Source organism: Silurus meridionalis, chromosome 17 (genome assembly GCF_014805685.1).
Source record: "Silurus meridionalis isolate SWU-2019-XX chromosome 17, ASM1480568v1, whole genome shotgun sequence".
In the NCBI taxonomy this organism is placed as follows: domain Eukaryota; kingdom Metazoa; phylum Chordata; class Actinopteri; order Siluriformes; family Siluridae; genus Silurus; species Silurus meridionalis.
In genome coordinates, this window is record NC_060900.1 from 20,142,122 (window position 1) to 20,214,210 (window position 72,089).

General features: G+C 37.7%; 3 protein-coding genes across 3 annotated transcripts; all 3 read left to right on the top strand.

Annotated features, from left to right (window-relative positions):
* Nucleotides 1-23,880: 23,880 nt before the first annotated feature.
* Nucleotides 23,881-35,316, top strand: scrt2 (scratch family zinc finger 2). Its single transcript, XM_046870275.1, has 2 exons — nt 23,881-24,524; nt 29,346-35,316. Exons 1-2 carry the CDS (start codon nt 24,350-24,352, stop codon nt 30,107-30,109), a joined length of 939 nt encoding a protein of 312 aa, XP_046726231.1. The 5' UTR covers nt 23,881-24,349; the 3' UTR covers nt 30,110-35,316.
* A 12,501-nt stretch (nt 35,317-47,817) lies between these two features.
* Nucleotides 47,818-49,860, top strand: srxn1 (sulfiredoxin 1 homolog (S. cerevisiae)). The gene is made up of 2 exons (XM_046871513.1): nt 47,818-48,102; nt 49,366-49,860. Exons 1-2 carry the CDS (start codon nt 47,878-47,880, stop codon nt 49,573-49,575), a joined length of 435 nt encoding a protein of 144 aa, XP_046727469.1. The 5' UTR covers nt 47,818-47,877; the 3' UTR covers nt 49,576-49,860.
* An 18,020-nt stretch (nt 49,861-67,880) lies between these two features.
* Nucleotides 67,881-69,537, top strand: tcf15 (transcription factor 15). The gene is made up of 2 exons (XM_046871774.1): nt 67,881-68,563; nt 69,169-69,537. The coding sequence occupies exons 1-2, from the start codon at nt 68,078-68,080 to the stop codon at nt 69,232-69,234; spliced, it is 552 nt and encodes a 183-aa protein (XP_046727730.1). The 5' UTR covers nt 67,881-68,077; the 3' UTR covers nt 69,235-69,537.
* The last annotated feature ends 2,552 nt before the right edge of the window (nt 69,538-72,089 follow it).

Genomic DNA, 72,089 nt, shown 5'->3' on the forward strand with positions numbered 1-72,089 from the left:
TTACTGCTGCTGTCTGCTCAAAGTGAGCACAAACAGAAGGGTTTTAGTTTATAGGCTGCAAATTTGTGTGCATGCACAAATGGAGCACAGGTCATTTGTAGGGTGTGTGCCGTGGAGCATGGTTATGGCAGCCAAGTGCTGGCAGGTGTTCCTGTGTGTGTGTGTGTGTGTGTGTGTGTGTGTGTGTGTGTGTGTGTGTGTGTGTGTGTGATTCCAGCTATACAGTTAAGCTTCACTGGTTGCTTCACTGCATGTTAACAATAATGTTTTACCTCAAATGTGCTGAGACCTGCAAAAACATATCAGAGTGCAGGGCTCTGTCTGCTATTTCTCATACATGCATGCCAATTATAATATACTACTTTGTAATTGGATGGCCATTTAAAAAATCAGTAGTTATTTTATTTTTTGATCTACAAGGTGACATTTAAACCGACACTTTCTTGCTTTTAGGCAGATCCTTGCAAAAAAGATGAAATTCTATGCAGCAGCAAAGACCGAATGATCAAATGTCAAAGCAAAAACTAAGCAAAACCATTTCTTTATTTTCTATTCCATTATACCAAACATTATACAAAGCTGGAGGTGATATATGATCTGGTAAAATATCTAAAAATAGCTTGACAATATGACAATAGCTTGACAATGAAACTAATAGAAGTGTGTAATGCTACATGTCATAATGTCTTCTTCTCAATTCAGAATTCCTAATTAAGAAACATCAACGTACTCAAGGAAAAATCAACGTACTCAAGGAAAATCAACATGGCTGCTCATATAATCAACAATAAATAATGTAGCACTTCTTATAATTACATGAATTATGCTGTAAGCATTTGCTTTAGATCAGTCCATGTACAGATATATTTGCTTATTAAATCTATAGCATTGACTATGTTTGGTTAAAAATATAAATCACTCATCACATTTAGCTGGCTAGCATATTGCCAACAGAGACGCTTACTGTACAAGACTGGTCTTTTCACACTTTGTAGTTCAAATTACATAATCCTGAGCACCGTACTCCCACTTCCATATTGAGTCAAAATGAAAAATGTATATATGACCTAATTCATGTTAATCTTGGAGTTGACTTGGGGAATCACTGAGACAATGAAAATGACTGTTCATGATTTAGTTCAGATGATCAGTGTAAGTTCTGAAGAATGTCTAGTGTTGCTCCAGAATGCTGACATTACCCTGATCAACAGAAGCAACCCAGCTCAAATCATGCCTCCTTCAATAATGCAAGGTTTTTGAGAACTATTCATTTTTTGCATGATCCATTATGTTTATTTTTTAAATATTCAGTTATTGTCACATGATGTTACATGTATTTTTTGTAGTTCCCATGCTCAATTTCAGAATAAAACATGAAATTCACCATCATGTGTTTTTTTTTTTCCACATGAGGTATATGAGCACTGTGTTTTTTCCCTGTAAAGGTAACCTAATGAGTACAAATCTGGTTTAACACTAAAGATTGGATTTCTAGTGTAAAGGTTTGGAATAATTATGCTCTAGGATGCTGTTCAGTCTTTCAGTCTTCACTTATCAAGGATGAGCTGAGCTTCAGATCAAAGTGTGTCCTCTGAAGCACAGTGGGGGGATGGAAGGAAGACAGAGTGGGCTCTTTTTTCTTCATTCCTATTTTCTTGAAGCAGCAGGACATGGGTAACATGTGGACTAATAAAACTGGCAGGTAAAGAGAATGGTACATAGAGAGCATAGAGAGACACACTGACTGAGGTAATGAAGACTAAGTGGTGTTTTGACAAGTGTCATTTGGGCTTGATTAATGGAAGATTAACATTGAGCTATTGATTCTTTTTTTCTGCTCTTCACACTCTGGAAATGTGAGCTCATAATGAGCAAAGCGTCATACTCATTACTCAGTCTCTAAGCTTTTTGTATGAAAGAGTATGTAATGTGCAGAAATGTGTGTTTTACATTTTACATGTGAACAATTAAATGGAGGAAGTTAATATACAATAATCATAAGTCACAGTCTTTATATATATTGGAGGTAAGAAACCGTTATCCTGCCCTCTGTGCGTGTGAAAGAGAGAGAAAGAGAGAGAGAGAGAGACAGGAATTGAACGTGAGAGGAGGCTTTCATGTTGGTTATGGAGGATGACTCAGAGCCAGATCTTGCTGATGGAGAGCCAACGGTCCCGCGACATTGTGCCAACATTTGTCACACATTTAGCATTTATGCCAACTGCATCGTCTGCACACACACACACACACACACACACACACACACACACACACACACACACTAATATATGAAACATGTATATTCAGACCATTAACAAACATTATAAATTATTTTTACACACCAATGGATATATATATATATATATATATATATATATATATATATATATATATATATATATATATAGTTTATGTGCAATTTTATATATATATAGTTTATGTGCAATTTTATTCAAGTGCAATTCAGAAGTGTGTATGTGAAAAGTGTGTGAATTTCCATTGTTAAAGACAGCATGGTTCTTCAATAGCACGTGTTGAAAATGTCATGCTATTGATATGCAAACAGTATTAGGAATGCTGCCATTTCCTAAATATGTGAGGCCCGGTGAAGTGCCGACGCTGCAAAATTCAGCAGTCTATTCCAGTAAATAAACAGCGCAGCACAGGGACTCACAAACTGAAAGGATGTGTGGGCTTATTCTCAGTGGAACACGGAACAGCCGTACTTATTCAGGCCAGTGCACACTCGTTTATCCCTCCCTCACTTCTTTTCTTCTCTCAGTCATTTTCACGGTCACATGACATTTCACTTTTTGATGTGTCCACTGTCACTCCTTTATTTATTTTACACACATGCATACACATACTGCTTTGGTACTGTCTTCTGCTCGTTCGGCCATGACGGACAGAACATGAATTCAACAGACTGATAAACCGTTTCCTCCTCATGCTTCACAGGTCCACACCTGTTTACAGAGTTGTGGGCAGAAAGTGCCTAGATAAGCAGAGAGAGTCAATGTGAGACTGTAAGTCCCTGATACGGCCTATCAGAGTGAGGAAAGTCCTGTCCCAAGTGGCATGCCTGCAAAACAATAAGATCACAGAGGGTCCTATTTTTCATTTTAGGCTTCAAAAAGATGCCCTCAAGCTCCCTTTATGCACATCTAGTTTGCAGGGGAGTCCTGGTCAAAGCCTGCACTGAAGTATATTAAACAGCGGCCTCTTACATCTTTTACCCAAAACCCTTTGTCACTAATTATACTACTCACAATTATTATGAATGAATTTGCTGAGAGTAAGTCACAGGCCTTATGTATATTTCCTTAATTTAACATCATGTGAAATAATTGCTTAAGTGTGACTTATGTTTACCACAGCACATTTGAATTTGTCAGTATAATCTTATGCATTTTTGTGTGGGATTGATCAAATGATTATAAAGTAATTTAAAATGAAGTGTAAAATTCTATTTGTCACAACCATTATCTCCATTTCTCTTATAAGCAGCACAAGCAATTAAGTGAATAATGACTGTAATTTCTCTAGCAGTATCACAGAATTGCAAGCCATATGGAAAGGGCTGTGCTGTACACAAATGGAATGCAATGAAGCCTTAAGACTGTCCCGAATATACCAGTGCACCTGGAGAGCTTTTGAGAAGATTACGTTTTTTCATTTGTCTATTTTATAAGAAAAAACGTAGAAAATTCGACTAACTAACCCACATCATCTTTATTCACATTTTACTTCACAAAGATCACTTCAGGTTTCACAGATCGCCAATGTACTCGCAGTATTTTGTGTGTTACAGTTTATGCTGCAACTCTGCAACTGTCTGATTCCTGTTTTCGGCTGGCCACACCTCTTTAGCTATTTAAATTGTATACTTTACACTGCCCCTTAGATTTTTTTATTTGTTAAATTTCCCTGACTACGTCAACCCTTTGAATTTGTTCACTTCAGCCTACGTATTGAGGTTAAACTGTACTTGATTTTAACCATGTGCATGCACACTGGCTACAGCAAATAACCTGCAGTTGTTTAGAGTATCAATTCTGCATGGTGAAATATAACAGTGGGGTGGTATAAAACCATGGGACCCTAAGTAAATAAACTAGCACTGTGCCTTAAATTGCATACTTGTTTACTATTTTAAACCAATGTTTTGTATGTACACTAACCATTTTCTTTCTATTACAGAGTCAGTCATTGATCTTCAAATCTACCAAAAGGCCTGTTTTGTGCACAAAATTTTAGTGTATTCTAAATTATTAAATAAGTTTTATTGATTTGAAAGGCAGCTCAGGAATATATTAAAAGCAATAGTTAAAAGTGTGTTTAACCCTGATGTGCATGGAAATACTAAACATTGCAGTTTATCTTGGAAACCTGACATGGAAGATTTGATTTTCCATATTGATGTCACATTTCCGAGCTACATAAAGTACAGATGAGAATTTATACAATGCTGCTAACATTCTCACTTTTTTAGCATGTGTACCCAAAATGATAACTAAGTATAAGTGGGTCTTTAGCCATCCTGAGCCAAACAGTTTTTCCTGCTCATCAAGTTTCTGGGGTTATTCACGTTAATACATCCTTTAGCTATTTGAAGTTGTTAATTTAGTTCTGCCCAATGTAAGATAAGTGGTGAACTTTCATCTCTAGGTAATACTAGTTCCCCAAGGGAATGAGACGCTGCGTCGTGGCGCTTTGGGAACGCCTTGCATTGTCCACGCTCTGAACCACGTGTAAAATCTGGCCAATAGGCAAGTCGTGACTTCATTGGCAGGCGACGTCGCAACAACCAGGAGCTACAAAATGGCTGTGCAGTGTTAGTTACATTAGCTTCTGCAAAAGATAGAAGGTAAGCACCGCACGGATGCAGAATATGTGGCCCTGGGATGCAGCGTCTCGTTCCCTCAGGGAACTAAGGTTACATACGTAACCTAGAGACATTCCCCATTTGAGAATTTGAACTGTGTCGCAACACTTTGGGAATGAGTGTCCAATCACTCCACACTGACCAGACCATGCCTAGTGTGTGAGAGCCTCACTACCAGCACGTAGGACAGAGGAGCCCAGAGTGGCTATAAGGTTGAGGTCATAATACCTGATGAGGGTCAGCAGGGTGGACCAGTGTCACAGATGTCCTGGAGTGAGACTCCAGCGAACCAGGCCGTAGAGGCTGCCACACTTTGAGTGGAGTGAGCCTTGACCCTGAGCGGAGCAGGGAGACCAGAGAACTCATAAGATGATAATATGGCATCCACTACCCACCTGCTGAGAGTCTGCTTATTGGCAGGGAATCCCTTACTGTTAGGGCCATAGCAAACAAACAGCTGCTCCGACTTTCTCCACGGACTCGTCCTGTAGAGATAAGCGTCCAGGGCTCGCACTAGAAACAGCCGGTTCTGCTTCTCCTGGTCGGGGGCTAGGAATGGAGGAGGGCAGAATGCCTGCAGCATGACAGGTCGTGAGGAAGCCGTAGGCACCTTAGGTACGTACCCAGGTTTTGAGTAAAAAAAAAACTGGCCATGCCAGGGGCCACCTCCAGGTGAAACGAGGCCACGGACAGAGCCTGCAGGTCCTCGACCATCTTCAGGGAGAAAATCGCCATGAGGAAAACATTGGGCGCTGCCGCCATTAGACCCAGCAGCCTCTGGAACTGATTTACAGTGAGTGACTGGCCTTTCCTTACTCTCCTGTCTGCAGTGAGGATAGCTTCGATCCGGGCGGGAGACAACCATGCCCACAACCTGGTCGAGTCCCACACCACACCCAGGAAGGTGGTTCTCTGCTGTGGAAAAATCCCACTCTTCCTGGCGTTCAGTCTTAACCCCAGCCTCTCATCCAGGCGAGAATGACATCTTGATGTCGGACTGCCTGAAGCTTTGATCGAGCCAATATCAACCAGTCGTCGATATAATTCAGAATGCGGATGTCCCAAAGCCATAGCGGGGTCAATGCCGCATTCATGCATTTTGTGAAGGTGCGGGGTGAGAGTGCCAGGTTATAAACGGGAAGACCCGGTATTGGTAAGCTCCGCCCCTGAAAGCAAACCTCAGGAAGCTTCTGTGTGCGGACAGGATGAAAGTATGCGTCCTTCAGATCTATCGTGCCAAACCAGTCTTCGCACTTGATCTGAGACACATCCTCTTTGAGAGTGAGCATCCTGAACCTGGGCCTCATAAGTAAACGGTTCAAGGAGCGCAGATCTAGGATTGGATGCAAACTGCCATCCTTCTTCGGAACAACAAAGTACGGGCTGTAGTAGCCTGACTCTCTGAACGAGGAGGGAACCACCTCAATGGCCCCTTCCCCAGGAGAGCATGCACCTCCTATTCCAGGACCAGAGCCTGCTTGATTTCCACGATGGTGGGACACACCCCATTGAACCGGGGAGGAGAGGACCTGAATTGAATTGAGTAGCCCCTCTCTATAGTACGCAGGACCCACTGAGACACTTCCCCAGGCCATCAGAAAGTCTCTCAAGGGAATCAGCCTCTCGAGGTACCACTGGAATGCTGCAGACTGCTTTTTAGACTCTCAAAACTTGCAGACGACCGCTGTTACAGCGTCGCCGAACAAGCTAGGAGGAGCCATCAGAGCGTTCAGTAGTACAGCTCGATCCCTTTTAGGGAGATCTGACAGGGTGAGCTACAGATACCTCTCTGTGGCTACCAGGGCTGCCATGGATCAACCAATGGCCCGCTCTGTGTGCTTGGTGGCCCTAAGGGTTAGGTCGGCAGCACGACGCAACTCCTTAACAAGGTTTGTTAGGAAAAAGTATGCGCTGCATACGGGGTCCCCGAATGGGGAACTTACATTTATGTTTGGAAAAAGAGAATCCAGCTCTAGATTTGCAATGTAAAATTACAATAATTTTGGAGCATGTATATAATAGAAATAGTAGGATTCATTCATTCGCATTGGTGTGTTGGAATAAAAGTTAATGTAATGCATAAATTTAAAAGATTATGCATCGAAAACAAGTTAGAAAAACATTTTTATGCAATTTTTATGCATTGTTTTGAACATATTTGCATCGGTAAAATTTTTTATTTATTTATTATTTGTAGTAGATGCACTATACTTTTATTATTTAGAAAGAGACCAATAATTTGTGACCAATATTTTATATGTAGATTGTTTTCTTCATGCTAAATTGTTTTTAAGCACGTTCTTTAAGCACCACTGCTGCTACGTGAATATGACATATCAGAACACTACGGAGACCAAGGTATGTAATGGAAGTCACATAGAATATTGAAGGCAGAGGTGGAGCTGCATCTTCCTGGAGACAGAACAGGAAAAGAACTTTATTTAATATTTTTCTATTTTTTTTTACTACAAAGGTCTGTTTGTGAAAGGGCCATGCATTAAAAGTCAGAAGGCACTTAAATAAATCTATGATTTGCTGTCTGTCTAAACCAAAGATAATGAATAATAAAAGCGAACTATCTATACCATATTTAATTGCAAAGCAACATATTGCATAGCATAATTTTTTTTTCATTGCATTGAATCGAATTGTGTTGAGTTGAATTGAATTGAAACCGCACCGTAATAGGGGTGAATCTTATTGCATCAGTAGCTGCTTTATATATATATCCTTAATGTATCATATAGTTGGCTATGCCTTGAGATGTGATTCACATTGGCCTCAGTTATGGAGCTGCGTAGTAAATGCTTGCATTGAATTCCAACCATGTATGTGCTAGTGCAATTAGTCCTCTTCATCACATCCTTGATAAACACTGGATCTGCCTGGATAAAAAAATCCCCTCTCAGAATAGGAACAATAAAAAGCAAGTCTGCTTCATTAGTATGGAAGTCTTGGTTTTGTAATTATCTCTCCAATATTAGCTGACACACACACACATGCACGCACACACAAGGGTCTTCCAGACACCCCCCTTCGTTCATCAGCATCAGCCCCCTTTCTTTCTCAACCATAGCCCCTGAAGCTCTGCACCCCACCAACACCACCACCACCACCAGTGTGAGCAGCTACACTTATAATAAACCAAAAACGTATGTTCTCAATATATATGCAAATGGTGGCAGGTCCCAAGGTGAAGCTGCCCAGGCCCAGTGATCTCAGTCACTACTGTGAGTACGGGTGTGTGAGAGTGTCTGTCTGTGTGCATGCATGCACATACACATTTTATGTTCATTTTGTTTTGCTCATTTGCAGTGATATGGAGGAGAGTCAGCAATGAGAAGACAGGGGACTATTTGTGTATTGGAATAAGCTGTGTTTCCCCTTAGGAGCCTCATATTTCATAGCAATATCTTCTCACCTCCCAGAGAGAAGCTTTTAAGTCTAGAGGCGGAACACACCATTCCTCCTACGCTCTTTAGTGTGTTTACCTTAATTTGCTTTTTTTTCCCTCCTTATATACAATTTGATAAATGACTAGGCAACACAAAATGCCGAATGGTCCTTTGTTTGCTTGGATACTTTATACTTCTGCCTTAGGAGTTTGGGGGTACTTAAGGGAATAGTCCGGCATTTTTCGGTATAAACTATACAGTATCTCTAGCCTATGTTTAGTTATCACAAGAATTTCATCTTTTGAAACACATTTCCTGGGTACGTACCTGTTATTGATGGAAGTCTAAGGGCGGCTGGTGCAACAGTTAATAAACGCATTATGTGAAATTTATTTTTGGTGCAATCTTTAGACAAAAAAAGTGTTTTATTTGCACAATTCATCCTTACAGAGAGGACTACTTTTTTTTTGAGTGAATTAGCAACAGAGATTTTTCTCCTACATACAAACACCACAAAACATTTTAAAGAAATTATTACTTTTCACTGCATTGCACCAGTGTGTGAAATGTAGATAATACTCATTTGGTAAGATGTTCATTCATGTCTTCTTCAATGTAACACATTTTTGTTACAGTGTTGTTTGTTGTAGATTAAATTACGTAAATAATAATTTTAAGTAGTTCATCAGCTGGACTTTTTTTCTTTGAGATGTTAGTTACTTAAAAAAACCTGTTACTTACAACTGTTTTATTTTAGTCTGTACATTTGTGTTGATAATCTGGGCTAAGGAATAAAAATATATATTTTTTCAATTCTCTGTTTCTCTTCCAATGTGCTGATGTAATCTTACACTCCATTCCACATCTCTGTTTCAGTGGTAAGCCATGCACATTTTGTTCCCGACACACTGATATTAGCTGTCAGAAACTCTGTATTATATATACCCCATATACCAGCAACAAATTAAAGATAGCACGATTATTTGATCAACTGGTGTTTGATGCTCCAGAATCTCTCATAAATGTTGAGATGTGATGAAGGCAATATCGTGTTATCTACTCAATTTCTGTCTTCATCAAACCATTCAGTGCACCTTTGTATAATTGACCATCCTTATATCGAGCAGTGTAATCAGGATAGAAATGTTTCATCATACTGATTTGCAGTGACGCTTCTTCCTAAGTGGACAAGTTGATGTGAACTGTGCTAGCAAAATGTCCTGCACAGCGTAACAGAGTCCCTGGTTTTCCTTTAATCTGTCACCTGTCTGTACAGTATGTGTGTGTGGGTGTATGTGGGTATGAGTGCATGTGTGTCTAACCATTGTAGCTTTTTCTCCTGTTCTGCACCATGCACGGTTGCCATACAAAAAAAAAAACAACAGCATTTACACTTTTACCCTCACAGCATGTATTATCAAATGACTTGCTCGCTCTTTATGTCAGAAACATGGCTCTTTTGATGATTAATTAACCCAATTAGAAAAGGATCAGATTTGTGACAATATCATTTAGTGATAACTAGAGACAAGGTACAGAGATGACCAATGTAATTATCATTAAATTTGCATGTTAAGAAGGCCCACCTAATGCATATCTCCAGATCGACTTTTGAGGATAGCGATGTAGGGAAGTGGTTGGCGTCTTTGACCATATTAAAATGCTAATCTGGAATGATGGATTTGTGTACTGGTTTGTCAGAGCAGGTATGTGGGTGCATTTCAACCCTGTGGGTGAATATTAGGGTTAATTGAGTATGGCTTAGAGAGGGCTGTTGAATAATATAAAATCCATCAGTGTTTGATGTTGCAATGGTGTTTAGCTAAGACAGAAATTCTGATATATCTGTGGTCAGGTTGAAGCATTGCTGACGTATGCACCTGATTTCAGCACTTTTCCAATAACACGTATAGAAATTCATGCAATTTCCGCTGGCTTTCATCTGCCACCCTATACCTCTGCCTTCACTCACACACAAGCAAAATGCATAGATCCACTTTCAATTCCTCAAACCTTTTTCATACAAAATCAATTCTCTTAGGAAGCTGGGAAGGAGGAAGGAACGCTCCTTAAAGTCATGTCTTGGTGGGAGTTTTCCTCTGTGTGTGGTGAGATCGAACCCCAGACCCCTGCATGGCTGATGACAGTGGTGGTACGTGCTTATTACCCTTAAACACAACCCTCCAGATGGCGTTATTTATGAGCAACACCATGACTACCCCTCTGCATGTCTGCCATGTAATCAAAGAATTTACACTGCTGCTACAGCTCTTTGGCTTAGGGCATATTATGCATAATATGATGCATTATACATGCACCATGTTGCAGCCTAGCTGGTCTGAGTGAGTGACTGAGAAGAGGATAGAAGAAAAGAGCAATGGAGGGGTTAAGGGTTTTTTTAGGGAGGGTGCCATTATTTGTGACAATGAGGGTGGTTTTAGGAAAGGTGCTGCGGTTTTGAGAGATGAGGGTTCTCTAGAGAAAATAATGTTATTTAAGGGGTAAGAGGAATGTTAGCAAGGGTGTTATTTGAAGGTGGGGGAGCGAGCTAAAGAGGAGACCCTATTAGCATAAATTATCAGTACTACAACATCAGCTCAGCAGCTTTTCACACTTAATTGGGCATCTCAGTGCCAGGCTGCCCGAGTTGGTAACAAAAGCTCCACTTTCGCTCACTAGGCGCCAAGCTGTGCTCAGACAAATAGGGCATGAGTGATCTGACGCATGCTAACATGTTCACGTGCAGCTGATCTAGCTACTGCAGCTTCGCTCACTTCCTGTATCTCAGAATGGAGGAGTGAGAAAACGAAGGGTGGAGGGGGATTTTATGGATGCCATTAGTGCTTGGTCTACCATGGAAATTCATTTAGAGGTTATTAAGAAATACTGTTAGTCAAACAGAAACAGTTTTGGCTCTAAATGTTTTGTTGTTTTGAAAAGCAAACCTGGATGATCAATGGAATAACAATTCAAGATTATTTATAAGGCTTGAAAGCATAAGCATGTCTTGGTGGGCTTTACAGGGCCTTAGCTGTTAGCTGCTCTCAGTCTTAGTCGAACCATGCTCACAGAATCGAAATCATGCTGAATGCATAAGTGAATCAACCAGCATTCATGTAAATACATTTATACAAATATCAACAGTTCCTGAATGACTTTTTTATGGTTGTAAAATACGTGCTGGCTGCATAATGGAGATTATGCAGCCAGATTATGCAGATTCATGGAGGCTGTAAGGAATCACAGTGTCTGCTGAGAAAGTGGGTTTTGATCTGGTGAGATCTCAGGTTCTTCTCTCCCACGCCGTAAGGCTGACAAGCTGTTAAAGCAAATGTCTCAGTCATCATAGTCAAGCAGGCTTCTCACATCTGGCCTTACTTTCACACATCAGAAGGTTTTAATCAAATCAGAAGATGGGAGGCCATGCTATTGCTTATGGAATGAGGTCTTTCACCTTTTTTCACAAAGTTCCTTTCACCTTTTTCAGGTGTTAAGGTCAACTCACACTGACACTTTCTAACAACATTTTTTACAATTTTATTTTAACCAATGTTACAATCCATACTAGTTTTTCACGGTTCATAATGTATGCTTTTTTAAAGCACAATAGCATCCTGCAAAAGTTTTATGAAAGTAATAAAATGCCACAGTCAAGTCAAGTCAAGAAGCTTTTTATTGTCATTTCAACCATATATTGCTGACGCAGTACAAAGTGAAATGAGTCAACGTTCCTTCAGAACCCTGGTGCTATATAAAACAACATTCATCAACATAGAGCTACAAGAACACAGAGCTTTGGGCTAAAGAAAGTTGTTCTCTCCACATAAAGTGCATTGTGTGCAACTTGGTGCAAACAGTGCAAGACAAGACAGTGCAGACAAACAACACAAGACAGTGTTGGACAAATATACAAAACACAAAATAGTGCCACCAGTGAACCTACTGTATGTTATACAGTGCAATGTGCAAAAGAAAACTGTATACAGGAGTGAACTTGTAAATAAACACAGAATGTAAACACAAATGGTTGTGCAAAACAGCAAAAGCAGCAGTCAAATGGATGTGCGAAAACAGCATTGAAAAAGGTTATGCAGTTATAATAAAACAATAATATAATATGGGTGGTGCTGAAGACACGGATGTGTGAAATGAGTATTTTCTGTGTTTTTGAGTTCAGATTTGTAGCAGCTCAGTAACACACAGTTGAGTGAGTGTGTGCGTGTGATTTTTAGTTCCAGTTCGGTTCTGTGTGTTGAGAAGCCTGATGGCTTAAGGGGAAAAAAAGTGTTACACAGTCTGGATGTGAGGGCCCGAATGCTTCAGAACCGCTTCTCTGATGGTAGTGTATGCTTTTACAGGAAAATAATCAATGATGGGGTTGTGTAATATGACGAAAGGTGAAACAGATGGCCTTCCCAGACCTAAGTTAATTATCATAATTTACAACATCCAGATGTAACAATGCCCGGAAATGTTTTATTCTCTTTTGCCACAGGATATTATAATTAATCATATGATTTCATGAATTTTAAGAATGTCAAACCCTTTCTTTCCTTTATCTGTAATTAATGGGGGGGCACAAAGTGCTTGGGTTGAGAGTTGAGAAGTTTGTTTGTCTACATTTATACATTTCTAGTCAGCTATCTAGCAAAGATGCTCTTCATCCTGTGTTTAGAATGTAGCAGCACTTATATTATATATTATATATTTTATATTTTATATATATATATATATATATATATATATATATATATATATATATATATATATATATATATATAACAGCAGACAATTGAAACTTAAATGACAAACATTTTAAATATAATAAAAAACTCTAAAGCTGTAGCTTGCTAGTCTTGCTTTCTTAACTACTGTTGCTAATTGCATACTTGTACAGGTTTTTGCAGGCTCATGAGTTTTTCCTCATGCAATTTGCAGATTTTTATCTTCATCATGCTGTTCCTTTGAAGCATTTTAAACTGGAGATATCGGACAAGTTGGACCATTGTCTCAGACATTGGCCACCGCAGCTGAGTAGCTCCTGATGACTTTCAACAGGAAACTGCTTTATTTTAATTCTCTCCCAAAATATAACTATTCAAAATTTGGCTTAAAGTATTGCAAGGTTAAATGTATTAAATATGTTTTTTTTTTTTTTTTAAGAAACTCAAGTAAATTAATTATGATTTATTAATACGAAAAAAGGACTAATGCACAATAGTCAAGGACTACATGCCATTAAAATAAATTGTGACACTTCATATATATATAATAACATGATAATAAGGAATTACTTATAGCACATTGTAAAATGCTTAATTGGAATTATTTCTTTTAAATAAATAGATATAATGATTTAACAATACAGGTTTCACAGAAAGCAGTAGCGAGCTTTGTGAGTCTACATTTTACCCACTAACACAGGTGATACATTCTTCCTTGTGCTTTATATATCACCCTCCTCCACTGCAGTCTGAGTCTTGTAGTTCCACCCTGTAACTATGAGGATCAGCAACATCCAAGTGACATAGTCAGCAAAAATACTGTGAATTATACATGCTCTTAATGGACACAAGTCTTTGCTAAAAGAATGTGTGAGGACAGACGTTCTGAATGATGACTTCCTGACTGATTTCATTATGAGATACATTAGATATCGTATTGCTTGTGGTTATTAATTATTGGTTTGGTATTTAGAGGGTATTTTTGGGTGTACCTTTTTAGAGACCTAATTACAGTATTTTAAACATGCATTTGGGTATTAAATTGTGCTAGTTGGTTCTAGTAGTGCATTGCTGTTTATTTTGTATTTTGTTTCTCATGACTTACATCTCACTATTTTGGTTTTTATTTTTATTAAAAAAAAAAAGTTTCTCAGAGATTATTCTTGTTGCTTTTGTGTATCAGGTTGATATGGGACAAATAATATTTAAACCCAAGTTTAATTTTGAAGGGTGTTTTCAAACGTGCCACTTTTTGATACATATGAAAGTTGCATGAGCCGCGACCTCACCTACTCCTGTGCGCCTCAGCAACAGCATATAAAGGCGAGGCTGCTGCAGAGCCAGCGCAGAAGAAACTAGGGCAGCTGAGCCTCTGTTTCATCAATATGGATGAAGAGAAGGAGCAACAAGCTAAGCCTAACCCTTATCTGTCCCATTCAGAGAGAGCAGGAGGGAGAGAACGTGAAAGATTGAAAAGAGGCACATTAATATTCTCAAATGATGTGCTTTTTGTGGTTCAGATTTTTTTTTTTAATTCAATGTTCAGCATTAAATCTATCATCCTGTTTAACATTATGCAGACTGCCAATGCTGAACTGACACATGTAATCAGCGTTTTCCCAGATGTTCAGTGAAAAGTGGAACATGCTGGAGCCTGTGGTCTCTTAACCATGCACACACACACACACACACACACACACACACACACACACACACAAACACACACACATGAAAACAGAGTGACTTGGAAGAATTACTTGAAACAATTTGTTTGCTCTCCATTTCATTCCAGTAGAAACCTTTTGACCTGTGGTAAGGATGGATCTGGTTTCGTATGCAAATGAAAATCAATTATGTCCCAGAGAAGAAGGAAGAAGTCCATATAATTAGAGATAGACAGAGTAAGAGAGAGAAAGAAAGATGGAGATAGAGAGAGCGAGTGAGAGAGAAAAGGCTTTAATGGAACTTCCTTTTAACAAACCTTTGATGGTTATGGGAACTAAAAGATAGAGCGAATGTTTACACTTTAAGTGGGGCTTATTAAACATAAGTAGGAAAGTTCTGGTGTTCTTCACAGAACTCTGAATGCTTGCTAACAAGCAAGATAATTAAAGAACGCTGCATTTGCCAGACAATACAAAAAACCTTTCATCTCTCGCTGAGGCTCAGACACACACACACACACAAACGCACATTCATATGCAATAAGCAATGCATTAAATCTCCGGATATGTGCATTTCTGCCACATTAGTGTAAATTTAGACTTTAGCAGGGTTATGCATAAAGATGAAAAACATATAAATAAATAAATAACATCATTCTGGGTTTTTGCTTTCCATACAAACAGGGCCGAGAATGAATTACAGAGGATAAAGTGTGGGCGAGAGTGAGGGAGAGTTAGAGAGAGGGGAAGAGTGTCTCCCGGGTGGGTTTTGAGTTTCCCCTCTGAGCCGGATGAAGAGAGTCATCCGGAAGAGTGAAACCACAGCAGCAGTAAAGTGAACCGGGTACCTGGAGAGATAGAGGAAAAGAGAGATGCAGAAGGGAAGAAGCATGACCCCTCCCCTTTCATTATTAAGCCCTATTCAGACAGCTAAAGTGAGATGAGCTGAAAGATATAGGGATAGTGTTGATCAAACCCCTCCTTTTCTACCACCACATCAATCTGTGTGGATGCAACTCAAGCTCCTAAGACACAACAGCAGGCCCATCCATTGCCTGAGGAGGACAGAGGGGAGGGTAACCATGGTAACTCCTGTCCCGGGGCATTGACCAGATGCTTGAGTGAAAGGCGAGGATTTATTTCCCTTTCATTTGTAAAAAGAGGGTCAGGGGACGGGGAAGATTACACACAACCTGTAACATTTCACTTGTTGATAACTGAGACTACAGAGTTATTCATTTAGGCTTTACTTCAAAAATTTTACTTCAGGATATATATATCTCACAACTAAACATTTATTTTTACATTATGCCCAAACAAAACCAGATAAATATCAAGAGTATTTCAGTGGAAATGACAGTGTTGAGTTATGCTACAGATTGAAGAGGCCCCTACAAGGCTTCGGGTAATTTTTAATAATCTTTCCTTTCGTTGCTCTGTAAATCATCCATGTTGCCAGCAGGCGAACATGTAGATATGTAAATGCTGGTGTGAGCTTCGTTGCACTCAATACATAACTAGGTCATTTACACTGAGGTAAAATTCAGGTCATAAACACAACCTGACTTCAATCCAACCCCAACATCGTAAGATAGGTAAGGCCTCATTTATCAAAACAGATTTATATAAATATTTACAGTACATGTAGTAAATGTATACCCACATTTCTCCATTTCTCTTAATTTGTTATAGTAAATTGAATAATGAACAGAGTTTTGTAACACTATTTCCAACTAGGGCTGTCAAAATCTATCACTATAAATTTTGTGTTTGCTTACATTTGATGCTTTTTCTATTTATCTTTTACATTTAATACAAATTTCAATTGTGTTTTGTTTGTATAGTGCTCTTTAACCAGAGCACAAATAAGCTTCACAGAAATATGATTATAGATTTATATTTAGACCCCTAATGAATAAGCCAGTGGCAACAGTGGCACAGAAAAACTCCCAAAGATGAAGAAATGTGTGAGAGAATCCAGTCTTAAAAGAAACCTACAGTCTTCTATCAGGGATTATAAAGCTTTACAATTTTATAACTGTATAGTATAAAGAGAAAACACTACTGAGTTTGTTTCACATATGCACATTGTGAATAGAAGGTCTAATATAAAGTTTTTTATGAAAACATTTACCAAAGTAATTTACAAGTGATTCAAGATCCATTGGAGTAGTTAAAGGGTTAAGGGTCTTGCTGAAGGACACAACAGTGGCAGCTTGGCACTGGGATTTTAACTCATTACTTTCCCATTAGAAGCCCATCATCATAACCACTGGGTCACCATGAGTTGTGAATGCTACAACAACTGGTGTGTGCGAACATCTCAAGAGTGAGTCTTAAGGGTATAGGGGCGAAGTGCATGAACATTACTTTTACAAACTTTCTTTTGAGACCAAGACAATATTTAGTGAGATCAATGCCGGAGACAAGTGTTACAACAAATGCCAATAATTCTGAGACATGTCTGTGACAAATCTACTACAGAAAATGTCTTGAGACATTCAGAGAAAGACTCTGGACTCTGGAGAGAATGTTTAAAATTGTAGACTGCACAGTGAAGGGCAGATTGTCAAAAGCTGTCCCACATTTGCAATTATGTTGCTTTCAGTTACTATTATTTGTGACATCCATTAAATGTTTGGTGCACACCTCAGTATATCCCCTTTTTCTCTATGTTTTAAGTATGTTCAATTCGAGCATGTAAAGCCTAAAGTAATGATTATGGTTACTCACCGACAAGTACTATTCATTATTTTATCTCTTAAAGTACCAGATTATTATTCCAATATATAATATAATTCAGTAACTGCCATAAAATACTTAATAAATGCAATGCAACTGATAAAAGGAAGCTAGTAAGCATTCATGAGTTTTATCTAGAACAATGTGTTTAATTGGATCAAAATAAAGACATTTTAAAGACATTATAACGTTCAAACTGTTTCAATCTATTTTCCGAAGACTCTTTCATAGCACCACAGAATCAAGTTTTGGGTGATGCTGCATTCACCAAATGGCAATATGATCGAGAGTTTGGGCTGAGTGTCAACTCTAAAGGAATCCAGAATCGATATTTGTTGTATCCATGTGGAATTCACTGAATCTTCACTTCATTGTCTTATTTCACTTCCTACACTATCAATGACATGGCACAGTATTCTATCAATGTGCTTTATGACAATGTCTGTAGAAAAAAAAGAATCAAATTGAATCAAACAGGTGCCTTCATATTGAATGTGGCAGGATAAAAGCAAAGTTTACATGGAGCACATAAAGAATTTGTTTAATTAAATGACGATAGACCAATGTGTTTTCTGATACATGAACTGTAGCTAATAGTACTGTTAAATAGCCTTCAGCCACCTTTCTTTTTCCTCCTACACCTCGATTGCATTTATTTTACCTCCAAATTCAATTCTGTATGTCTATTATAAAAACAGAATCAGAAAGAGAGTACAGACAGAAAGAGCGAAAGAGGTGCTCAAACACTCCATTAAACGTAGAATTTACGGACAAGGGAGAAGTGAATTGAGAGGCTGTCTCTCACTTGCTTTGTGCGTACAAAGAAGCAGCCGCCATAATGGTACAAAAGAAGCAATGATAGAGCAGATGCCGACATCATCCCATTAAATAGAGAAGACTATTCAGAGAGAGAATAAAGATCACACCCAACACCAGCAACCTGTTAAAAGAGGCTCTTACTCACACCTACACACACACACACACACACACACACACACACACACACACACACGCACATACGCACAAACGCACAAATGCAAGCATACACACACACACACACACACACACACACACACACACACACACACACACACACACAGATACATACACACAAGCAAGACCCTCTTCATTATCCCGCTTATTCATGCCATGCAGATTTGTAGAAGAAGCTTTTCTCATAAGTCTTTATTAATTACAGTTTAATGGTTTCAGACATTTGGTAAGGTTACACTGTAAATCATCCATTGGTACTATGTTATGTTTCGAATCATAAGCACTGTGGGAGGTTGATGTCTTACGGGGGCAATATTACAGCAAAACTGCAGTATAGCAGTCCGACAGATGACAGTGATGGAAAAAACAGAGAGGGAGTTGCCATATCTTACTACAAGATATCAACTTTGATGGATTACTGTTTATGCAATACCTAATGCAATGCCTTTATGTTTGCAGCTTGTAAGACTCACATAAAAAGAAATGCCAGAATCTAAAGATATTGTTGCACATTGTAGTGACAGCTTTACTGAGACTAGATGCCTATAACCACTAGTCCATTATGGAAAAAACTTACAATCACAATATCTAGCCAATAGTGAGGCAGCTCCATTCGAGCTCAGCATTAAGTCTTATTCACCAGTGCCAGCCTTTTTAGATTCAGAGTGGCATCTCAGCACCTCTCACACACTGCAGTCGCAGTATCTTCATCATATCCGTCATGTTTGATTTGCAAGAGTCTGTGGCTGGGATCTTTGCTCCTCTCTCAAATCTAGACGAGCGATGCAGCTCGGTATTCTTTGATATGCGAGTGGCACACCATTGCAGGGCTTCGTTCCGACAGCTGATTCCACAGATTGATGAGTTGCTCGTGTCAGACCAAGAGTTTGGCAGATTGATGTCACTGGTGTTTGGATGTTCTAAGAGCCGAATCAAGACTTATTAGGGCTCATTATGGGGAAACCAGATCATCTGACTTTTTAACTACATTGTAGGTCAAAATGATGGTGGTCTAACATTGTTTATGATAGTGAATGCAGCACAGAATACACAAGGAGCACAGAAGCCTCCTTCCAGCAGATCAACTCTGAACCAAAGAGTGAACCTGGTGTGACTATTGTATTGTTACTATTGTGTGACATTATAATCACACTTTTGATGTCACCCAATTGAGGATGGGTTCCCCTTTTGAGTCTGGTTCCTCTCCAGGTTTCTTCCTCATTACATCTAAGGGAGTTTTTCCTTGCCACAGTCGCCATGGTCGCTCATCAGAGATAAATGCACACCATTCACCTTGATTTTGGTTTCTGTAAAGCTGCTTTGAGACAATGTCTGCTGTGAAAAGCGCTATAGAAATAAACTTGACTTGACTATTGACCCCCTTTTATATTTATTTGACAAAGTGCTAAATGTTTGTGTTAGCACGCCTGCATTTTGATAAACTTACGCATGTTTTTCTGATTTCACAGGTGATTAACCAAAGACCCTATAATTTGACATTATACTTTCCACAAATTGAATTGCATTTCTTCAACATATATGTATCTAAAATAAGCTAGCAACACTATAAACTAAACTACAGTAGCTTAATTACATGAAGATTTAATTTCAATTAATTTTTATTTGTATAGCACTTTTAACAATGGACATTTCTCAACGCAGCTATACACAAATAATGTGTTAAGAAAGAATTAATAAGATGGTTCTTTATAAGTGTAAGTGTGTCCCTAATGGGCGACTGTGGCAAATACAAACTCCCTGAGATGGCATAAGGAAGAAACCTTGAGAGGAACCAGACTCAAGTGGGAACTCATCCTCATCTGGGTGGCACAGAATGTCCATTTTTTACAGCTAAACGATGTTGAGGTGTGCAGTGATGGTGATCAAATGCAAACTGTAATCTTGAGTCAGTGTAGAAGATTGTTGACATTAAGTACAGTCCAAATCCATCCTCAAAGCCCCTTTGTTACCCTGTAATTTCATTGATCGCCAGGCCATTAATGTAAAACATCCCCAGCTGAACACCATGGAAGAGAACACCATCCAGAGGCAGGCCGGGATGGAGCGGGCAGTTCTGAGGAGAGAAGAGAGAGAGAGAGAGAGAGAGAGAGAGAGAGAGAGAGAGAGAGAGAGAGAGAGAGAGAAGAGGGGTAACGGGCAGAGAAAAATATAGATTATTAAGTATCCTTATTGTTGAATCAAAGTTAAGGAAACTGTGCAGTTGGGGACTTTGGCAAGACTCGCCATGTCAGCATAACTAAAAGGGAGAGCCAGAATGTATCACAGACATTAGGGATCTCTCGGATATGAGATGGCCCACCACACCGTCGTCAATTTCTATTCTTCAAAAAAACCTATAATAAACTGTTTTATTTTTCTTAATAATCTGTTCATGTAAACAGGTTTCTCTTTAGCAGCTAGTAATCATCTTGAGTCATTTGTTTTGTGTGTAATCTAAAGCTACATACCTGAAGCTACATAACTCAATGAGCTAAAAATACCTGAGTGTCTTGTTAGTGCTATTAACATGTTCTGTTAATTAAATATTAATTAATCCTGCTTGTAGAATCACCTTGCTAGTAGAAAATGCAGCTAGAAAGTACTTAGTTAATCATTTTGCTACCTATACCACAACTACCATGTTAATACACTTACTGAGGACTTTATAAGGAAAACCTGTACACCTATTTATTAATGAAGTTATCTCATCAGCCAATAACAGCAGTGCAGTCTATAAAATCATGCAGATATAATTGCATCTCAGTGATTTTGACAATGGTATGATTTTCAGTGCCAGACAGGTTATGGTATGTATAAGTGCTGAGCTCCTGGGAATTTTAAGCACAGCAATCTTTAGAGTTTACTTAGAATTGGCCAATAAAAAAAAAAAAAACAACACATCTTGTGAGTCGCAGTTCAAAAGCAGACAAAAATGCCTCGTTGATTAGAGAATGGCCAGACTGGTTCAAGCTAAAAGAAAGGTTACAGTAACTCAGAAAAGCACTCAGTGCAAAAGTGTTGAGCAAAAAATACATCTCAAAATGCATATAATGTTAAACCTTCAGGTGGATGGGCTACAACAGCTAAAGACCACATCATGTTCCACTTCTGTCAGCCAAGAACAGAAAGCTGTGGCTGCAGTGGGCAAAGGATCACCCAACCTTGACAGTTTAAAGACTGGAAAAATGTAGATTGGTCTGATGAATCTCGATTTCTACTGAGATACACAGATGGTAGGGTCAGAATGTGATGCCAACAACATGCATCCATTGACCCACCATCCTGCCTTGTGTCTAGAGTCCATATTTTCTTGGCACACTTTGGGTTTGTTAATACCAATCAATCATCGCTTCAGTGCCACAGCATATTTGAATATTGTTGTTGACCATGTGCATCCCTTCATGGAAACAATTTACCCATCTTCTCATGGCTACTTCTAGCATGTTAATTCACCATGACCCAATCCTAAAGTATTCTTAAACTCAATCCAACAGAAAATCCTTGATATGTGCTACAACGAGAGATTTGCACCTGAAAGCAACATTATTTCCGACATCTTGTGTACATGCCACAAAGAATTAAGAGCAAAGGGTGGCCTTACTCATTATTAGCATCTAATAAATTGCTCAGTGAGTGTATAAAGCCTGGCTAACAGGGGGGATGTAATCAACAATATTAGCTTTTAACATTGATTACAACCTACAGACAAGAAGCAACTATATTCATTTATGGATTAAAAAATATATCATGTGTATGGTTAAAATAAAAAAGAAATATAGTGCATACCCAGCACTACTCTGTTGATAAAATAGCAAAATATCTCTGATAAAAAAATCAGCATTTGTCCAAATTGAAACTGACAGTTTTAGATGTCAAGAAGTTGATCCAGATGTTTTCTTATACTCTATTTCTATAAACGTTTTTATTACAATGACTGCTGTTGAGAGCTTATAGAATACATCTTTATCTTATTGCTGAAAACAGCACAATTTTAGCTATATTCAACAAAAAAAGCCCCACCTACAGATGCATTTTTACTAGTTGCTACCCATTCTCATAAATTTAAAGCAATTAAGTTGTAATAAGTACATTACCTCTGCTCTCTGTGAACAACACAACACTACATTGACTGAGGGCCTTTTGACTGGTGCTTTAAAGAACACTGGCATGGTGCAGGGAAGCATCCTCACCATATGTCAGCATAATCTGGGAGCTCCTTTACAGCTCTGCTGAGGGACACTAAGATCATTTTAAGGCTTCTTCGCACTTTAAATGATTACCGTTACAAAGCTGCAGCCTCCAGGCTTCAGGCAGAGACTGATACTGTAATTTAAGGATAACTTGGGTGTTTAAGATCCAGTACTCAGAAGCCTTAAGGGAATGTTTGCCAGGCTGCTGTATCACACATAGCAATTTTTGTAAACATTATTGGGTATGTACATTTAAAAAATATGTAAGGTTTGAATAAGTGATCACTCAATCAAGAGGGCTGTTTAAAAGATCTTATTTATGCTGCCTCTGAAAAGCAACGTGGAGATTTGAATTCTTGTTGTATTTGTCCTTCAGGTCCAGCATCAGAAGCAGTTCCTATTAGACCGTTTGCATCCTACTCTAAATCCTACTCTAAATCCGTCTCAAATTAGCATATGTATGCTCTGATTTAACATGGTGTAGGATGATGAAGATTAAAATTAATTAATTTCGTAATTAATTGGCTACACATAGCAGGGCAGACATCTTGAGGGCAAAGTAGGGCAAATGGAAGAAGAAGTCGAAGGTAAATGATGGGCTGCAGCACTGCTATGTATGTATGGTGTAGAAAATGGGTTGGGATTAGGACTCCGTAGAGTGGTTAGCATGGTGCGTTTATGTGGAGCTGTTTCTGCATGAACAGTGCATGGATGCATCAGTAGTCTCAGGGTATTCTAGGGATGCATGGATGAGTGGGAGGATGGAAGGCAGTGCAAGGATGCACAGCGTGCAAGAGTGCGCGACATAAACTGTGTCACTTCATTCGAAAACAATAGAGAACAGGACATGGAGCGCCCCCCCCAGCCACATGGCTTTATTGTCTGCCTCCTCCTACTCTCTTTCTCTTGCTCTATCTCTAGCCAAGTGAATGAGTGGGGGTGAAAGTAGGGGAGGCGGATTGTCAGTTGGGGGTCTGGTTGTGTTCCCCAGTCTGTGTGTTTGTGTGTGAGAGAGAGAAAAAGAGAGAGAGAGAGAGAGAGAGAGAGAGAGAGAGAGAGAGAGAGAGAGAGAGTGTGTGTGTGTGTGTGTGTGAATGCACAGACGGTTCAGTAGTAATTTGATGTGTGTCCCGGGGGACATTTGATGGATTAAAGCTAAGCAGCTCCATTGCTGAGTACCACCTGATCTCTCTCCCACTGCCGCCCCATATAAGCCTGGCTGACTGCTGATCTCAGCTAGTCTCACAGTCTCTTTCTCTTTCTCTTTCTCTCTGTCCTCACTCTGTCTTTTCTTTCTCCTCTTCCACTGTCTTTCTGTCTTTTTCTTTCTCTAAGTGGCCCCCACTGCAGCCCAGGAGCTATCCAGTGCTGAACGTGTTTTCATTTTTTCCCCCCTGATTTTTTTTCTTCTTCCACGAATGGGAGAGTGAGGGAGTGTATGCATGTGCGTGTGGTCTGTACAGTAGAGCACACACACACGCGCGCGCACACACACACACATACACACACTCAGCATTGCATCGTCCATCGTCTCTCTTCTTGCCTGCTCTCCATTTTCTTAATCTCCATCCCTCATTCTTTTAGTCCCTTTTTTTTTCTTGGATTTTTTTACCTTTTCTTTAAGTTGAGCAGATACACGGATACACGATTCAGCTTTCGCCGCAGCATTGCTGTTTTTTGGCTCCAGGAATCTTTTTCCCCCCCATTTTTCCCCCTCTTCGACGTCCATGCGTAGTGCTTCTAGTGCGTGTGAATCATGCCCCGCTCCTTTCTGGTGAAGAAGATCAAGCTGGATGATTTCTCCTCGTCTCCTGTGGCGGCATCTAACCATCATCATCATCATCATCACCATCACCTGGATGAGTCCTTTACTTTCACACGCTCCATCACGGACTCTGTAACCAGTTTGGGTATCCGGCTCAGTGAGAATGGTGAGTTTGAGTGTATGTGTGTATGCAAGTGTGGGATGTCTATCGCTTTATGCAAACACATGCCCAATATCTTTATCTTGCCAGCTTCTAAATCACTGCTTTCTTTTGACTGTTTCTGTAGCATAGCACAAACAGGGTGAATTTCATGCTGATGATTTTAGACTAAATCAGAGAAATATCACCAGATGTTCAGTAAAGCTTGCTGTTTTGTTTGGCTCCTGTATAATCCCTAAACCCTCTTTCACCTCATCCCTCTTTTCTCCCCCTGTCCCTCCCAAGCTCCTGCTTGTGTAGCTATGGACTTTTGTGTGTTTTTTTTTTTGACCCGGGCAATGTGCAGACACAATCCAGGTCACGGAGTAGCGATTGGCTTATGTAAATAAGGCCATATGATCGCGCTCTGGCGTGCTGCTGATAACGGGCTTGTTTCGCTGCGACTGCTAATGCTAAGTGCTAAGTCCCTTTCCTTATGTGGACAGGCTCCTGTTGCTGCACGCACAGTGATGCTGTTTGGACCAAAAGTGTCCCGGGGCATGATTAGATAATGCTTTTGTCCTTAGCTTGTCTTGCCCTTGAGTTTCCACCACCGTCCAGTCCACCCCCTATGGCATGTATATTAACATTCTCTCTCTCTCTCTCTCCTCCCCCATCCTTCTTTCTAGCAGATCTCTCTTTCTCGCAGTCTGTCGGTCTCCATCCCCTCCTTTTGCAACATATGAAACCAAGTTGGGGGGGCAGGATTTCAGTCACTGACACCACAAGAGACCTTCAAGTACAGTAGAGAACAACCGGAAAGAAAGGAGGGGGGTTAAACATATGAAGGAAAATGAGGAAAATGAGAATGTAAAAGGCAGGATTGCTAATAAATACATGATTAACAGTATGTACTGTAAATGTACACACATCCACCATAACCAGAGAGACAAAAAGACAAATAGCATCACAGATATGGAAGCTGAACTCTTAAATACACACATGCTGGACAAGGCAAAGCTAAAGTGGGGACATTCTGTACTCCCTCAGTATCTCTCTCTCTCTCTCTCTCTCTCTCTCTCTCTCTCTCTCTCTCTCTCTCTCTCTCTCAATATCTTTGGGCAGATTTGGGCAGCAGATGTCCGCTCCCCTCTGTCGTGCTATGATGTGTTTTCAGAGATAAGCTGACAGGAGATTTAGACTGAGCAAGAGAAAGGGTCAGAGATGAAGAAAATGTTGCTTTCCCACCTGTTGCAAAAAAACCCCCAGCAAATTCAGTCATATAATAGCTAGAAGTTTTTATAACTCATGCTGTTTGATTTTATGATGGCTTACATAAAAGTGCAGTTTTGCAAAAACCTGGACGTGTTTATTCTGACATTTGATGTACAAGACAGTGTAGTAAAATTTTTACAACCTGATTCCAAACGAAATCACACATTAGCCTACATTGCTTTTCTTCTCGATCTCTAGTGATGCCCAAAAATTGCACACTACTGCACAAAAAAATGGTTAAAAAATGGAAAAACAGCTCTGCATTTGTGGGTGAGTGATTTTGCCATGCATCAGCACTAATCTTGAAGAGCAGCATGTCTGTTACCTCAAGAACAAAGACTTCAGCAGTAGCTGAACATGTTGAATAGTACTTTATTTAGCATTCAAACTGTTTTAAAAGGGACTGGCTAATTAGTTTTTTATTTTACATTTCTATTATCGCAAAAAACAGAAAAAACGCTTACAGTCAATGTCAAAGTTAATCCATTAAATTGGTCTGTGTTTAAGTTGTTTTGAATGAGAACATTTGCTGAATGCTGTGCTGTAATGTTTATGAGCAATGTGGGATCTGGGCTTTGTGCAATATGAAATTATATCACAATATTTCTTTCTATTTCTGGAAAAATGCTTTAGTATTTTTTTTAGCATAATTGAATTTTCCACTAGTCTAATATTCTCTGGTTTTATAGGGCTCTAAAAACCTTCACATTTACACATATTTTAGTATGCTAGAGTTAAAACAGAGTTTTTATTCCCAGACCCTCATAAACAATTAGCCTTCAGAAGATCTGATTTTTGAGGTCTTTATTAATGACCTTCCATCTCCAGCCACAGCAGGAAGTAAAGGTGATGCTGATCAAAAGGGCACAATGGTGGCCTATTAGAGGCATCTGGCAGAGGCTGAAACCATAAAATATGTGGCTTTAACATTGAACTATTGACTGGCACATAATTACACTTATTTTGATCATTTCTCCAGGTCTCTATTTTGTTTTAATGTAAAAAAAAAAAAAAAAAGAAGTGCCAGACTTCACAGTTCTGCAGAACATCCAACACAGGCCAATATGGACCTGTTGCATTCTGAACGGCTTCACCTTCATAACCTGCTGCCTCATTAGCTATTATAAGAAATGCAAGATATAGAAGATTGTTTATATATACATTTTTTTAGCTAATGTCACTGACTCAAGTCAAAATGCAAACTTCCCAAATGCTGTCTAATTTTGTACTGTTCTTACAAATAGAACTTAACTGTACCTTTCCTGAGGTGGTATCCTCGAACATGGATAGCTTTTAAACCCTACATTTGCATATTTCTCCTAGAAATATAATATAATGTACCTTCATCAGGCTTTAAGATACATTCATGGATCACAATTAGTTTTTGAGCAAAGCTCTAAAGGGGTGCACTTTTCTATGTAAAAGATACAAAGGTACAAAAGCTGTGCCTTGGTTTAGTTTCATTTTTTTCCCTGAAAAAAAAAAGAAAACTTTTGCACTAAATGCTATCTGGTTACTGATGGCAGGAGTAATGAACAGAGATCAATGTTGGCTTTTCTTCATTTATGAAACAACTCCAGACAATTATGAATAAATTATTTGATGGACTACATATCACACTGTTATGGTGTATTATATGAAGTAGATAATTAAATAGAAATAAAAATTCATTCTTCATACTTCTGTGATTCTGCTTGCCTGATCCTAATGCTATCTATAGGATCGTTATCATGTGCAGGGCTGTGCTGGGTTTTTATCATGCGTAAGCACCTTAAGCACCGTAAACCTCGCTGAGCTTGCCTTCCTCTGCAGGCACTGCTTCTGGAATTGCTGTGCAGTGAAAAGGCTGCTGGAGTGCAGGGCATTAAAAGCGCTCTAATTGCGTGTCTAATAATGATCCCGGCCCTTCAAGGCACTTCAACATGCTTACGGCAGCAAGGCAGGTGATGTTGTGACCCTCGAAGGACAATAACAGCAATTTCCTCCTCCTTCTTTTGCCTTAATCCGTTTGCTCTTCTCTTTGACTGTAGCTTGGTTACCGAGGCCTATAGTGTGTGTCTCCTTAGACTCTGGCACTTTTGCTTTGTTTACTGCACGCCCAGTTGCACTGTTTTTTTTTTTTTAACAGCAGATAGGCTATTGATCAGCATGGAAACGGTGAATTTCATTAACAGGCAGTCAATACTTCATTTCTCTCGGTTTGCTGCGTTCAGAGGACTGGTGGAATGGTTTTTCCCCGACACTGTCTAGTTCTCATGTTAAATGTGATAGAGGATTTCTCACCCAGTGTGCGACGCAATAGCTATTAGGTTAAAAACATCGAGACGAACGGCTGCCACTCCGGCGCGGATATAATGTGGCTGAAATGATTTAAAAGACCCAGCGGCTGCCAGGAAACCTTTTAGCAGCACCCGAGTGTCTCTCTCTCTTTCTTTCTCGCTATGTCTCTCTCTGTCTGTGTCTCTGAATGATGTGCCAGGGGTCGGTCATTTATCTAGCAGTGAACAAGTGCAAAAAAAGGGGTTGCTTTGCGATGAAAGAGCAGTCAATATGTCTGGCTTCAGAATTGCTTTATTAATATTACTCTGAGCACTGACTCTACTTGAATGTCTGACTGTATTTCAAACAGGACTAATGCGAGGCTTGGAGTGAGGAAAAGAATGATGTAGCCCGTAGCATAACACAAGCCCCTAGCACTGATTTCGTACATGAAGTAATGGAGACAAAAAAAAAATTATGTATACAACCACTTACCCATAGAGGCCATTCGGTAATCTTATCAATGGAATTCAGCTAGTCAATAAGATTAGTTTATCTATAAGAGAGAGATCAAGGGAGAGAGAGACAAATGGCTGTACTCCCAATACATTTACAACATTTAATAAGTAATTATCTTTGTGTTACAAGCCTTAGCAACAGACACACTCACACTTTCGACACACAATCAGTAAAGGGATATTTAAGTACTCTGAAATATACTCCGAATCAAACAAAAGTAATAATAATAATAATAATAATAATAATAATAATAATAATAATGATAATAATAATAGTAATAATAATAATAATCATCATCATTATCATTATCATCATCATCATCATCATTATCACGTAATAACTAATTAACAGTGGTTTAACTCTATCTTACTTATGATATGAGCAGTCATAAGTTCTCACTTTTATAGTAGTATTTGACTAAAGAAATTAATGTCTGTAACAATTATATAATTTTTTATTATTTATTAATGATTAAGGCATATTAGCATTAAATACGGTGTGAGTAATTTGTCAAAATTGTCAAAAGTCAAAACACTATCCAAATTCATGTTTCTGTGGCATGTAGATTCTTGGAATGAAAAAGAAAATATCAGCTTATGTGGACCATTAACATCCAGTCAATCATGACTTGGATTATTTCTACTTACCTGAAGATTATATGGCCTACCAATGAAAAAAACAGGTGGCTTGAACAAGCTTTAAGATGTTCTAGCATATATGTGTTTTAGGGGTGTGGCTTTAGTGGTAGGAGATAAACTAGAAATTTAATTGTTTAATCTTTTCTCTATTCTACAGGCTACATCCAGGACTACATCAGTCCATCAGCATATCAGGGTGAGAAGAAGCTTAGCTCGGCTGTGTCTGATCCACTCTATGCTCCAGAAAACAGTGGAGGAGAGGAGTACTGTGAGCCGGACTTGGAGCATCCTGACAGCCCTCAGTCCGGCCTGACGGCCCGTGGCTACTACAGTGGAGAATCCGAAAGCCAGAGTGATGGCTACACAGCAGATGGTTTCTTCATCTCAGATGGACGTTCACGCAGGAGAGGCGAGTCCAAGGAGGCACGCAAAAGTGGCGCAGACGTGAAGGAGTCGGGTGCAAGACACACGTGCAACGAGTGCGGCAAGACGTATGCCACGTCATCCAACCTGAGCCGCCACAAGCAGACGCATCGCAGCCTAGACAGCAAGATGGCGCGCAAGTGTCCAACATGTGGCAAGGTGTATGTGTCTATGCCAGCGCTGGCCATGCATGTGCTCACACACGACCTCAAGCACAAGTGCAATGTGTGCAGCAAGGCGTTTAGCCGCCCATGGCTGCTGCAAGGCCACATGCGCTCACACACCGGTGAGAAGCCATTCGCATGTGCCCACTGTGGCAAGGCCTTCGCTGATCGCTCCAACCTCCGCGCCCACATGCAGACACACTCTGCCTTCAAGCACTACCGCTGCAAGCGCTGCCACAAGACCTTTGCTCTCAAGTCATACCTGAACAAGCACTACGAGTCGGCCTGCTTCAAGGGATCCGGAGATGAGGATGAGTCTGGCTCTGAGAACTGAGCACCACACAGTGAGAAAATGGATGAGAAAGGAAAAAAATCTACAGTTAATTAATCCTTCACCAAGCCCTTGTACACACACACACACACACACACACACACACACACACACACACACACACACACACTGAAACAAATGCGCCTTTTCCCCCTCCTTTTTTAGAAAGCAATATTTTCGCTGAGATCACTTTGGAGAAGAAAAAGCAAAACAATAATGAGAAGACAAAAAAATGAACTAATGCTGGATATTTCTTCACTTTTATTGCTAACTGTCCACAGATACATGACAACATACTCCAAGTTTCTTCTTCTCTCTCTCTCTCTCTCTCTCTCTCTCTCTCTCTCTCACACACACACACACACACACACACACACACACACACACACACACAACTACACAAAAACATACACACTTATTATGAGGCCTGGCATGTGAATTTTTATCAATGACTATAATAATAATAATAATAACAATAATAATACAAATAATAACAACAATGATAGTAATAATATTTAGAATCCTGATATTTTATAGCAAATCATATGAAAACAAACAAAAAAAAATACTAAGACAAAAAAAGGACAACAGTGTTCCTTCCTTTTTTAGAAACAAACAAAAAATGACCTCATGTATTTTTATGCTGCTTTTTTTGTTTTGCTAAGAGCTGAATTCTTTTGCAACTGCCAACTTTTATGACAATGTCAATAATGACAGTATTTGCAAAAAAAAAAAGGCCACTAAAAAGTTGAAAACTTTTTTCCACCAGTCTTTAGTAATTTAAATTCAACGGGTGTTATTTTTCTATTCCAGTCCCAAACTCCAGCATTTTATTTATCTTTTTTTGTGCCAACCAACCCAATATTTCATGGAGGTGTGATCTTTGGAAATGGGACTGTTTTATGGACTCTTCAGAATACAGTGTTTTTCTCACCACGTGCAGACATTAAGGACTAAACAAGGAAGGTGTAACTTAGAGACACTTTCCGGTTTCAAACCTGTAGTTTTTGGTCCTGTTTAACAGGATGCAATATTCCATGATACAAATCATTCTCACAATTCACAGTGACTGGAATGAGGACATTTTAGAAGCAATCTCAACCCACAATGCAGGTCTTCCTCTGCCTTTTTGGCTCAAACTGACTTTTCATGTGTTCCCTCTTCCTGGAAATCCCCCCCCCCCCATTCCAGTCTAGATATTACCTCACTAAGAGGCAGGTACGACCTCTCACCCATCCATTCCAGACTCCCTGTCCATCCTTCACCCCTGTCAAAAGAGTGACCTCATTTCTTACCATGTCAGTATTCTTTTATATATTTATTTATGTATTTATTTATTTATTTATTCATATACTATTTATACTTTTATTTAAGTATTTATTTTTGTTCTTATTTATTGGTGTTATTTATTTAATTTATTCATCTGTGTATTTGGAATACTAAATACCGCCATTGACCTTGTAAGATGCTGCTCTTGAAAGAAAAAATGTTTATATGCATGATGAAACTGTAGGAAAGAAAAAGTCCATGTGGCTTTTAGCTTTTTCTGTCCTTTATTTCTTTTAAAGAGGAACAATGTACAGCATTTGAGAAGTTAGAAATGATACTTTGTTTCACAGGCAATAATTCTTCCTTGGCACAGCAATGGACTTGTATAATCATAGCTGTCCTGTCTGCAGACCACTTAGGGCAATAAATGAACGAGCCTGAACACAAACCACAAAGTCATCCTCCATCTCGTTATTGTCATTTTTATTTGAAATAAATTAGCTTTGAGTTGGGAAAAGCATCCCTCAGTGATGCTCGGGGCACACATTGAACCCTGATAATAGTAAGACTTCGTTTATTTCCATAAACATGACTCATTTCATCTCCAGTGGTAAATAAATCACAATTAACAAGCCATTTTGGTTTTTAAACTGACTAGTAGTGTCCATAACAACAAAAAATTGATGTAGTTTATTTTCTAACTTTATCAGCCATTGTAGCTAGGGATATTATCGAACTAACAAGCACTAACTAACCGACGCTGTGTAATCATATATTTACACTGACATTCAGTCAAATAATTTAATTATTTTCTGTGTCATTCATGACAAATTATCAGGATAATGATACAATAACCTAATAGTAATAAAAATAATTAGTAAAATTCCGATTACATAAGATTCCTGGCTTACAAAAGTCCAGAAAACTAACATCACTGAATATTACAATATACTTTAAAATACATCCATTAATTATTAACATAAGGCTGCAAATTAGACTGCTTTAATTCGTTTATTTCGTTTGTGTGGTTCATCACATTGCTCACTCTTGACTAGTGTCACATATCCTGAATAGATTTTTTTTTTTAAACATGCCACATTGCAAGTTTGATAATCGTAGACGAGAGCAAGTAAATAACATCGGACCTGAAGTTTTTGTAAATGTCTGAGGCAAAGTGTCTCGGCCTGTAGTTAAACTCTGATCTAATGAGCTGGGATCGGATATATTGTTATTATACTATTTATTCAAGGACATGCTTTAGGTCTGCATCAACACATTGGATGAATGCTTCACTGCCTTCCCTTATAGAAAAGCCACGTAATCTTCTCAAGTGAATTTTTTTATAGATGCATTTAATGCACAATGTGTAGATTTGTAGACCGTATGCTTTTCATTTTCCACATATGATTTTTCACTAAATTTATTTCATTTGTCCCATGTAGGCCATCTGTTTATTTTGTTTATCTTGCCCATGTTATGACATGTTGCTCTCATAATCCCATTGTATATAATTTAACAACAATATAAACCTTCAAATAATTCAACAATCCTTATGGATATGGTTAGGGAAAGTATCAGAGCCAATATTTTTAGATGTAATGTTTGCAGTGCTGATAACTAAAAAAACAAGGCTGCAACAATGATATTTAATATCTATAATCACAGTGACGTTGACATGTACAAGATTAAAGGATAAATAGTCTCAGTTATAGCTAGGTCATTATGATCATTTTTAGCGTACTGTATGTCTCATCATTTACCCCAATCAGCACCCTGCCTTTGAAGTCAGGCTGCTAAAAAACGAGCGATGGAACAACAACAATTATCCAGATTACCTACATCTGTGGCACATTTAGGCCTCACTTTTATCTGCGCTACATTTGGAAGAGGCAAATCAGAACAGGTCTCTAAATGAAGTGGGCCAAGGGATGGAGATTTTTGTCCAAAGGATAGTGATGCTATATTTAATGGCTTCTCTTGCAGAAAGAGAGAGAGAGAGAGAGAGAGAGAGAGAGAGAGAGAGAGACCTGACAGGTCAGAGAAACCTGCAGGCTAATATTCGAGCATTACAGTGCGGTCTGTACGTGCACCTAGCTTTCAGTGTGCTAAAAATAAAACCTTTGTAGAAAGAAGGACACATACACTGTCTCATTATGTCCTCCTTATCAACGCTGATGCCTCTGTGATGTGAAGCGTAGCTTCTAGACAGGCGGCATTTGACGTTGGGTCAGGAACGAGGTTCAAAACGAATATCTGTCACCGGTGACAGGGTGAAGTAAGCAGAACAGTAACGGCAGCACGGGTGGCGTGCAGCAGCAAATGCAATTCTGTTCAAACTCTGTGATGTAGACATAGAGTGTAGTATTACAAGTGTGTGGTGTTGTTATTCCTTTCTAGTAGTTCCAGATTAGAGCTCAGTGAATTGAATGATAGAGTCTTAAACAAGTCTTCACTGAAACCTCCTCTCCTTTTCATTTATTTCTCTCTGTAGTTTTATAACTCATATCCTTTCACCGTATTTTTTTCCTTCTTCGAGGCTGTCATTCTCTTCTTCGCTCCCTCTCTCTCAGGGTGAACAGGTGCTAGTGGACAGGCGGGGAGACAGAGAGAGAGTAATTGAGGCTGAGGCTGACCTTGACGATGAAGGTCGAACCAGCAGCAGGCGAATGCACTGTCAGCGCTTTGCATATTCTAAATCGGACGACACAATATCCGTAATAGTGCAAAACCCACAGGGAATCAGAGATGAGCTTCTCGGCCCATCCCCTCGCCTCCCACCCTCTCTTCCTCAATTCTCTCAACCCATCCATCCGCCCACGCATCCATGACCTCTCCCTTAACAATTGACTTTCATTGTCTTCAAATCAGTGCGGTTCAAGTCTACAAGCGCAGCAACAGAGGCAGCATGTAGACACTTTTCCTGCTCACAGCTTCTCAGCCCAGTTCATTACCCACCAATGCATCATGTCTGTGAATGAGTCATTATTTTTCATCTATCGCTCATTTTTCTTTTTTTTCTTCTTCTTCTTGCACACAAGCTTTCAAACCTAAAGCCTAAGATTAAAAGCAATGATGAAACCCACTGAATAATGAATTGTTTTATTATGCAAAGCCCTTAGTAACAGCCCTTAGCCTTTATAAGGACATTTGAAGATTCATGACTAGCTTTACCTCTCTATTTTACTTAGCAATCAAATGTTAAACCATTTTTAATGTATGTCAAGCAATGCCAGTATTAAAACGGGGAATCCGGTCGACATGTGGTCCAAAGGTCACAGTTCACTATTAAGGACTATCACCAGAGGACTACTAACAGAATTTCATGGGAAAGCATTGTTCCTCTATGATGAACTTGTAAATATATTTGTAAATATTTCACAGCAATAATATGACACTGCATGTGAAAAAAAACTGATCTTTTTTTCTTTTTCTCTTTTCTTAGATTTTTTTTTTGCATTGTATAAACTGGTACCAGTAAAAGCCTGGACAGAAAACACAAAATCAGGGACACGCCTTCTTTAGCTAATATCTGCTGTCGGCTGCATTGACCAGTTGTTGTCAACATGGGATCATTTTCTGTATTACGAGATCTGTTGATGTTCTCTCTTTTTTCATTTTTTTTTCCCTTCTGTCTTTTGTCTAAGTGCCCAGCTTGGCTGCACAGTAATGAAAAGTGCCAAAAAAAGTATAATTTCCATAACAAAAGCCTTCGACTTATGGCGGCCTTCTCACAAGTCTCCATATGGTCCTCAAGCTACAGAATTTCGATTTTCACTCTTCTTTCTTACTCTTACCCACACTCTTCTTTTTTTTTTTAAACATCGGGAAAAATGTTAAGCCATGACTTAGAATGAGTGCTTTTGATTTTTTTCTTATTTTTATTTGTACCACTGCTATTAGAAGTGGGAATAATACTGGTGATGACTGATAATGACAATAATAAAACCAATAGCACAAACAATTTACAGTGTCTTGCCATTATGTTTATAGTTTTAAACAGTGTTGGGCAGTAACGCGTTACTGTAACGCAGTTACTTTTGACCGTAACTAGTACTGTAACGCATTACTTTTTAAATAAAGTAACTCCGTTACCGTTACCGTATGGTGCGTTGTCCGTTACTTTTTTAAATGAATGAATTTGGGCTGAAGTGTAGCCTACAGTCTAACCTGTTTACAGCAGCGACGCATTGTAGGATTGGTGGATGAACCACTGTAAACACGAAGAAGACGCACTGTGGGCGTGTTTCCGTTTATTCAAGTATGTGCAGCAGTGATAGAGGTCGAGGCAAGAGCAAGACGAGTTTCTTAAAGTGGAAATATGCTCATTATTTCACTTTAGTTGAGCATAAAGACAAAAACGTTTTAGTCAAATGTAAGCTGTGTCTTTCTGGTTTGAAGGTCGTGTCTACTGCGATAAACAGCAACTCCAATCTGTCGAAGCTCCTAAAGGAACTCCATGCCTCGACGAAGCTAGAAGCTAGAAGCTAACCTGGTGTTCTGTTGTACATTGTTGATAGTTTTCATACTTAAGCTGTGAAAGGAACCTTTTTAAGGGCTCAACACAACAGCTTTTATGATGCAGAAGCCACTTTAGTTTTGGATTCTGAATATATTATTCAGCTTGTTTTGTTATTTATTTCAGAAATCCTTGTGATATTTAGTTTGTGCTGGTCTGACTTTAATAAAATAGTGTTTAAAAATTACTTTGTGTTTAAGTCAGTTTTGTTTTTTGTATAGATCATAACGCATAAAAGGGCATTAATGGGAACATTAAAGAACGTTCTTTAAAAAAGTAACTAAAAAGTTCATTTTAACAGTAACGCATTACTTTTTGGTGTAAGTAATCAACAAAGTAATTTCGTTTTTTGAATGAAGTAACTAGTAACTGTAACTAGTTACTAACAAGCACAACACAGGTTTTAAAGCCATGTTGACTAATCAATTTATGGGATATATATCAGTGCATGTATACAGTATGTCTTAACCATAATCTATAACAGTATGGATACAGTATATCTTAACCATACACCATAAAGATCGGTGCAATATTACTGCTACATTGTGCATTCTTATTTTGCTCTTTTCTTTTTTCAATTTAGAACTTTACATTGCTTTTGACACTGCTGAGCTTCAACAACTGAAAAAAAAAACCTCTTTGGATTGTATTGTTATTCATAACTAATCCACATCAGCATGGTGTAATGCAGCCCTACATGAAATGGAGTTACTGTTATCACCCTGACATTCAATATTTTTAAATAACAATGCATCCTGACATGTCTCATTCTTCTTACACCACAGCATTCTGTGTATAATTACATCTTTTTAATGAATATAAAGACATTATACTTTCATAGTCACATTTAATTTTGTGAAATACACTAGCTATAAATGCATTCCCTCACTGACCTCTCACATGTATATTACTTCTGAAGTTATTATTATTATTATTATTATTATTATTATTATTATTATTATTATTATTATTATCCTCCTCCCCTTCATCATCCAGAGAAAAGGCAGGATCAGGGTTAGGTAAGAATCCAGACTGAGCATTTATCTCACTCTGATAGTATGTGTAAAAGTCAAACCTATAAGCCAGCAATGATTAGTAACCCGTGTGTAGGGTTTAGTATGTTAAAGTGTGTGTATCTTGGGATGTGTAGTCTGCAGTGGCCATGTTTGTAGGCCACGGTGTGTTTTGACTCACTGTTAATGTCAGTATAGCTGACTGTGATGTCCTGATATCTGCAAGCTATTTAAACATTACCATATGTAAATATTTTCTATAGAAACAATGTTGTATTAAACTGAATACATTATTGTTAATCTTGATGCTGGATCTATGGTCATCTATAGTCTTTTGAATAAAAATATGAATGCCACTGATGCATGATATGTATAATACCATAATGTAATGGTCATACTATGCATGCACTTTTTCCCCTTTTGATATAAGGCACCACCTCATATATTCAGATTCATTAACATTCAAAGACTTCCTGCTCCACTTCCCATAAACACTCTGGTCTCACTGTTAGGAGCAATTTAATACCAGTGACATGTAGGTCAGGTTGCTAAGAGGCTATCAAGAGGACATTTTGTATGCATTAATAAGGCCTTGCCACACAATCGCATCCTGTGAAAGACATGCGGACAGCAATCAGAGAGCAGGTATTCGCTGACAGCACAAAATACACCTGACGTGTGAGGAAGAAATGGCTTTTGCGTGCTGATCCAGGACACGGCATCCCTGCATGAGCTATCCCATGATCCATTATACCAGACTGTAATCCATTATGCAGGACTGCTCTCAGATCAGTGCCAGCAAACACGGTGGGAACAGCACGAATTTGAAGGCACAAGCATCTGTTCTGGTGCCGTTATTGATGATTCTTAATGATTAAAATTTAATGGAACATTGATTTTATGCTGGACCAGAGTGTTTTCCTGAGGTGGGGTGCGAAAGAAAAAAGAGAGAATTGAGTAAAACTGAATTATGAGCAGCGTGAGCAGGATTATCGTAGCAAGTGGGGTTCAATCATAGCCTCCTTCAGTGTCCTACAGCTGCTGAAACCAGGGAGAGAGAGAAAGAGAGAAAGAGAATGAGTGAGACAGAGAGAGAGCGAGAGAGAGAGAGAGAGAGAGAGAGAGAGAGAGAGAGAGAGAGAGAGAGAGAGAGAGAGAAAGAAGGTTTTTGAATTGATTTACCACCCTAAATATTGACAGGAAACACATTTTATCTACGGTAAAATATGCGTACTGCAGCATAGTATCTATACAGCATATATAACATTGAGTATACATTATTTTCTGTACCTATTGTATTATGTAAAGGACATATTCTTTGTAAACAAGCATCAATGTTCATGAATTATACATACCCAAATTACATTGATTATTATTTAAATAATTATATATGTTTGTAATTTATTTTAATTTATACCTACTAGTCATAATTGCCACTGTGTAATGATTTATAGCCTAATTTCTCCAGGCAGCTATGAGGCTGAATTTGTAGAATAACACTTTTCCACTTGACCGTATAATGTTGAGCAATAAACGGCTACTAGAAATAATTATTCAGAATGTCGCAGGATATTGTTCAAAGAACAGAAAATGGGGCTTAAATGAAAATTAAATATAAGCAGATGTGTAGTAGTTTTTTTAGTAATTGATTTATGATGTGCTCAACCAGGGAGGAGATTTATAGTGAAATGCTGCTCGCTTGGAATAAAAATGAAACTTTGAAAGTTTTGTGCATATATATATATATATATATATATATATATATATATATATATATATATATATATATATTTTTTGTGTGTCATAGATAATATTCTGATGTTCTTTGTAGGGGTGCAATATTTTTTGAGTTGTATTCCAAAAGTTGAGCTTTACATGAACCTTAGTGCATGCCCCAGTGTATCTTTGATTATAAAATATAATAATAAAAGAAAAAACCTAATATGCATACATTTTTTTTTTACTGTTTGGTTTGTCTCCTGTGAATGCTATCCTACAGGGTGGAGATCTTTACAAAAAGCCATTAAAAGATCAATTATTAATAAGGTCTGCAATATTGAATACTCAACAGTGAGATGCTGAGTTGACAGAGGAGAGCCTGACCCAGCATAATCCCATGCAGCGTGGTAACTGTGAGAACATGCAGAGGATGGATTGTTCTGATGATGTGCTCAGAGTCAAAGAGAGTCATAAGAATTTCGGAAAAAAGTGTTAATTATAAAGAAAGTACCTAATCTAAAATGATTTCAGTCAAATAAAATCCCTTGATTAGATATTTCCAGGTTAGCTACTAACGTCACCAAATGGCAACGCTGTGCTTCATACTCAATGTTACCACTGTTGACTTGCATCATGGACTATGAACAGAAGAGACATATCTTTTTCTTGATTTAATTTACAAAGCAAACATTTAGTAATCTTTTACACATTCTGTGTGTGTTTTTTTTTAACAACCATACAATCAGTTCACTAAAATCTGAGAGGGTGGGTAACATGAAAAATCTATTAAAGTTGTTAAAATTAGAATGGGAACTCTCCTATTTTGAGTTGTCTCCAGCCCTTTATCTAGTCTCTGGTCTGATGAGCTGATTGCACTTAAATAATTAACATACAGTAAATGCATGCCATTAAATAAACCACTACAGTGGATGTGATACAGTATGACACTATTCTTTGTATAGAAAACCTTAATTGCTAAGATTCTGGCTCTGCTACTATATATTACAAGGACTCATTTGTTTCTGCTAAAAATACTTTGCTGAGACTGTAGCTCTGTTCTAAAGCTATCGCTCAATAATCTACACTCCAATTTATCAGTTATAGACTGAGCTGTGCTTCATTAGGATGCCCTCTGCTGGTGAAAGTTGTGTTCTCTGGAAAACTAAAACGACCCGTAGATACAGTTTTTATTCTGTTCTCACTCAGTGTACCTGAAGCATGTGTTCACCTTGTTTTCATTTACAAATCAGAATTCAAATTATGTTCATATACAGCACACAGCACGGGCCCTATATCTCAGAGGGACTACAACTGACAATACACACCAGCATAGAGAGGCGTTCCTTTATTTCTCTCACTTCTATTTCCAGACTGCTAAACATGAACAAGTTCTGCTCATGACATACACACTTATTTTGGCTCTATCCCTCAGGCCTTTAAGCTACACATTATACTTAAACGTATGTAATATTGCCTAAGTATAAAGGAGTACTAAAACATAAGCAGAGGCTACATCTGAAACCACAACTCCATTATATAATTGTACATAGTCTGCCATAGTCTAGTCAAAATAGTCAAAAGTGGTATTTGGGACAAACACCTTGCATATTGAAACAAGGTAAACATTTTGATTTATTATAGTAGGGCTCTGAATATCCTGTATGTGTTATTTTAACTTTCATGCACACATGGGCACAGAGTTCAAGTTTTAATTATCAGCTCAGCTTTTAATATTGAAACAGAGAGCAGTGCTCTGGACACAATCCACTTGGAAGATCCCTTTGGACAAAATAATAATGAACAATATACAAAGGCTTGGCACTGAAGAGCGTTTCGGACGACTGCAGTAGTACACTGGTAGAACAAGTAGTACTGAAAAGTAGTACTGAAGTGTTGAATCTGCTGATTTACGCAGAAAAGGCTTCACTAAACTTTTCTGAACGTTATGTTTAAAAACAGTGTTTTATGTATCTTAAGTCTTGTTTTTATGAATCAATCTAGAAGAATTGTAAGTTAGGTATGATTTGGTGGAAGAAATAATGCAATTTTGCTAGTAATTATTTCAGATATCTGCAAATCTTTCTCCTTTATTCAGTAAGTTCAGGAAGCTCTTTATTCAGGCACTATGCAAACAGCTGCAAAGAACTGAATGTTTCCACCTAATCTCTCCTCAAGCCTCTGTTACTTGACTGGCTTTTCATACAGTTCTTTTTTTTTTCTTTTGCATATTCGGCAGTTTCTTGATACTGCTATTAAACACACACTTGCTTTAGAGTCAACAGTGTGTCTTGGAATTGGTGCAGAACTACGCAGACAGAACGAGCACCACAGCCTCATTAAAAGGCTGCTCTTCTGTGTAGTGTTTCATCGCTTGTGACGGCCAGGCTCTTTAGCTGGCTGTGTTTGATGTTTTGCGTTGTTTGTGTGCAAGCCCATCTGCTTGGTCCTCTCTCCGCTGGCAGGAGGTCCACGTTCCCCTTCTGCCGCTTCACTGAAGCACTGTCAGGGTGTTCAGAAATCCGAGCGTCGCACTCTTCATCAGCCATCCATGGAGCAATGTCAAAGACAGCGGCTGGAGAAAGAATGAGCAAATTACGACTATAGAAGAATCTTCAAGGAGATAGGGACAGGAAAAGATTGGTTGATGTTTTGGAATGAAAAGCATAAATTAAATGCTACAGTATACAATTTATATTTTTTATTTAGAGTTTTCCATGCTGTTTATTTTAAGTGAACTTACAAAAGACTAAAATTAATAATTCAAGTAGAAAGCACATGCAGCGCTATCATTTCCAAGCATTAGTTTGCTGTGGAAGTCAGAAAATCTGCACAATTTTAGTCCTTTGACCTGATAAAACTATGGAGAAACGTAAGCTGAAGAAACACACTAGCATCTACTATAACAACATTTGCATGTTGTAGCATTTTAAATTGTATAACTCGGCAACTGTAAAGCAAAAATTTGGTTTGGAAATGGGAATAAAAAAAAAATTTACATTTATTTATTTTTGAAGTATGAAGTATTTTTTTGAAATATATATCAAAGGCTTATCATGTTTAAAAACAAAATACAAAAAAAAATTAAAACAAGAGAATACCTTGTTGTATAAAATAACGTTTTTGATTTTGTTTAACCGTCAATGTTGAAAACAAACACAGATTGTTTTGAAGTATTGGCTGAGGCTGAATTCCTTCTACCCCAGACTGTAGATTAACATAGCTGGTGAATGAAAACACTTTGGGGTGAAATTCCCTGAAGAATTCTTCAAACCCATTTCACTCACTCATCCATAACACGTCATCAGCAGATTGAGACAAAGTTTGTTCTCAATCATTGATTTTTAAAAATGCTTTTAAAAAAACTCGAAGTAGATAGATAGATAGATAGATAGATAGATAGATAGATAGATAGATAGATAGATAGATAGATAGATAGATAGATAGATAGATAGATAGTAAATGGAGTTAAGTTGACTTTTTATAAATAGTAAATGAGGTTAAGAATGATAATGGCAAGTGCAGCTGATCTGTTTACTTTACCTGATAAAGCTGAGAAAGCTTATGTGTGCCTGTCTTTCAGCAAATGTGTGTTCCTCTCTATATACTATGTAATAGTTTGAAACCCATAATGAGGCCCCATGGAAGGTTAATTGATAGTTTGCCCTCGTACTTAAGGTATCATAGGATATCCAAATACCCCTGTCACCACCAGAATTTTTACAATTGTATTAACTCTTTTTTGTTGTTGTTTACACTGCTACACAACTTAATTGGACTACTTAATTGTACGCTGATTTCCCACATTTGTATACATTTCAACAATATGCTTGGATTTTCTGTAGATTCTGTTATATTTTGTATAAATGTAAGAATGTTTATTCTAGCGCTAAACATTTCATCTTTTCATTCCACTTTATTCAACAAAGATTCGACAGAAGGCATGAGGGCACATATATCTGTACTTCACTCCATCTTGCTAGCTGCTCTCTTACTGGCACTGCTGTGAGCATACAGCCTGCATAGTACACAAAACACCCATCTGTGCTTGTTTATTTTGCATTTTAGTCAAATGGCCTGTGTACTTCCAAGTTTCTCTTCCCTATGTGCCATGCAAAAACTATGATCTGTGGGCAGTCCTTTATGCATGCCAGTAAAATGTAAACAAATAACAGTTGTGGTACAGTAGTTGTGTGTTTTATTAGAAAACATGCCAAATTCTAAAGCTAAACATGATTCCAAAGCCTCACATAAATACAAGTGCAGTTTTACCAGGGACCTAGAAACAAAACATCTTCCTACACTTTATTATATGTACATGTGCAAACACATTCACTCACACACAATGAATAATGTCATTGCCAGGCTGTCAAGGTAGCAGCCCTGTTTGCCAGTGGAGTACAACAGACCTGTCATATTCAGTGTTTGGGTGGGTGATAAGGCAAGAAAACCAGTTGGTGCAAGTATGTGAGAATATGATGCACAATCCTAGGTTTTTGCTAACAAAGCACTAATATATATATTTTTTTATTTATGGTCAGGGTCATGAATCCAGTGCCTACTCTTCGATTACTGGGAAAAAGAGGAAGAGAATTCACCTTAAATGTGACACCAGTCCATTGTAGGGCATCATGCAGACATTCATACACTCAATCACACATGTGCAATTCAACATAGTAAAGAGAAAACCCATGTGCATACATGAGTAGCATGCATAAAAAGCTACATTTAGAACCGTTTGTGCTTGATGAGAATGAAACCTGGTAATGTATCATGATTTTACTATCAATACCCTATCAATACCCTCTCTTCAGTATATTAGGAATATATACATTATGCCTGGTAAACTGGGTTTAATACTAGAAAGCAGCACTAATCTTACCATTACTATATCTTATGAATAAACATTTGTACCAAATCAAGGAAGTGCTTATTTTATTTTACTATCTTGATCTTACACATCTCTCCAAAATTATAAACAGCTTCAGAATGATATTTCATGACCATCATAAGTGATGGCAGATGATAAAAGTTTGTTAACTGCAGCAGATTGTAACTAACAATTAAACTAACAAATTATAATAAATGATTAATTTTAACTATACTGTTTTAAAATTTTCTTGGAAATTGATTCAAAACCTGGTACAAAAAAGATAGCTGGACCAACTGCAGGACAAACCAGTCCTGACAAGACTGTTACCAACCCCCTATATAAATCCATTCCAATTACTTCTCACCCCATTTGCATTGCATAATCTAATGGCAAAAGCTCCTTGCTATCATCATCACTTTAAATGCACAGAACTGCACTTAGATGTATGGAGGAGGCGAGGCAGCGAGAGTACGGAAGTCAGAGTGAAAGAATGGGATATAAATAAAAATAGCTGGTGTGTCTAGCGACAGGCACTTGGCAGGTAATTTTCTACAGTAGCTCCGCTCACTCGAGTCTCGTGGGAGTCAAATCTAATATTAACAGCTAATTATCATGTGTGAGCTACCCCTCTATGACCTAGTGTAATACACACCCCCATACCCTGTCAAAATACAGACATGAGGAATGCCAGTGTGGTTAGGATGACAGACTTTGATTTTTTAGACTCGTTGGGATTGACATTGCTTGCCTAATGATGATGTACATTCTCCTTAAAGGCACGTGTGCATGGCTGACAGCCCGGTCTGGAAAAGCCTGTCATCGTTTTCTAGTCCGAACCAAAGCTCTGAAAACATGCGTTTTGTTGACCTGTATTTTAATGAGCTTCTCATTACTAAGTCTAAAGTCATCAAACCCAAATGCATAGCTGTATATAATGAGCGTAAGTTTCGCTGTTACATTTAATTGTCTGATTCCGAGACATACTTTCTAGAAATATAAACAGGAAAGCATGAATATCAATATTACACTAACACAATGAAAATGTCCATGATGACAACAGTCATGCAGAATCAAAATAAACAATAATCTTTACCTATTATGATTTTAACTGCATAGCTGCTTTTTCCATAGCTGTCATTGTCCTCTTCCATAGTCATGGAATAACATGCACAGTAAAACTACAGTAAAATCACCCTCCCTCTTCAGAATGCAATATGAATTGTTTTTGCAATACGTGAATGCACTTTTCTCTGTATTCTTAAACTTAATAAAACAAGGAAAAGGTGATGAAAATAAAGACAGGGGAAGGAAAGAAAATAAATAAAAAATCATACTAAATGTTTGCTCACTATGGGTCTCATTTATCATTCTTTGGGTAAAAATGTTTGGAAATGGTTGCATAAGCCTTTCTAAATTAAAATTTTCTGTCAGATTTTTTAGAACCTAATTTTCTTCTAACTAAGCTGTGTACGGTGATAAATGCCAATCATCCATAAATTACCAGCTGCGAATGGCATTGCTGATTTGCATTTGGTGACACCCATAAAACACCATAAAAGGCAAAACTGCTGAATTGATAAACAAATGGCAAGGGAAGAGTGTGCAAAGAAACGAAGAACTCGCATACATGCCAATAAACAATGTTAAAATCTAAAACCAAAAGACAGAAAAGGCTGTAATGTAAATACGAATGAAGTGATGTGGTAAAAGAAATATCACAAGTTCATATCTCAGCACCACCAAGCTGCCACTGCTGGGCTTATGATCAAAGCCCATAACCATAAATTGCTAAGTTGTATTTCGTAAAAAATTAAAATAAATGAAAAATACATTTACTGATTGAACTGGTATTTTTTTTATTGTTTTTATTAAAATGTGCAATGTCTCATTCAGAAATTGAATGCACCTTCCCTGATGTCATACTAGAAAAGCAATAGGCATTTGTCTTTAGGAAGCAAATGGTCCACAGCACACTAGGGTGCATAAAGCAGTTTGAGACATATAAAACCTGTCACTTATTGGTCACTGCTGGCTCTTATAAAGTATTGCATTGGATTTTTTTAAAAGGCTGAAGCAAACTAAACTGACTTACGCACCACCTGAGCCTTTCTTCCTTTTATACTGCCACATTCTTAATTGAATGACTGATTTGTCCTTATTTATGGATTTGTGCTGGCTTGCATTTATTATTATTTTATAATTGTCTTTTTTAGTTAAACAAATAGTTTAGTTTTATAAATGTTTCATTAACTCTGTGTTGGTAACTGAAATTACCAAATAATTTAAACTTGAACTTAAATCATTAAACCTCACTTGATTATTGCAGAATTGCCCCTTTCGCATACTATCTGAAGTTCGCATTATTTATTCTTCTTATGTGTAGTTTTCAATACATATACGAATATTATCAGGATAAGCCCAGTGTGATTTTCTTGTGTAAATGTTCATACAAACAATTTTCTGAATAATTTTGTTCATATACAGCTTGATAAATGGTCACTTGAATTCTGTTCAGACACATCTTACAATTGTAAATCTTCAATGAAAGATATAAAAAGGGTCTCTTTAATTGTGAAGGACTATTTTGATGTGCCATTTTGCCAGACAAACTTACACAGATGAAGATAAATGACTGCATCTGTATTATGCCCACTCATTAGTCATCTCTCACTGTAATGCATAAATAAAATGAAAAGTGGAGTCCTGTGATTTCATGGATCATTTAGACTTTACCTGAGCAAATGAGCATGACTGTATCCATGGAGAAAAAAGGCATGTTTAAAAATAAATACTTATTGTTTCAGTAGACAAGAGAATCTCAAGTAAGCAAAGTCTCAGCCTCATGGGCTGTGTCTGATATCAAAACTACATAAACATAAACCTGCATATAGTCATGTAAGAGCTGATTTGTGCAGTAGCAGATTTGTATTTTAGTTTATGAACATAATGGTCAGTTAAAGCAAAAGTATTTTGGGTCCACACTGCAAAAATCCATATCACAATTTGCATTTTGGGCCAAATGCCAAAAATGTTGCATGTTTAACCTTCAATAGCGGCCAGTCATTTGGCTACCAGTGAACCAACCTAGGAAGTGTTGGCTCAGGTTTTAAGGATTTGGACTAGCAATTAAAAGGTCATCTATTCCAATCCCAACGCTGTTACCCCTTTGAGCAAGAACTTACCTCTCTATTGCTCAGTTGTATCCTACTCTCCATTTGTTTTAACTGTAAATCAGTCTGGAGGAAGATAAATAATGTGAAAAGGTCTAGCCAGTCCAGTTAGTCTCCTTGGCTAACCAGTCAGATATAGGCCATTCTACTAGATGACTGGCTAGCTAGACCCAGACTGACCTACTTATCCGGTCAGCCTAACCAAACAGAACCAACTTTTCAGGGTCTAGAGACCTCTAAATAATTAAGCCTGACAAGTAGAACAAACGTACCCATATACTGTAGAACCAATTGTGATGGTTTAACCATCAAACCAGATCAGTTAACATGTTTCTCTTACATCAGATGGCTGAACGTGTCTTTGTCGCTTATCTGGGGAAGAGATGACACTAGGATATAAAACAGAGGAAAAGGCAAGCTGGTAGAGGCAGTCTGATTTTCTGGATCATGTTCTCTCATAGGTCCTAATTTTCATGTGGATGATACTTTGACACATTCTACCTACAAAAACATTGTTGCAGACCACTGTAACACTCGTTCATGGCAATGATATCCCAATTTTTTTGTGGCTTCTTTTAGTAGTAAAATGTGCCCTGCCACACTGCAAAGATTGATCAGGAATGGATTCATGCCTATTTACCCCAGATCTCAATCTAGAGAATTTGCTTGGCAAACTAGTCCGATTCATGGAGGATCCATCTCATGACTTGTAGGAGGTAAATAATCTGCTGCAAAACTTTTTGAAGGTCTTGTATAGTCCATGCCTTGTTTGGTCAGAGCTTTCCTGGTCATACAAGGGGGTTTTAATGTTCTTGTATGCGTGTGCAGAAATGTATAATGGCTCAGTTGCTTATATGGATTTTTTTTTTTTAAAACAAGGATCAGGCCTGAGAAAACTTTAATTATTTCAGACAAGTGGGTATCACAAAAAGCACTGTAACGCCACCGTCCAGTAATCCGCTATAAAAGCCCGAAAATACATAAAAAATACATGATGTCTTCGTCTCTACCCTATCAGATGCGTTCATGGACGCCATTACGACGCATTTACATAGTGTTACATGATCATTTCTACTGTATTTATAGTAAACGTCATGTTACTCTGCAGTTCAAGCAGAGGCTTGGGGACGCGCCCACAATTCGACGCATGCGCAATAGTATGACGTCAAAAAAAACTTCCGGGTTTCTAGTTTGTAAGTGGAGTGTACTGCGTGATGCTGCAAATCTCTGGGTTTATTTACAGCAGGTTAATTGTTCATCTTGTACGACAGGCCAGGCTCAGCAGCCAGCGCAGTATGGGAAGCTTAAATAATGAAAACCGGTCAATTCATTCTGACAACGTGGAGGAAGTTCACAACATCCCAATGAATGTGATTATTCGACCAATTCCTCCAGTTATAGATGAAGAAAAAGTCCAAAGCCTCATGGACACTATACAGGTAAGTCTACTGGCTGAATTGGCACCAACATGGCAGTGTATCAACAATACAATATGCTGCTATCTGTCTGTCTGTCTATGTGTATATCTATGTGTATATCTATGTGTCTGTCTGTCTGTCTATGTATCTATCTATGTGTCTGTCTGTCTGTCTGTCTGTCTATGTATCTATCTATGTGTCTGTCTGTCTGTCTGTCTGTCTATGTATCTATCTATGTGTCTGTCTGTCTGTCTGTCTGTCTGTCTATGTATATATCTATGTGTCTGTGTGTCTGTCTGTGTGTCTGTCTGTCTGTCTGTCTGTCTGTCTGTCTGTCTATCTATCTATCTATCTATCTATCTATCTATCTATCTATCTATCTATCTATCTATCAATACATTTAGCAAATTTTGTAACATACAATGTACCTACAGGTGCATCTCAATAAATTAGAATATCATTAAAAAAGTTGATTTATTTTAGTAATTCTATACAAAAATCGTGAAACTCGTATATTATATAGATTGATCACACACAGGCTGATCTATTTCAATTGTTTATTTCTTTTAATTTTGATTAAATAAGCCATAATCATTAAAATTAAAAGAATTCAGCCACAGTCAAAGAAACCTGGGCTTCCATACCACCTCAGCAGTGCCACAGACTGATCACCTCCAAACCACGCCGAATTGAGGCAGTAATTAAAGCAAAAGGAGACCCTACCAAGTACTGAGTACATATACAGTAAATATACACACTCTCAAGAAGGCCAACAATTCACTAAAACTTTTTTATTGGTCTTATAAAGTTTTCAAATTTAGTTTTTTTGTTAAATGTGAGCCAAAATCATTAAAGGATTAAATTAAAGGAAATAAACACTTGAATAAAATCAGTCTGTGTGTGATTAATCTAAATAACGAGTTTCACTTTTTTGTATTGAATTACTAAAATTAATCAACTTTTTATTGATATGCTAATTTATTGGGATGCACCTGTATTTCATATTGTCAATTTATATAGCTCATATTTCTCTCATATTATATAGTATATATGTACTTGCTCTACAGCTTCTGTACATTTCTACACTGCCCAGATCCTTTATATTTATTTGCTGTCAGTTTGTACAATGGCACTCTCTTTGTGGCTCATTCAAAAATAAAAAAATAAAGAATAGGACATATGGTTTGATCTGAATAAACTCTAACAGGTTTATATGTGATGGTTATATTTTGAATTGTGATGTAGTGTTCATATACATTTAAAGCTCTATGTGGATTCTTACAGGAGACCTCAGACATCAGAGTCGTCCCTCCAATAGATGTGTTGTGGATCACAGGAGAAAAGGGAGGCAATTATTACTACTCATTTGGAGGTTGCCATCGATTTGCTGCTTATCAGAGACTACAGATGAAATCCATTCCAGCCAAGATCATCAAATCCAATATTTCTGACCTTCGCACCTATTTGGGAGCATCTACACCCAATCTACAGTGACTGACAGAGCCAGGGCGTAGAGGAAACGTGGATTACCACATGCTCAGTAATAGTTGGCTTTAACTACAGGAAGTTGAGACATACAAATAGGCGTAAGAGTGACAGAAACAGGAAGTTACAAAGACAGCACTTACCTGTACATGTGTTTTTTGTCAAAACTATTTCTAGATTGATTTTGTCATTGTTGCCCTGTATGACAATCTTTACAGAAAAATCTGTGGTTACAAATCAAAACATTTTTAACAAAGAATCAAAGAAACTATTAAAAAGGAAAAAAAAAAACAATTGTGTATTTATACACTGGTGAGAAATAGCATCTTTCAGCATTTTTCCTCTCTACTGTAATTATGTGCATGATCATCACAAATTACTATCACCACACATATGAAAAACTAGTAATGTTTTCAGTAAACCTTTAGCATAAGCAACAGTATTATGCAAATCAAAACCTACAACTGCTGAATTCTTAACAATGAAGAATGTAGAATGCAATAGCCATGAGAGAAAGCCTTACCAAAGCTATTTTTATAGTTGTATCGTCATCGTTTTTTTGAACACTACAGTAAAAATAACTATTTTTATTTATACTTATAGAAATATTTTTAGTTGACTGAAGATATGATGTATTTTTAACAACATTTAATGTTGGTATGTGCACACGCTACATATACGAGAATTACTCTGTGGCTGTAGTACCAATAAGCACCACGAGATGGTAGTGTTGCTCTGTTTAGCAATATTTTTCACCGTAGATCAATTTTGTTATTATCGGCTATATTGGTTACAATTTTTGCATTATAGAAACATATAAACCATATTCGAATGTGCAAAAGTATTCCCAGAAGAAACGTCTTACACTTACATATTTTCACTTATACCGGTATATTTGAAAATGACATTTTTCTATGAAATCTATCACACGTTTTCTATTGCCTAAGGTATTTTTCTACTAACTAATCGAACTTTGTCCCTTCATGACCTATTTTTCAAAATACATTATGTTTAACTAAAAGAATTGACTTGTGTATATATAGCAGAAGTCCTTCGACTTCTGGCTTTTGTATGCTGTTACAATCACAAATCACCTCAGACATCTCAAGGTATGAATGCTCACACTTTCACTCTGGACTATTTCTACTAAATTGAGTAGGGATGAGAATTTTTTTTTTCGCTGACATGAAACCTCCTGTGTAAAACTGACTTGTTCATGTAATGGGTCAATTTATTTTTTGACTGAAGCCATATACTGAAAATGTGCAGCCTACTACATAGGTTATGAAATGCCTTTTGTAATGGTTTATTGTTATAATTTTGTTTAATAAACACCATGATGAAAAATCTTTTTCAGAAATCCTATATTTTCAGAAATCTAAATGTAGAATCAGATCCTTAATGTGCAAGCCAGGAAGAACATGGTAGGAAAAAGACTAGACTGAGACTAGTCAAAAAAGAAATAAGGAACAAGACTCAAAAGGAAATCTTCTGGGTGACACTAGATAGTGGAATCATAAATCATTATAAGTCTGCAGCTGCATAACCTGTTGGAAGGATGTGCTGTATGAGCATACTGTGAATAGGAAAACTAGGATTTGTGTAGAACAGTATGATTTCAGCTGCAGTTAGAGCTTGAGTATTCATGTTTAACTGAAACCTGACTTGGGCATAAACAGTTTATAGGAAGTGCAGATCTTTAGTGTGATCTTACAGAGCAGCTGAAGTGGGTCACTAGTACAGATGCTCCATGCAGCACAAGCAATCAGGCGAATTAAGCATGTGTGGGGGGGGTAAAAGGGGCCACAGCAGCATATACACCAAGTTTGCATATTGGAGCAGGATATGTCTGAGGTCATATGTCATGAGAACTCTGCTATGTACTTTTCTGGTCCAGATCATACACTGGACTGGATAGGGAAAAATATGAACGCTGCAACACTGATGATGTCAAAACACTAAATATAGACAGGTTTGGAGGCTGGACCCAAGATTCCCAGACTGCTGTTAGTTTGTAGCAGACATGGTCTGTAAATGGGTGTTATTTCTTTATGTATTTGAAGAAATACTGATATGAATACTGATTGTATGCTTTGAATAAGCAATCTGATATCATTAGAAGAAAAATGTTATGCAATATCTGAACAGACATTGTTAGAAATAAGATATTGTTCCCCCCATGCATGTGCCTTCACTAAAAATGTGTTACTGATACAAAGAAAACAGAATGCTAAAAGCAATATTGTACTGAACATTTCTCATGTTCAACCTTTTTAGTATTTGTTCAATTATTTATGGTTACCAAAAATATTTTTTGTAAGAATAATACTATACTATTCTTCTGATTAGAGGCTTATCAATCATCAATTCCATTTTGCTTGACTATTATTAGATAGATAGTATTGATATCTTCAATTAAAATAATATAATTTCAGAAAAATGTAATTTTCCCATTGAGAGAGATTGTATATAGTGGTCATTTGAAGGTATTTGACATTTTCACCTGGGTATTACATGTGTTCTTAATCCCAGAGTGTTTCGAACTCTCAGGTGTATGTGTGTGTGTGTGTGTGTGTGTGTGTGTGTGTGTGTGTCTGAGTGTTTCAGAGATTTGGGGTGGGGAACACAGTGGACAATGAGCAAATGTGAAAGGAATCTTTCCACAACTCAAGGTTCTTCCTCTGGCCCTTTTGGCCTTAGGTTACCTCTCTGTATGGCCTTCTGGGGGGAAAAAATGCTGATCCTGCAGTTGCACTTTTTTTTGCAGAATACTATAATTAATATTGAAGGAAAACATGACCAGTTTATGATCAATGGATTTAGATTTATTCCCCAATTATATAAACATCATAATAAAAGTTTTAATAAAATGTTTTTAAAAATACCATTACTTGATCTTTGGACTTGATAGCTCAATAATTTGTGTATATAACAGCTCTAATTATTTTTCAGATATTATATCAGTTTAGCAAATAGCTCGTTCATCTTAATTAAAATATCCTTGATCTATTTCCCAGTAAACCCTGCTGATTATCCTGAAGACAAATTATGGATAATTCAAGCACAAGTTGAGTGTTTTTGCAGGCGGATTTGGATTGGCTTTTCTGCTCTGTTGTTTCTGGCAGTCAGTGTTGTGGAATATTCAGCTTTTAAACATTTAGCAGAAAATTTGAACAAGCCACAAATCGGAAAAAGTGGGAGATGGGGAGAGCTGTAAAAATAATACATTTTATTCAGACAACAAAATACCTGCTGACACAGAAAACCTTCATTTCTTCATTCTTCATTAATAAATAATTACAAGCTGACCAGAAGAACATACCTGACCATGCTAGTACTCATTGATCTACCAGTTGTTTTATGTAAATGCTGCATTACAAGTTAAGCCAGAATCAGGTAGCACTGGATTTCTGTATCAGTGTTCAGTTAGCCTTAGAATGGGCAAAAAGTCTGACCTAAATGACTCTGAATGTAGTCTCAGGCTACATGCCATTTTCTGGCCACAGGCTTCAGAGTCTTGGAAGATGCAGTCTGACTCGATCACACTGGTTTCTAGAGGAATAGCAAAAATGTCAACACTGTAAATTTCATATATTTTTAACATACAGTTAATAAGTATTTGAACTAAAATAGATGGTTTGGCAGGAAAACTGAATAAAGCCGAATTTCTTCTTAGATTTTTGACAATTATAAATGTTTTGCACTGGCAAATGCTAGACATCTGGCTACCTTGTAATAATATTAAGTAAAATCTCCCATACTGCTGATATTTTGAGTTTCACATGAATACCCTGTGGAGGAAAAGAGCTTGTGGATTGTCCAAATAAATACAGTACATGGGCTATAAACATTTCACATTAAAATACTGGCTAGCAGAATGTCCTCTGAGTGCACCACTTGTCTCAAATTAGCCAAAGACTATGTTGGACAGCAAGGATGGTAATGAAAAACAAGGAAGCACATCTCCAGTGGCCTCAGTAACATTAATACTGGAATGATAGGATGTGGAAAATGGAATAATGCTGTATGGTGGTTGTGGCGAGATATTTATAAGAAAAATAGTTTCCTGGATGACATTAGGACTTCTATACATTTTGGAGAATATTTAAATTGTGTATCTAAACAATGGTGCAGATTAACTTCATTTTCCAATGGCTATATTTGCTACAGTTTATTCACACTCACACTGACATTTCAACAGCCATTAAAGTGTGTCATGCCACAAGGCATAGCAGACAAAGCATTTATTTGTCACCTATATGTTACAGTACTGTGATTTCTTCTAAGTCTTTACATATTGAGCCACCAATGTATTTAGCAATGAACCCTATAAAGTATGGCAGAAATTTTTCAGTAAGACTGTGTAGTTGCACAAGAGCATTTCTGCACAAGACACAAAAACCGACTTGATATATACTTCTATTTCTCTATTCTATTAATTTAAAATGGTAAGATGTGTTAAAGTCCAAATATTTGCCTATTATTTGACTTATCTTTTTTTTATTTTTTATTATTGAACATTATAAATGTATTCTAATATTGTGTTTGAGCTGAATAATGAAGCAACAGGACAAACAAGGTAGGAAATTGAGAGGGTTCAATAAAACACAGCTTCTTATACTGCTGAACTTTCCAAATTATCTGCTGCATAATGTACAATTCTATCCCAGGAATCCCCTGAAGAGGTGCCTTGTGAAAATCTATTTCAGATTTTAGAATTGCACATTTCAATATGAAGAGAACGCCCTAGTCTGAAAGCTAGATAAACAAAACAAGGGGAAGAAGAAAGATGGTAACAAGAAAATACTCTAACAATGAAATGTTAAATTCTATATGCTAAGTCATGGAAAGCTTGGCAGGCAAGTAACTAGTTATAAGGTTGTTCTCAAATTAGAGCACATAGCATTACCATGATTATATATCCAGCTCTTTTGTGAGAATTCATCATATTGCTTAAATTGCTTTTATAGCTTTGTCTTTCAAAGTACAGAGTTTAAGAGCCAACATTTTACCAGAGAGAATGCTAACACTTTCAAACAGTAATCTTTTCGCATCTGGTTAACATACTGGCAATAAAAATGAAAAAAGGCAGCAGGGACTCTTGCATTTTCCTGCCTGGGGCCCCTACAATTACTTAAATGACCTTTGTTTGGACACCATTTGCTGTTTGGCTCTTGATATTGACTTGATGAATAAAGCTGCAACTGTTGTCTTTCTGAAATTAAACCCTTTTTGACCAAATTAATAATTCTGAAAAGTGGTTGTTTAAGTATTATGACTAATCCTTTCCCAAATATTATGTCCCCTTTAATAAAAGACAATCAATTATAAATAAAAATATTTAAATTCCCTTTAACTAAGGAATGTGACATAACAGCTTTTATTTTTAATCTCTTGCATGATGTTAGATACTAAGATGTTAGCTTGCATGAAATGCATCATAACTATGATCCGAAAGGAAAAGACAGTATAACTGACTGTCACAGTATAAAGTGCCTTAAATACAACATGCACGTATGAACAGATAAATTACGAGGACTCATTCATATTGACACGTGTTAAAGTTTAGATTTGTCAGCAATTTAGATCTTCTGGAAGCAATGCAATGCTAAGATTTACTTTATGACTCTGAACATATATTATTATAGAGAAATGTAATAATGTAATCAGCAGAGAGTCAGCCGTAGGTGTTAGAAGACCTCAAGTAAAGTGAAATTATGTACAGTAATGCAGTTTTTGTGCATGGTATATAATAATGTATAACTGCTGGTCCTTACAGGACTACAAGTAACATGTTTTATATAAGCTATTTTAATCTGCCACTAAGATCAATATAGCTCTTACCTCTGACGACACAAAGTGTGTAATGGAGCAGCCTGCACATCAGGGAAAAAGGTGCAGACCTCTAACTAGAGATCGTAGTTTGGCTCAGGAAGATAACAAAGCCTTTCCGCCGCAACAGATAGGCCCCTGGGGTCCAGACCTGGCTATGTGTCTTCCCATGAGGGGCTTCAGGAAGTGGAGAGGGGGCCCAGGCCCCCAGCATGCTGCAGCTGATCAACTGTACATTTTTGGCCAAAGAATCGTCGCGTGTAAGAAGACTTCCTGTGGCTCGTTGACTGTCTGGAAGTAACCCTATCCTCAATGGACCCTTGACACGCGAAACCTTTACTTTATCCACAGACAGAAAGAAAAGAGGACAGTGGAAGAGGGAGACACTAAAGTGGGGCTTTGGTTTGCACCTGCTACTTTTTTGGAGGAATGAAATGAACTCAACTCAAGTGAACAACCATTGGTGATTTTGGACACACTTGTTATAAAATACCACCAGCACTGTCAAATCAACAAAACCATCAACTGAGGGGATATCCTTTAGAAGAATATTGTTCATCCCCCAGTACAGTTTTAGGGACTTGTAGAATTTGTTCCAGAATGCACTAGATCTGGGTTTCTGGTGGCCAAAATCTTACACCTTGAAGCTGTTTTGGTTAACTTGTCATTTGTATATAAGCTCTTTGTGCATCTGGGCTCCAAAAAAGACACCTGTTATTTTCTGTGAACCTGGCAGTCTGTGGCATAACTCTGCCCTTCTGATCTTTACTGGTGTCAGACATGTCTGACAGCCATGCTTTCTGTGTAACAGACCTGGGTGTGTGGTTGTGTGAAGGTGAAAGGAAAAGAGAGTTCAGATTATCTGCCTGTTCCTTTTTTGTTGTGATCCCCACTCCCAAATGACTTGTAAATATCCCTCTTAAATAGGACCCCAGATCACTTTACAATGCCAAACTGCCTTCACTGGCTTTCCCAAATTCCTTCTGTAGCTACTGTGTCTCAAACTGTTTCTAACAAAGATAAGCTTATTAGTGCAGAGAAGAGCATTTAACAATGTCATTCTTGATTATAATAAATAAAATAGAAATAGAAATAGAAATATATATATATTTATTTATTTATTTATTTATTTATTTATTTATTTAAGTAAATGTGCAGACAATAAAAATTATTATATATTGACAAAACATATAACAACAGCAACAACAACAATGACAATAATAATAATAATAATAATAATAATAATAATAATAATAATATACATTCAAAGACTCAATACAGAATTGCTTTTAGGTCCGCTTATGTGGACCCTTCTCTGGCACTGGATTACAGTCAGGACACCTTAGTGGTCATGGTCGGCTTGATTATCTTTGGCCATTTTGGTGTGAATCCTTGATCTACTTTGATGTGAATTTGGATGTGTTTTTGGATCATTGACTGGCCAGCAAATTTAACATTGACCCAGCTGCAGCTTAGGCAAATATTTTAAATTTCTTGCCATTTTTTTGAGTGATGTTGCTGTCATCTTCTTCTTCTTTCGGCTGCTCCCATTAGGGGTCGCCACAATGGATCATTCGACTCCATACCACTCTGTCCTTTACATCTGCCTCTTTTACACCAACTACCTGCATATCTTTCCTTACCACATTCATAAACCTTCTCCTTGACCTTCCCCTGTTCTTCCTCCCTGCAGGCCCCATCCTCAGCATTCTTCTACCGATATACCCCATGTCCCTCCTCTGCACATGACCAAACCATTTCAATCGGGCCTCTTTCACTTTGTCCCCAAAAACTCCTACATGCACTGTCTCTTTAATAAACTAATTTCTAATACTGTCCATCCTCGTCACTCCCAATGAAAATTTCAGCAGCTTTAACTCTGCCACCCCCAGCTTCATCTCCTGTCTTTTACTCAATGCCACTGTCTCTAAGCCATACAACATTGCAGGTCTCACCACAGTCATATAAACTTTTCCTTTCACTCTCACAGATAACCTTCTATCACAAATCACTCCTGCCACTCTTCTCCACCCGCTCCACCCTACCTGCACTCTTTTCTTCACTTCTCTATCACATTCTCCATTACTTTGCACTGTTGACCCCTAGGTATCTGAACTCTTCCACCTTCTCCACCTCTTCTCCCTGCAACGGTACCACTCCACTGCCCTCCATTTCATTCACACACATGTACTCTGTCTTACTCCTACTGACTTTCATTCCCCTTCTCTCCAGCACGTACCTCCACCTCTCCAGTCTCATCTCAACGGGCTCCCTACTCTCACCACAAATCACAATATCATCAGCAAACATCATAGTCCAAGGAGACTCTTGTCTGATCTGTCATCACCATTGCAAACAGAAAGGGCTCAGAGCCGATCCTTGATGCAATCTCACCACCACATTGAACCATTCTGTCGTTCTTACTGTACACTTCACTGCTGTCAGACTGTCCACATACATGTCCTGCCCCACCCTCACATACTTCTCTGACACACCTGACTTCCTCATACAATACCACAACTCCCTTCTGGGCACCCTGTCGTACACTCTCTCTAGATCCACAAACACACAATGCAACTCCTTCTGACCTTTACTAAACTTATCCATCAACATTCTCAAAGCAAATATTGCGTCTGTGGTGCTCTTCTTCGCCATGAAACCATACTGTTGCTCACAGATGGTCACCTCTTTCCTTAGCCTGGCTTACACTACTCTTTCCCATAACTTAATGGTGTGACTGAACAACTTTATTCCCCTGTAGTTACTGCAGGTCTGCACATCTCCCTTATTCTTAAAAATCTGTACCAGCACAATCCTTTTCCATTCCTCAGGCATCCTCTCACCTTCCAACATCTTGGTAAACAATCTGTTTAAAAACTCTACTGCCATCTCTCCTAAACATCTCCATGTTTCTACCGGTATGTCATCTGGTCCAACCGACTTCCCACTCTTCATCCTCTTAATCTCTGCTCTCACTTCCTTCTTTCTAATCCTATTCACTTTCTGTTCCACCACCATGTCTCTTTGTCCTTCTTTCTCTTTCCAGATGTCACACCAAGTACCTTCCTAGCTGTCTCCCTTATCAATTCTGCAGTAGTTTTCTAATCATCCAGCACCTCTTCACCACCACCGAGCCCCTGTCTGACCCCTTCCATGAATCTCACACTGCTGTCTTTCTCCTTCAGTCTCTTCCATCTTACTCTTTTTTCAGTCTTCACTCAGCTCCTCTTATTCTTCACCTCCAAAACCATCCTACAGACCACCATCTGATGCTGTCTAGTTACACTGTCCCCTGCCAACACCTTACAGTCACCAATCTCTTTCAGGTTGCATCTCCTACATAGAATATAGTCCACCTGTGTGCACCTTCCTCCACACTTATACGTCACTCTATGATCGTCCTTCTTCTTAAAATAAGTGTTCACCACTGCCATTTCCATCCTTTTAGAAAAATTTACTACCATCAGCCCTTCCACATTCCTCTCCTTAAGGCCATACCTACCCATCACCTCCTGATCACCTCTGTTCCCTTCACAAACATGCATATTGTAATCTACTTCAATCACCAATAGTTCTTTTCTAGGTACACCTTTCACCATTTCATCTAACTCACACCAGAATTTTTCTTTCTTTTCCATCTCACAACCCACTTGGGGAGCATAAGCATTGATGACATTTATCATCACCCCTTGAACTTCCAGCTTCATGTTTTACCAGTCATAGTACCAACATTTAAAGTGCCCACCCTCACCTCCACTCTTCTACACTTCTCCTTTCCTGCTGTCTCTGTAGATGTCTTCCCCCTCTTCTTCTCCTCCTTTGGCCAGCAGTAGCCCAATTTCCACCTTTTCCCTGTTGGCTAACAATAACCGATCCGGTGGGATTTTCTGATTTGTATATTTGCAAATATTCTGATATTCTATTTGCCACATGTTTTACGCTGGATGCCCTTCATAACACAACCCTCCCTATTTACCCAGGCACTAAGAGTGCACTAGCTTGTGCAACCATAATGGCTGGGTTCCCAGGGGTTCTGCCGTGATATAGTTTAAATATTTAATGGAATGTATTAGGTTGTCATATGTATACCTGTACTGCAACCTTCAAAATTTGAGTGTTTGTTGCTAAAAAGCTCAGAATTCTCAGTCAACTTGTCTAGCAAAGTCAGAGCATTTACATTTATAGTTAAATAAAAGAGAATAATTTTTCTAGCATGCTTTGTTGGCATTAAAGTGGGGTTAACTGTAGATGAACCATTTACCATAAATGCTCAACTGTTATTCTTGGAGACTTGTTTTGCATCATTACTGATCATGGAGGCCAATAAATTGTTCAGAGACCAATCTACAACATAACAAGGTTTTATTTTGGAAAATTCATTCACACAGATATTTTGGATCCATGGGATCATATTATTTATCCTTCCCTAGTAAAGTCATTGCTTCCCTCTTTAACCATGGAAATATGAATGCCTTGAAAGTGTAGATTTGTAAAAATGAAAGATTGCCGCTTAGTCCCTTTGTATGTGTTCCATACAAAAAGCAAGGAACTGTTATAATACTGCATTAACAACTTTACTTGTTGATAAAGCTAGTAATATGACATCATCTCTAAAACCATATGAGCAGGACACACTGTATTTACTAACTAGACCTCAGATTTCAAAGAAAATTATGAAGATTTAGGGTTAGGAGATATTAAGAATCTTAAGCTTTTACAAGTCTATTTCATAGTTCACAATTGTGAAAATGCATGGTGGCAATTCTGTAAAATCACCATGCAGTGTGACCTAGACAGGTTTTTTTAAATGCTTTACAAAAAGCTCAACAGCCTTTTCCTTCCCTGTGTGGATTTTTACAGTACATTGGTTTCTCTCTATGAAATTCACACAGCATGGACAGTAACACCAACTTCCTGTTTTGCAGCTTATCCATTGGTTCCACTTAATAATGCTGCTTCCCAAATTTGAGAATATCTTCCCTCCCACTCGAGCCATGTAATCTGCACCAGACTGACTCCTACCATGTGTCTAGACTTAATTGTGATTCTGATGCTTTATTCACAGTTTTTATTTGAATGTTTATTTATATACTCGGTTGAATTATAGCTCTCTGAATTTGGTGATGGGGTCAGATAGATATAAGGGCAAGAAAATGGTTTTCCTTTTCCTGTCCATTTTCCGGAAGGATCTTGCCATTGACCCTTACCTGTTGAGGTCAGTGACCTGTGAATACAGAACCTGCATTTGACAGCTCCAGCCTTTCTGCTCAAACACTGCGCTACTGTGCACGGACCAAACTGCATGCTGATTGTACCATCCACAAGGAATGCTTTGCATCCTAGGTAACTAACCACACACACACACACACACACACACACACACACACACACACACACACACACACACACATGCATACACACATGCACATATACATGGTTAACTGCCTATACTTCCTCTCACCATGCAAAAAAATGCAAGGGGCCCTCGGCTAATGCTGTGAAAAATGAGTTGTCCCGAACACACATTACGTTTTTACCCACACACACATGGCCACAGCATGCACCATGAGAGTGATTAATCACAGACTGTTTGACCAAGGTCATTCAGAGCGTGGTTTAACTTAAAGCAGATTTGCTATGAAACACATTCATACACAGCTGTTAGATGTGACATTACTGATCATTCTTTTATAGTATTTAATATTCACAATATTCATATATTAATTGTAAAAAAGAAAAGAAAAAAAATGAAAAGATTTGCTTTGGATGCATCTTTTGCACGAGAGACTTGGGAAAGCAAGTTTTAAAATAGTTCCTTGCAAATCCACTGAAGGCATAACAGGATGCTATTTGCATAACAGGATGATCATTACTAAGCGTGTTAGTGGCTGTTCAGCTTCCCCTCCCCGTCATGAGCCACTCTCACACTCCCGGAAGTGACTGAGTCTAGGTGAGGTGTTGGCTTTACGGGTCCAGCCTGAAAAGGTGTGTGTTTAGTGAGGTGTGCTTCCAGGGGTGGTGAGGGGGTCAAACATGGTGAAGGCGGTAAATCTGGGAAATTCCCACAGTCTACTTCAGTGATCCATACAGAAATGCACATACCAACACCTGTTCCTTTCAGTCAGACACATTACACTTTTTTCTAATGTGGTGTAATATAGAAGTATCAAACTCTCTCTCTCTCTCTCTCTCTCTCTCTCTCTCTCTCTCTCTCTCTCTCTCTCTCTCTCTCTCTCTCTCTCTCTCTCTCTCTCTCTCTCGCTCTCTCTCTCTCTATTTGTCCAGTCGCTTTCTGCCTCTAAAGCCGTAAGGCTGGTTACAGGTCGGCTCCCTGCTGAGCTCAATAAATAGCTGAATGGCACTAATGACACTTAAGGCTGATAGTGTGTTTACACAGCTTCATACTTTCTTCACTACAAAGACCTGACACATTTAGTCACAGTAAACATGTTTGACTTTGTCCTGCTTGTTTCTTTACACAATTAGTTCAAACTTGAATTAGAAATATTATTAAATGCATTGTCAATAGTCTGAAAAGCCTAACATTTTCATTCCTTCTTGTTTAAACTCTCAGAATATTACTTTTTGGACAATATCATTTATATAAAAAAAGGCACTTGGCCTTATTGGTGTTTTTCTGGTTAATTTATCCTTTTAAGCTGCCTTAGCAACAGGACCACTTGACTAAGTGGTGAGGGCTCTTTTTCTAAGGATCTTTCAGAACATGAAGCCTCACAACTTTCTTGATTCCTGTAACATCTTCATCTGTTTAAATGTGACTTACATTAATTTAAAACTAAATTAAAAAAAGGAAAATGCAAATTATGTTGCTTATATCATATGTGCTTGTATTCCATATACCACAGTGCTGCTGAATTCTCAATTCTGTTTGATCAAAAGGCTTTAATTTATTTTATATAAGAGCACTGCTAATTAAAAAAGCCATGTGCAGTTCAAATCACAGGGTTATACTAATATTTATTTTATACAAATATTTTATTATTTCTACAGTAAGAAATAATTCACAGAATCCACAAGAAATCACAAGAAACAGACTAAATGTGTATTGATATTTAATACAGATTATACAATTTTTCTTATGTCTTATGTGTAGATATGATTATTTATTGTTTAACAGTCAGTTTCCCTACATGAAAAAGTCTTCAGGACAGAAGACTTGAGCTTTCAGATTTCTTGGCAATGTTTTATCTTAAATTTAAACATGAGAAATAAAGATGCTGGCGAGGGAATAATTGTTTATAGTTGGTAATGTAGGTGATCATATGAACTAATCTGTTTCTTTTCTTACATACATACACAGTGTAATTATAACCAAACTGATCTTATTTGAGAGGAATAAAACACTCTGTGGTGTACTGATATTGGAAACCATTTCATATTGATATTGCATTGCTAACTATTTTCCCATAACAGCATGACCTAATGTGATTAATCTCTTAATCGAAAAACAACAGTTGTTTGGGTGGAATTTGAATAGAAATTATGTGCAGAAAAATTGCACGTTACAGAGCTTAATGATTAACATGTATTGAATCAGTGATAAAGTTTTTAGGTTTATGTTGATCCCGATGAGCTTCCAAAACACATTAATTAATTTGAAGAACAGCATGAATCATCTATTTACAACAGCATCCTCATTCTCTTCTAGTCATTAATTATTTGCTTGTACAAGGCATGCATGAGTGTCTGAAATATGTCCTGGAATAGAATGTATAAAATGATAACAAAGTACAGCTACTGTATTTACTGTTTCTCAGCTTGTCAGTGAAACAAAGCTGAAAGTAGCTCCTGACTGCTTTTACTGTGATTCATGTGGTATTTACAATCACTGACGATCACTGGGATCTCTGTACCCACCATGCCCTTTGACTCCTGTCGCTCGTATAAACGTTGAGGTAGATGGTGGGTATTGGGCGTCTGAGGGTTTGTGTGCGTAGCGGGGTGGGGGTTTGTTGGTGCAGCTGAGGGGACAGGGTGCTGTGGTTTGAAGTGACACTGTGGCATGTTTGTCAAAGCACCCCATTAGTGACATCTTATGAGAGAGAGAGAGAGAGAGAGAGAGAGAGAGAGAGAGAGATAGAGGGAGAGAGAAAGAGAGAAATAGACATAGCCTGGAAGCCATTTGCACCCCATGCTCCTGCCCTCCAGGTTCCCTTTCTTTGGTTTATGAAAGCTATAACTTTCTGTGTGTGAGGTAGCTCAAGAACTGACTCCTTGCATGCACACCGGTTTGTACATTCATATGCATATATTTTACATTTACTGTCTTTTTCATGACATTTTTCTGTTTTTGTTTCTTTCCACATTTGTAGGCTTTAACATCTGCCTCATATTTATTTACCCAACACTTAACTTTCCCCAGTTCTGCAAACAAACCTGCACTCCAGGGGATCTACGTGGACTCTAGCTGCTCGGACTACTGCAGACCCAGAGAAATCCTAGTATTTCAACACCATGCTGACTGGCCACACAAGAACTGCCGAGCGTGAAGCTTCTATAATACTAAAGCAACAACCAGCATGCAACTGTGGCTCTGCAGTGAATTACTGTTAGTCCCTGGGTCAATCATGTAGGTGACTCTCAAGCTAAACAAGAAGATTTTTTTTTCCAAGCCTGTAAACCTGTGGGAATTCTGGGAGGGTTTTAAACTGATTGAAAAGGGCATCATGTTGTGTGGCTAAGCAGGACAACGATGTAAAACTAATGTCACACACTCTGACAGAACTACTTTGCCTCCTGTTAAGCAAATTAAAGGAATAGATTTAGTCATCCAATTTTCACTTATGCCTCAGTTTATTAGTGTATACCAGCCAGAATAAAACAGGCTGACAATTCCAAATATATATCATGACCTGACCAAATATTATTATTTATTCTACTACCTAAATTAGATTTATATATTATACTACCACATTTGAAAACGAATTCAACTAACTAATAAAGAAAATTTACTTATAACAGCTTAGAAAATGTTATTATAGCACTATAAAAAATAACATCTGGTTTGTTTTCATTCAATATATACTAACATAAATCTATATGGTTAACTTTAATTGTACTTTAATGATTACCTTTGAAAATTCACTAATTCACTCTAAAATTATCTGATTGTAGAATGTCAATCTGCAGAAAGTTTAAAATTGGTGAAGAAAACAATATAAAAAGGTGTCCTCTGTATTAATCTAATAACATATCCAACCCTTACTTTCTACATACTCTATACTCTTGTGTAGGCAGACAGGATGACTGACATTTTTTCTGATGTTTTGGGGCCCATCTTGCACATACCGGAAAATGACTACATTATGAGTGTGGAAAGCCTACAGATGAGAGCCTGGTTAAAGATTAGATGCTACAGACCTCTTAGATTAACTCTTTGACCTTGTCTCTGTCTGGAAGTCATCTGCTCACAAAATGACAACACGAATAAAAATAAAGACAGAGGAATTTATTAAATGGCTGAATGCAGAATAGCTGAATGCTTCCAGCGGAAATGGCCAGAGCCTGGATTCTCAGACAGGCAGTATCTCCAAGATCATCACAAGCCACTGGAGAGAGCATCACTTTGAACTATGAGCTTACGAGCTTTCACTGTGGTGCATTTGGGAGAAAAGGCCCAGAGCAGTGACTCTGGAGCAAGTGCATGTGTGTGTGTTTTCGCTTTGCAGAAGTGAACCCTTGATGCCCTGAGAGAATGCAAATTATATTTGCAGTAGCATTTTATCAATCTAAAGCCAAGACAGACATAATAGCACGCAAATGATGGATTTTGCATACAACGATTATATATGTTGGCAGTCATATTTTCTTCAAGCAATGCCAAAGCTTTTCTCAAGGTTTCATAATGCTATCATACAATTTTGAACATTCACTCACTTAACTAATAAAACAACTGTCTATTATAACATTCTATTTATGCTCATTACCAGTCCACTGCTTATAGCTCTTATCTCAAAACTGCTATGTTTATAGTACAAATAATAAAAACCCAGTCAACTATTATTATTTTAGCTCTTAACAGATCTCAATAACTTTTAGACCTTTCTGAACTGAAAAATTACAACAGTTTGTGGGAATGTTGGAAAATATTTTGAATACACCTGCTTAAAAAAAGGCACTTCTTTCACATTCACATTGTAAACTGTAATTCATAAGTCAGACAACTTTACTGCAGTTTTGTTTAAGGCATTATATACTTAGTTGCTTTAGTAAATAATAATAAGTGCAACAATTAAATCATTAAAATATATTTTTGTTTTATATATTCTTGAAATTAACTAATCAACTGGCTCTTAAAATATATAACTCTGTCCTGACTCCCCGCCTCAGCCTATGTATTTTGTCTGATAAACTATTACTATAATAACAAATATAATTTACTTCTAATTAATGTTATAATATTCTAGCATTTTTAGGTATTTCTAAATCAATATATGCTTATTAATGTTAGAAATGGCAACAATGTAATAAGAAAAGGTTTCTATATATTTCTAATGATATACTTTTAGCACATCACATAAATATTCAAATGGAAAATATTAATAAATATTTCAATATTAATAAAAAATGATGAATTAGTGAACCACTATTTATTGTGGTTCAGTAAATAATCTTTGCAGTGTATGCATTGTGATTAATATATGATTCATTTGATTCCTATAATTTATTTGATTCACTGTCATACAATGTTGTGTATGGGGAAATTAGGATGTGATGCCATGTCAGTGTAAAGTGTTTTAACAAATACACTAATTTAACTTAAAATGTGTCCTGTAGAAATGACCTCACAACTGAAGCACACAAGCTGAGAGAGGGCAAAGTTGAAAAGGCATAGGTCAAGACTTTTAGTCATTCATTTCCATTGAGAACCAGCATGTGAGCCTACAATCACGTCACATAGCCTAGTCATACCAGCACATTCATTCCTCATGGGGAGTCAGACAGCTTACAGTTTTCCTGCATCTCTCTTTCTCGCTTGTAGTATAGAATTATACAGCAGGCTTTCATTTTGAACTCAGTTGAGTCCCCAGGCATCACAAAGCAAAGCCAGAAGTCTGTGATTTTTTTTATACCAAAGATATTATATGTATTACTAAGCTTGTTTTTAAATAGTGATTAGCCTGTTTAACTGTACTCTTTAACTGAATATGTCTATTCTAAACCTCAATTCTATGGACCCGCAACTGTGGAAAGTTCAGGGATAGAAAGTTCTATTGTACCAACAGAAACAAACAAACAAACAAACAATAAATAAATAAATAAATAAATAAATAAACAGATAAATGAATAAATAAATAAAAAACAAAAATAGTTTTTCAAATGTTTGTAATATTCATGAAATAGCTATGTACTGAGGGGGTTATGAATGGTAACAAAAAATTGTTTTTTAGTTTTAAAGTTATAACAGGTTTATATGTTTATGGGTTTGTCTGTAACACACAATGGCTGTGAGGCTGGCTGGATATTCTGGGTTAAAACGAAAAGATGATAAATATGTTTGTGTATGTGTGTGCGCGTGCGTGCGTGTGTGTGAGATACCCTCCTTCAGGTATTTCCAGCTGCAGTTATCTATCTATCTATCTATCTATCTATCTATCTATCTATCTATCTATCTATCTATCTATCTATCTATCTATCTATCTATCTATCTATATAATAATAATAATAATAATAATAATAATAATAATAATAATACAATTGCTACAAACACACACACACACACACACACACGCACGCACGCACGCACGCACGCACACACACGGGAGAGAGAGAAAAAGGAGGAGAGTTGATATAAGGGGAACACAGTGAGGGTCCACACTTTTGGAGGTGACACGAACGCGTCAAATGGTCCTAAACATTCACAACATTACAGCTTCACACCAAACGTGAGCTTTTTCCAAATGGATACCAAACGCTTTCTAATTAGCCGTGGTGTCTACACACTTTCTCCTCATCCTTTTTGCAAAATGTTTATTCGTGCTATATACTTACCTCTTATAAAGTCTCTCTAACACTTATATATATTAAAAAAAAAACATTTTATTGTATTATTTACTAGGGTAATTATTTCATGGTACTCATGGTATGCATTTCATGATATGCATAATTACAAAAACAATGTACAGAAGCTATTAAGCAAGTTCAACAAATAATAATAATAAATAATAATAATAATAATAATAATAATAATAATAATAACAATAATAATCTCGCAATAATTTTTATAAATACTGCTCTGTAATTAAAATGATCATTCTGATTCTTCTTCTTTTTCTTCTTCTACTTCTTATCATTATTATTGTTGGTGTTATAATTATTATTATTTTATGTGTGTGTGTGTGTGTGTGTGTGTGTGTGTGTGTGTGTGTGTGTGTGTGTGTGTGTTGATATTCGGCAGTTTCTACATTTGCATGCTGTTTCCCGGCTCCTCCCAGCTGTCTATAAGACTCTGCTGTGTGACACACTGACAGCAGCTGTGTGTCTTTACACGGATTGTCCTGGAGAAAGCAGATAAACGGAGAAATGTTCAGCTGAAAAGCTCCACCGAGCTCAGAGTTTGCACAATGTTTGTATAACTTGCGCGTGAAAGGCAGCCTGCGGCTTTTTTGGACACCCTGGATACTTTTCGATAGACTGTGTAATAGAAGAGTCCGTTTTGATGATGGCGTTCGCCATGCTGCGGCCGATGGCGACTCATCTCGCGTACCCGGACCACAGCAGCCTGCTGTCGGAGGACGAGGAGACGCGCAGCGAGAGCGACGGCAGCTCGGAGCAGAGTTACGGCTGCTGCGCGGAGAAGAGGCGGCGCGTGGCGCGCAAGCCGGCGGTGAGCAGCGTGGTGATCGTCAAGCAGCGGAACGCGGCGAACGCGCGGGAACGCGACCGCACGCAGAGCGTCAACACCGCCTTCACGGCTTTACGGACTCTCATACCCACCGAGCCGGTGGACAGAAAGCTCTCCAAGATCGAGACCCTGCGCCTTGCCTCCAGTTACATCTCCCACCTGGCCAACGTGCTGCTCACAGGAGACGGCGACGAGGACGCGCAGCCGTGTCTAAGCGCCGTCTGCAGCGCGCAGGGGGAAACCGGGGGCAAACAGCCTCGAACCATCTGCACCTTCTGCCTCAGCAACCAGAGAAAAGGGGTAAGGAAACAGGATGTTTAAGTGCACTCCTAACTTGTTTATTCGCAGTGCTCACAGAATAGCTGGGGGAAAAAATGAGTCTGTTTATTTCCTTTAAACAAAGTGTATTATTTTTCTCATGGACATGCAATTTTTTTTATTTACACATTTCCATGAAATACTTGAATGTCATTTCTATAGTTCTGTAACTGACCCAAATGGTACCAGGACATCTGATTCATGTGTGTTTGGTAAAAAGTTTCATTTAGATATTATTTGGACTCATCAAGTTTTTCATACTTGTCAGTTGCAGAGAAACGTTTTGCTATGATAATGATGATAATAAAATAATAATAATAATAATAATAATAATAATAATAATAATAATAATAATAACAACAATAATAATAATAATGGTGATGGCTGCTGTTTTCTTTCTTCTCATTATTATTATGAATATTATGAATATTATTGTTATTATTATTAATATAATTATGATTATTATTATTATTATTATTATTATTATTATTATTATTATTATTATTATTATTATTATTTTAGAAGTAGTATTCATGTACTCATAGGTCATGTAACACAACCTAAAGCCATATTTGTGTTATTTGCAGGTAAAAGATGGTAAAGATTGTCTCAGGATGCGGGGAATCGGTTCTCTGCGCATGAGTCGCCGGTAGCCGGAACAGCTGAAGGTGGCCAAACTCAGGGAGCATGAAGGAGCTTGAAGGGCAGATAGATAGAGAGAGAGAGAGAGAGAGAGAGAGAGAGAGAGAGAGAGAGAGAGACGCAGGAGCTGAGGCGCATTGAGAAGTTGCGCTGGAGCACGCAGAGACTCAAGGACTCGCAAGAGATTCAAGACAGCTCTTTATTGATTTCTTTCATGTATTTGAAAAATTTGATGCAGTGCATAAACCTAGGTTTATTTTTGTTCTTGTTCTAAAGAGAATTTATAGATTTTTCTACAGAAATTGTGTGAATCTCACAATAAAGTATATTTTTTATCAGATTTATCAGTATCATTTTTTTATGAAATTGCACGGTTTTATTGCATCATTAAAGACATCCTTGATGTGACCCTTCACCATTGCAAATACTTACGGATTGAATATGAATGATATTAATTGACCTTTGTTTTTATTAGCATTAATAATTTAACTAGTATGGTATGTCAACAGCTTTTGTTTTCAAATGCGTCCATGGCATATTTTTCTTTTGCAATGCTTTACAGCTTCTGAGGACATTTTCCAGTGATTACAATTAAACTATTTTGCAGTAATCCTACAATTAGAGAATCATATTTACAGCCAGGTTTATGCTAATAAATATAATTTTGTTTACTTTATTTCCCTGTAGACAGCAAGTAAAAGGTACAGTTTTTGAAAAAAAAAATCCAATTTCCCTGGGGCATAGTATAAAGATTCTCCACCATTTACCCATAAAAAAGCCTGTCTTGTGATTTATTTATGCAAAAGTTCAATATTTATCCTTGCTAAATATACAGTTACATTTCACACCTGTATAGGAATGCATGGCCTACATATACAAAGGTATTATGAGATTTAATATTTTTTACTGTCATTAAAACAACTGAAGGGGTTTCCCCTAATGCCCACTGTCTTGACACAGCTATGGGGCTTTTTAGTACACCAGCCATGGCTCTGGAAAAGGCCAAGCAAAAGTCCTTTTATCTTTTGAATAGCAGTGGGCACAAAGGTGAAAAACAGGAAAAGAACAGTTAGACTCCCTTTGTATAAGGCACTAAGACTGGCAGCTTGAAAGCTGCCTGCTAATACAGCAAAACACCCACAGGCTTTGGTGAGGAAGGTAAAGTAACAAATGGACACTGCACATCAAAGAGCAAGCAATCCGGTCTTATGTGAAAGTAAATATTAGGATGCAAAATTAAGTCTAAAGTTTATATATAGAACAGTTATGACTTTAATGAATGAATGAAGAAATATATGGAGTCCTTATTTTGCAAAGAAGTGCTTTCTTTTCCTCTGTTTTTATTTAAAAATTCATTCTTTTTCCTTGTACAGTCTGTAAAGTATACAGTAATACAGCAGCAGTAAAGGCTCCTGCGCACTATTGCACTTTAGTGCATATCTCACTCTTTGATGATATCCCTCTCTCCTCTCTTTTTCTTTTTGCTTTTTGAAGTCTGGGATGGATTAGTCATGGTGAATAGTACCCCTTGGTCAGTGTGGGGACCTTGACACAGCTGTGGGTCTGCAAGTTGTATAAATCACCAGTGGGGTCAGAAGGAGTGACGGAGGGAGCAGTGAAAGCACAAAGGGGTGGAGAGAAAAGGAGGTGAGTGTGAGAGGGAATATTAGTGTACCCAAAAAGAGTAAGAGTTTTTAGTGCAGTTATGTGAACCAGTAAATAAGGCAAGGCTGAAAATGGGAGATTTTGGATGACGGACAAGGTCACTGAACTACTGTGTTTGATGTGAGTTTAATAATAGTAAAATCATAAATAGATAAAACTCAATTCTAAAAGATGGACAAAAAAAAGATTAACTTATTAATTTATCCATATAAGAGATTAAATAGCTGGAATTTGATTTGTTTAGCATTTAGTGACTATAAATTGATTCTTAAAAAAGCTGTAGAAATCTGAAGAAAAAAAAATAATAATGCCAAATGTCCCCAAGGTCAAAACTATCAGATTTTTTTTATGCTTTTGGTGATATTTGTTTTGGCCACCACAAGTAATATTGCTTTTCTCTCTCTCTCTCTCTCTCTCTCTCTCTCTCTCACACACACACACACACACACACACACACACACACACACACACACACACACACACACACACTTTTATCCACAGTGACCCTTTCACTATTCTGACTCAAGACAAAAAAGCTTCTCAGCATCCTCTGACTCATGACATATTTACCGCATCAGCTGCAGGTTCCCGAAAAAAAAAAAAATAAAACCCACCCTTATCCAGAAAACCTTTATAAATAAGGTCACTATGATTTATGCAAATGTTAAATTTTTCACGCTGCTGAATCATTAGGTGCTTGACGCCAGCCAAAAAAAAAAAAAACAGAATATAAACACTTTCTTTTTTTTTAGTATTATAATATTATAGTATATATACATTTATACATAAATATGAACCATTTTAGTGTAAAGTTACAGAACATCCACAACTAATCTTCAATCCTGTAACATGCCTTTTCTTTCATTAAAATCATTAAAAAACAGTGATCTTGGATCTTTAATTTAATACAATTAGATGTGCACTTATTATAATGTACCCAGTGCAGTATATGTGCAGAATATGTAAAGTATGTGTATATTTTCCAGATGCTGTTTAATTCTTAAATCTGATGTTCTGGTGCTCAGATGATGTATATTAATTTTCTATAACAGCATGGCCCTGACAGTTAGTTAGATAGTTTTTTGGGCATTAATCCAGATGATAAGGTATTAACATTGTTGTATTATCAACTCATTCCCAGAGACTTGAACTGTATGGTGGACGCTACATATAATCTATAAGGGTTGTTATTTAACAAAGA

Excerpts from the sequence above, each read along its gene's own strand:
- scrt2 (XM_046870275.1), top strand. The coding sequence starts at position 24,350 with ATGCCCCGCTCCTTTCTGGTGAAGAAGATCAAGCTGGATGATTTCTCC. Across the intron at positions 24,525-29,345 it reads TATCCGGCTCAGTGAGAATG|GCTACATCCAGGACTACATC; the intron begins GTGAGTTTGAGT and ends TCTATTCTACAG.
- srxn1 (XM_046871513.1), top strand. The coding sequence starts at position 47,878 with ATGCTGCAAATCTCTGGGTTTATTTACAGCAGGTTAATTGTTCATCTT. Across the intron at positions 48,103-49,365 it reads GCCTCATGGACACTATACAG|GAGACCTCAGACATCAGAGT; the intron begins GTAAGTCTACTG and ends GGATTCTTACAG.
- tcf15 (XM_046871774.1), top strand. The coding sequence starts at position 68,078 with ATGATGGCGTTCGCCATGCTGCGGCCGATGGCGACTCATCTCGCGTAC. Across the intron at positions 68,564-69,168 it reads TCAGCAACCAGAGAAAAGGG|GTAAAAGATGGTAAAGATTG; the intron begins GTAAGGAAACAG and ends TGTTATTTGCAG.